Source organism: Megascapheus bottae, chromosome Y, assembly GCF_031878675.1.
Source record: "Megascapheus bottae isolate mThoBot1 chromosome Y, mThoBot2.hap1, whole genome shotgun sequence".
NCBI lineage: Eukaryota > Metazoa > Chordata > Mammalia > Rodentia > Geomyidae > Megascapheus > Megascapheus bottae.
Genome location: NC_143548.1, coordinates 9155813 through 9227453, shown reverse-complemented (window position 1 = coordinate 9227453; position 71641 = coordinate 9155813). Strand labels below are relative to the sequence as shown.

At 41.6% G+C, this 71641-nt stretch overlaps 3 protein-coding genes across 8 annotated transcripts; 2 read left to right on the top strand and 1 right to left on the bottom strand.

Annotated features, from left to right (window-relative positions):
- Positions 1-6461: 6461 nt before the first annotated feature.
- Positions 6462-9886, bottom strand: LOC150040303 (testis-specific Y-encoded protein 1-like). The gene is made up of 6 exons (XM_090327332.1): positions 9256-9886; positions 7819-7896; positions 7611-7722; positions 7375-7520; positions 7202-7287; positions 6462-6582 (listed from the first exon to the last, which is right to left on the bottom strand). Exons 1-6 carry the CDS (start codon positions 9826-9828, stop codon positions 6519-6521), a joined length of 1059 nt encoding a protein of 352 aa, XP_090183458.1. The 5' UTR covers positions 9829-9886; the 3' UTR covers positions 6462-6518.
- A 20071-nt stretch (positions 9887-29957) lies between these two features.
- On the top strand, positions 29958-44031 carry LOC150040302 (RNA-binding motif protein, Y chromosome, family 9-like). 6 transcript variants are annotated; one of them, XR_016534011.1, is made up of 9 exons: positions 29965-30142; positions 32211-32323; positions 32696-32802; positions 35501-35675; positions 38051-38203; positions 41916-42030; positions 42275-42390; positions 42468-42520; positions 42922-42952. XR_016534011.1 is itself a non-coding variant. In XM_090327294.1 (7 exons), exons 2-7 carry the CDS (start codon positions 32218-32220, stop codon positions 43069-43071), a joined length of 774 nt encoding a protein of 257 aa, XP_090183420.1. In that variant the 5' UTR covers positions 29958-30033; positions 32211-32217; the 3' UTR covers positions 43072-44031. The 6 variants fall into 6 exon arrangements, 5 of the variants coding, with proteins under 5 accessions (XP_090183420.1, XP_090183424.1, XP_090183423.1 ...); XM_090327294.1 differs by lacking the exons at positions 41916-42030; positions 42275-42390 and having other exon boundaries at positions 29958-30033; positions 42468-42550; positions 42922-44031; XM_090327298.1 differs by lacking the exons at positions 41916-42030; positions 42275-42390 and having other exon boundaries at positions 42922-44031.
- A 17153-nt stretch (positions 44032-61184) lies between these two features.
- On the top strand, positions 61185-65883 carry LOC150040301 (testis-specific Y-encoded protein 9-like). Its single transcript, XM_090327345.1, has 6 exons — positions 61185-61478; positions 62058-62135; positions 62243-62354; positions 64060-64150; positions 65071-65132; positions 65798-65883. Exons 1-6 carry the CDS (start codon positions 61188-61190, stop codon positions 65881-65883), a joined length of 720 nt encoding a protein of 239 aa, XP_090183471.1. The 5' UTR covers positions 61185-61187.
- The last annotated feature ends 5758 nt before the right edge of the window (positions 65884-71641 follow it).

Below are 71641 nucleotides of genomic sequence, written 5' to 3'. Positions count from 1 at the left end.
ATTTGTTTAAAAAACTTGTCTGATAAATCTCCTGCTGGCCAGCAATATTCTCTTTAATTTTACAAGATGAATATCACCATGCATCACATTTAGTGTGTTTTATTGTGTTCTGGTGATTATGATAAGAAGCAAGATGGTCTAATTTTTGTTTTATTTCATTTTCAGGGTAGTACGCTCACAATTTCCTAACTGTAGTATTTGGAGAATCATCAGTGTGATTCCAAAACAGTCTCCTAAAGATTGAATGGCCCCTGACATACACATGGAATAATGACTTTTCAATGTGGAACAAGAAAGCTTATATGAATTGTAAATTATTGGTAAAAGATAGAAGTTGCAGATCTTAAGTAGATTATCATTTAGCAACACAAGTATTTATACATAGTAGAATTCTATGCTGCCATCAAAAAGCATAACATCACCCCTTTTGTAAGGAAATGGGAAAACTTGGAAAAAATCATATTAAGTGAAGTAAGCCAAACTCAAAGGAACATAGGTCAATGGTTTCCCCTCATTTGGAATAATTAGTACAAACCTTGAACTATTCTAGCAGAGGATTACAACAGGGCAAAACCTAGATACGTAAGACCTTATAGGATGAGGCTAAATGAAAGGACCTCCAGGATATGGAAACAAGAGCCATATAATGTGTGATTATTGTTCTTAATATACTATTTTATTTCTCATTTCTTTTGTTGTCCCTTGGTTTTCTTATATTTTTACAGTATCTTACTTTGTCATCTGGTATATTGTATATATATTTATTTGTTTATTTGAAATAGGAAAGGGAAGAAGAGAAAACAAAATGAGGGGAGAGGGTGGAGGGAGGGAAATGGGGACAATCAAATGGGCTATCAATGTTTGTGAGGTAATGTATCTTCCATCTGGCAGATATAACTGTAACCTATTACAATTAACAATATATAATAATAATAATAATGAAAAGAATAAATAATAAAAATATCATAACTGGAGTTAAGATAAAAAGAAAAATCTAGTATTCTATTCTTGCTATATTTTCAACATTGTGTATTTATATATGAAATAATTGAATAGTGATTATTTCCTTATTTCATTGTAGTAGTGCCTGTGCTTTTATTTATTGTTCAGATCAAAGACAGAATGCTTTTCTTAAATGATTTTATGTAATAATTTATCTGTACACCATGTTGTTGATGATCAATTTAAACAGAGCCTGATTATTTTAAATGTTAAGGTATAATATATTAAATAATCTGTTGTTATTATTATTAGTAGTAGTAGTAGTAGTACTAGTAGTATCATTTGCCAGACGTTGGGCTTGCATTCAGTGCCTTGGCACTGTCTTTGGTCTCTCACAAGGCTAGTGCTCTACCATTTGATTCAGAGTACCACTTCCAGATTTTCTGTATGTGTGGTACCAAGGAATCAAACACAGAGCTTCATGCATACTAGAGAAGTATCCTACCACTAGGCCATATGCCTCAGGAAAAGTTGTTACATTTTTTCATATATTTTTATTGTAATTAATAGAAGGGTTACATGATATTTGCCAGATAGAAGGTGAATTAATTCACATACATTGATACCCTTTCTCATGTCTTGGTCCCCATTTCCCTCCCCCCACCTCTACCCCTCATTTTGTTTTCCCCCCTTCCCTATCTAATTTCAAATAACCAAATACAAATATATCCATATATCAGATAACAAAGTGAGGTACTGTAACAATATGAGATAACCAAGGGACAGCAAAAGAGATGAGAGATAACATAGTACCTTAAGGACAACAATCATTCATTATATGGCTTATGTTTTTATTTCCTAGAGATGGAAAGACTTAGAAAAAATCATATTAAGTGAAGTAAGCCATACTCAAAGGAACTTAGGCTCAATGGTTTCCCTCAGTTGTCATAATCAGTAGAAACCTTAGGCTCTCCTAGCAGAGATTTGCAATAGAGCAAAACCTTGATACATAAGGCCATTAGTATGACGCTAAATAAAAAGCTGTTACATTTTTATTTTAAAAGTTGTTTTCCTGGATAGGAACAATTATTGTTAATTGAATTTTTTCAAACTTTTCTTATATGTAAATTTACATAACCTTTTGTAAAATAATGTTATGTTTTTAAGAAAGAGGATTGGAGAGACTGTAAAAAGTAAAAATAAAGTCAGTGTATTAAAAATGAAAGTGAGTAAAACTTAAGCGGGAGCAGAGAGAAAGAATGAGTATGTGTAGGGATGGATTGTGTAGCACATTTTTCTGGCATTTATACCCTGTCTTCACTCATGGAGACTGCAGATCTGTTGCTAAATGGGGATGCCCAAACGTCCTCTGGGCCTTATCTCCTACTAATGCTAAGTTGAGAAGTGAAAACACTTGGGAGTGAAGCAGCAGAGATATGTTCATGTGGCACACAGCAAATCCTGTATCTGCTCTGGACTTCAGAATCACTGCCTTGTGGCTGGGAAAATCAGCACTGGTCAGAGAATGCACCATCAGGAGATCCTTCCTCAATCCTGAGAGTAATCCAGTCATGATGTATGGACTCTGGGATTATGTGCTGCAAAACTGCACCATTTCCTGAACCTTTCCTCCTTGAGAGTATCACTGCTCCTGAAACACAGTCAGCAGGACCTTCTGGATGTATGAGCATTCTGACTCAGTCTCTCCTTGGTGCATTGTAGCCATAGGGTCAGGGTCTTTTCCCATGCTGGAAGCACATGGTGTGACTAGTATGGACTCTTGTTTGCTTTTCCTCTGGAGTGTTTGATGCTATCTATGCCAATGCAATTGTCTCTAGTATGGATCATGTCTCTGGGGTTGATCAGCCCCTGCCAATCTCTACAATGGCCTCAAGTCATCCAAGTCTCAATTGTACTGCACCCGACTCTCTGTAGTTCAGTATTTATTGCATTATGAGTCAACAGAGGCCGGGATAACTTAGTTTCCTGAGGAAATACCTGACTCAGATGTGGGAGGACCAACAGTTGTAATGTGAGTCTCCACTTTTCTTGTTATCCCAAAAAGAACTTGACGTAGGCACACTGTTGAAGCAACTCTCTTCTGTTTTGGGGTCTTTAAAATTGGTATGGTGGGCTCATGTTTTGGCAGCAAGACCTATTTTGCATCTCCTTTATTACATGCAGGAAGACCCTTCTTAGTATATCAGTTCAATTCTGGTCTTTTCTTAGCTTGATATGGCATTGGCAGGCTCCTTGACTGGAGACTGCTCACAGCCTTCTCTACAAGGTTTCCTGCATCCCTGCTGCTGCTGCAGGAGCCTATGGCCAGTTGATCCCAAGGTGCAAGTTTCTGGCTGGCACCTGTGTGCCCCTATCATAGGTGGGAGACCATGACAGTGTTCTGGAACCATCCTTGCTGACATGGCCCAGAGAATGGTTGCTGGACAGCCTGATCGCCAGCTCCAGGAGGCCCATCAAGGCTAGGCTGAGGTGTCAGAGTGGACAGAATGCTGGGGCCTGTGGCCAATGTCCAAGAGCTCTTCTCAGTGCATTGCACAGGCCCCAGGTGGCTCAGAGTCCCTGTTTCATCCAAAGCCTGACACAGCTGCAGTGCCCAGACAAAGGCTGTGCCTTTTCTGCCTGCAGTGTTGCATGAATCCACGTGGGCTGTAGTGGAGGTCCTGGGCTTGCATAGGCGAGGCAGGTCACCAGGCAATCCAGGAGAGGAGGCTCCCCTCCCCTCTACTTTGGCTTCCACCTCCCTCCCCTTCTCCTTCCCTTCCTCATTGAACTAGCTGCTCCTTTCCCCACCACAACCCTTTGCTTCCTAGTAGCCTTCCTGTTCCTCTTTACTGTCCTGGAACACAGATTTCTGTGGACCTTCACTGAGGGGCCTTGGGGCCCAGATGGGAGCCTAGCTCAGAATGGTGGCAGGTAGGTGATACTGATGCTGGAGCTGCCAGGCACTTGGAGGGTATCATGCTCCTAGCTGCAAAAGCTAGAGTCTCCTTTAAACTCTCATCCTGTAAGCCAAACCTTACAATTAAGTTTTAGCTACAGATTTTGAATAAATTCTTTTATCTTGAGGCTCCATGCAGAAACTTCTTATTTTTAGGTAGTCCCATTTATGGAATCTCTCTCCAATCTGTTGTGATCCTGGGATTCCATTCAGGAATCTTTTGCCTGTGCCTATGAGTTCCAGTGTCTCCCCTACTTAATCATGTGGCAGTTTCAAAGTAACCCATTTACTGGGTCTGTCCAAAGTAACTTGGCAGTTTCAAAGTAACCCATTTACTGGGTCTGTCCAAAGTAACTTCGGCTGGGAGCTCTTTTAAGCTGGAAATTCTGTAAGGCAGACACCAGACCAACTTTTCTTTGAAGCCTTTTCTTTGAACCACTTTGGCTTAAAGAGGTATCTTGCATCTTTAAATGTTAATCTGAGTTAGTGAGCATCACTGACAAATATGACATTTCTGGGAAACTTTTGGTCACATGACAATGTATACAATATACATTATTTATAACTTCCTTCTATGAATGGCAAGAGCAATAAATGCATTATTAACCTATACAAAATTTTATTCTTTTACACATCAGAGAAATACATGTAGATTTTGTGCTACCATTCTAAGGCTAAAAGAGATGGTAAAAGAGATGTTTGGGGCAGACATGTTCATTATTCACTTTATACAATATGAATAATCTATGCCATTGTTTCATGAGCTTTTGAAGCAAGTTTATGGACTATTTTCTTTTCCATCTATTTATTTGGCTCCTCATAAATTGGCTTTTCATACATTCAGGAAATAGGGTAAAGACTGCAGATGAACCATGATAAAAGAAGACATATTGAGCTGTTTGGTTAAACCTGAGATGGATTAATTAACACCAGGACAGGTAAATGCCCATTGAACTATGAGAAAAATGTCTGCCTTCCCATCAACAATTATCAGTATCTTAAAGACTGTCTTTTAACTAAGTACTTGTGCCAACTTTGTTCTTTATAAAAAAAATAAGTAATCATCTGAAGCTTCCTAATCATGTCGTCATGAAGTACTAATAGGCTACCCTTAGCCCAATAGCCATGAAATAAGTTGATGAGTGGACAGGAAATAAATTATTTCTGTTCAGTTGACAGAAATTATAAGAGGAACACTTCCACCCAACTGTTAAATGTTTTTCCATTAAGCAAGCTTGGGCCTCAAATCCTGTTACAAAATAAATTTCTTGGCACTCTTGTATTAACACTGGATTATAGGAAGCCTTGATAACACATAAAGAATCCAAAAGATGAGAATTAGGGTGTAGTGACTTCCACTATTAATGCTGCTAATAATAATGTTAATTATTTGTAGAACATGTGCAGGAATTCCATGGTTGAAGCATGAACTGGTATACTTTTTTTATACTACTCAAGGTAGTTGGTCACATATCATCATCTCAGGATGTTTAACTCAGGACAAATTTCTAGAAATGAAAGGGTCCTGTATGTGTTGGTAATAAGAATATTTCAGAGTTAATGATTACTGCAATATAGAATGGATCTAACATCCATGACAAATTTTTCTTTTGGGGAAAGCTAACACCCTACCCTTGAACCATAGCCCCACTTTCTGTTTTCTAGTGATTAATTGGAAGTAAGAGTCTCAAGAAAATAAAAGTGTCAAGGTCTTTAGTGCCTGGGCTGGCTTTTAACCTCGATTCTTAGATGTCAGCCTCCTCTTTAGCTAGGATTACAGGGGTGAGCCACTGTGCCTGGCTATGACAAAATTTTCTTACAGCTGAATAAAGATAGATACCTCCAAGGTAAATGTATTTTCCCTGCTTAATTGTTCTAATGCTCTAAGCTAGCCACCAACTGAGTGAGAATCATAAATGAGAGTTACACAGTTTATGGATGACCAATATGATACAAAAATTACTGCAGTCTCTTAACCTTACATCTATCATATGGTCTGAAAGTAGAACTGAAATCACAGTTGAGGCTTGCTGTAAATCCTATAGTTAGGCTTGGGAATGATGAGAGAGGAGACGGTTTCTTATGTATAAAATGGAAATGGACTGAGATTAGTGAAAAGGTTCCCATAGTCATTTACTTTTGTGCTTTGGCTAGAATCCTGCATAATACCTACAATAAATACAGAAGTGCAACCCTACAAACATAAGAACATGTAACTCTTCCAAAGAAACTTCTAATTTCTGGTTTAGCCCTTGGAATAATAGTACTAATACTATGGAGACTGAAACTCCATGTGTTTTGATAACCTATGAAAACAGACAATCCAGGTAAGTTTCAATATTCTGCTGTGTTTCAGAGAATTCAGCAATATATAAACACTTGCCTTGTGCATGAGGTCCTCATCCTAAGAATTACTTACAGAGGTGTTTCAATAGCTATTAGGAGCTTTGATTTGCTACATTTATGACAAATTTTTCTTATATAACAAATTACAATGAAAGACAAAATGGTTCATGCACATTTATTGCTTAATAGCAATGAAATATAAGATAGCTTTTTTTTGCACTAGTGAATGTATCTTCATCCTGTGTTGCTGAGAACCACACAGATCACTCCACTAGTACTCTTGAAAGGTAGCAAAAGAAGTTTCTTGATCCTCTTCTTCGGTGAATCCAATGTTACTGAAAATAAAACAAAATATTCACACATAGTATAATATAAACCTGGATCACAAAGTTCCAACTATAATGGAATTTCCCTCAGTGGAATCAGTACCAACATAGTTCTGTACTGAATAACAGTGACAGAACTCATATTTTTCCATGTTTATTCAATAGAAAACTAAATGATACTTAAGAGACTCAAGGCAAAAGTACCCTGAGCCTTCATTCCTATTTCTTCATTTTAGTCGTCTCATAATTGATCCCAGGGGACTAAAAGAATACTGATTCAGAGGCCAGGAGTTTGGAATACTGGTAGAGTGCTTGCCTAGCATGCATGAAGACCCGGGCTCGATTGCTTGGTACACCACATACAAAGCAAAAAGCCGGAAGTGGTGCTGAGGTTCAAGTGGTAGAGTGCTAGCCTTGTGAAAGTCCAAGGACAGTGCTCAAGCCCTGAGTTCAAGCCCAGGACTGACAAAAAAAATACTGATTCAGTGTTCCTTTCATTTGACTCTTATTCCTTTCTCTGCAGAATGTGAATAACTTGAATGCTCAGGTTAGTCACTGAGATCCTAGCTGGTATAGAGATCCTAGGTATTAAAGAATTTGGCCCCCTGGCCCTCCTCTGCTGACTTACCTGGAATGCTCTAGGTATTTGCCTCTAGTATCATCCCCTATAGGGTAATAGTGCAGAGGATTAAGCCACAGGTCTTCAATAATGATCTGGAATAGAAAATGACTTTGAAACCCAGATCCAGGAGCCAGATAAATTACACAGGTCACACACTATGAACTTAGGAGAAGACAAACCTCAGCAATTCTGCTGGAGCCTTGCCACTTAGAGGTGCTCAACCAGTCAAAGAATGTCAAATTGTTGGGATCTTGTGAGCAGCTGGAAATCTCACCTACACATTCACCAAACCACTGCATTTCACTGGAAGTAGACTCCTCATATCCTGCAGGGAAAAACTGGAAGCTGTCTAGACACTTGCAAGTCTGACAAGACAAGTACCACAAACCAAGATCAACAACCGTAGTCTTCATACCTATGATGCTGAGCTTGTACTCCTTTCGGATCATATGGTTGCGGAAGTAAGGATTGTCACAGAAGTAAAATATCACGCTGCACAGGTCTTTGCCGTGACTCACTTCTTCCACCTGTGAATCAGAAAAGGTGTATCAAGGTATAACAACTGTCTATGTGCTTTTTAGGAAGAATATCCCACTCCCAGATTACCAGTGAACATTTCTCACCTCCAAACTCAACATATATTTGAGCAAATCTTCATCTTGTTCAGTGATGATGGTTGACATCTGTGGATGACTTACTATCTGCCTTTTGTCAAGGGACATTGGCTGTCAAAGGAAGAGCTAAAAGCAGCATATCTAGCATACAAAACCATAAACAAATGGAGCTGAAAACTTCTGGCAGATACTCTGTAATTTTAGATTAGGTTTGGGGACTTTCTTCAGGGCTGGAGGATTGAGGGTTTGCAAGGCACAAGCTGTCTGCACTGTCTGAAAGTCCGGTCTTTTTTCATATATTTTTTATTGTAATTAATAGAAGGGTTACATTATATTCACTAAATAGAAGGCGCATTACTTCACAAACATTGATACCATTTCTCATATCTTGATCCCCATTTCCCGTTCCACCAGCCCCACCCCTCATCTTGTTTCCCCCTTCCCTATCCTATTTCAAATAACCAAATAAACTTATATATATCAGATAACAAGGTGAAATACTGTAACAATCTGAGATAACCAAAGGACAGCAAAAGAGATGAGAGATACATTAAGTACATTAAGGACAACAATCATTCATTATATGGCTTTGGTTTCTATATCCTGGAGGTCCTTTCATTTAGCATCATTCGATATGGCCTTATGTATCTAGGTTTTGCTCTACTGTAAATTTCTTCTAGGAGAGCCCAAGGTTTCTACTGATTATGACAAATGAGGAAAACCATTGAGCCTATGCTCTCAATAGCAGGTTTGTTTTTTTTTGCACATTCCTGCTTTAAATCTGATAAAGTGAAGCTTTTTAGTCCATGGATCCGCTGTATACTTTCCTTACAGTGGTCTTAAGAAAATCTGATCTCTCCTATACTACTCCCTATCAAAATCTATACTACTCCCTATCAAAATAGTCTTCAGTATAATAATTACTTCATGACTTTCCTTGGCATTCTCTAAGATCATATTTTCACATTCTGATGTGAATTTGCAGGGCTTACACAGATAAGTATTAGAGTATTTCTGAATTAAGTTGCTGTTTTAGAGCAGCACACATTAGAACTGAGATGTGTGACTTCAATGCACTTCTGGCTACAAAATACAGACCCGGGAAGAAAGAAATATTGTTCATTCCCCTTAATCTCACATTTCATCACTTATTCCTAAGATTTTTCCCTGCTGTGACGTCTATTTGCATTTATTCTGGAAAAGAGGCAAGATATTATGCAAGGACATTATAACATTATCGTCTTAGCTTCCTGCTCCTTTAAGCAGAATATAATGGTCCTGCAAGACCAAAAACTAGAAGCACTCTAAAAACCTTTTCTTCCACTAAAATTGTTCCAAATGACAAAGCTCCAAACAATTCTACCGCAGTTTAGACTCTGTGTCTAACATCTTGTAACAAACCATGAAATGATTATTTCTATTATCTACGGCCTAAATAAAGGATACAGCTTTGGCCCAAAATCCTGGGATGGCCTGGATGATGGCCCTTCTGCGATCAAAATGGGATCTGCATTTTTGCGCCACCTTCTTCTTCAGGCGAGCAAACTCCCGGCTAGCTGTGGCATTCAGTGAGCTCAGCTGAGATTGGATATCCTGAAGCTCCTCCAATGGAGAACGGAGGTTTGGGAAGCATCTAGCTGCCTCTCCTGGCCAGGCCACTTCAGGTAGTTCAGTGGCAAAATTCTCTTCACGCTGCTGCCCTTCCTCCACTTCAATCTGAACTCCCACTTCCTCCATAAAATCCCACACTACCAGTACCTCTTCCTCTCCTGGGGCTGAGAGCCCTAAATCCATCCAGGCCTTAATGTGCTGCACAGACTCTGCATCAGATATTGAGGCCACCTCAGCAGGGCCTTCCGACACTATCTGCAGCACGCAATCCTCTGAGTCAGACTGCCGTAGAATTGGCTCACTGACCTGCGCCATTTCTAATTCTTTCTGCAGGACATTATCTAGGCCCACTGAGTTATCGGGCTCCCCTGGAGCCTCACCAGCGCCAAATTCCCCTCTACTCGCCATTTAGCTCTGAGGTTCCTCAACTAAATACCAGCTCCTCAGGAACGCAACCGACCCGAACCTGAAGAACAAAGACGCGGGCACCAGCTGATCCCGCGAGAACTCAAGGTTGGGGGTGGACCTATACGCGGTTGTCAATACACATTCTTTCTCGTGATGATGCGCATGCGCGGGATTTGGGCTCTCACAAGAGATTTCTGCTCTGAGACACACGCGCCACCAGAGGGAACTCTTATCCCCACCTCTTCTAATTTGAAGAACACAGCCAAAAGGAATACTTGCATAAAGGCCTCTTGCATTAAACAATGGCAACACCTCCTCCCTGAAAGTACCCTGAGAAAGTAAACAGATCCCTATAGCCAAATACGATTTCCTTCTGTCTTTTCCAAGCACAGAATGGAACAACAATGGCCTCGGGGTTCCAGTGACCAGCTAACTTAGGGGGGATAAAGGACCTCAGTTAAGACCAAAGTAAATTAAGGAATTGTGTCTGCCCTTTTAATCACCTAAATTCCTTTGCTAATTATGTGATACATCTATTTCTCTATGGGAATGATGAAACTGCAGCTCTGAAGAATCAGACTGCTATGGTCAAGCTAACTTATTAACCACTCCAGAGGATCACAATGCTACATTTGGAGTTGCCACACAATGTCTGCGTACCTGCCCAGAAAGCATTCCTTGCTAGGTCAGTGGGTTTTTTTGTTTGTTTTGTTTTTGCGAGTTATAGGACATTTGACTCAGGGCCTGAGCAGTGTCCTTGGGCTTTCTCAAGGCTAAAGCTCTACTACTAGAGAGAGCCACAGCACAATTTCCAGCTTATTCTGTGTTTGTGGTACACAGGAGTGGAAACAATGGCTTTCTTCTTGTTGGCAAGCACTCTACTCTAGGTCACAAGTGTCAGTCTTGTCTATAACATAGTGAGGGACATGTGGAATTTCTGTTGATCATGGAAAGCATAGGGAGTTGGGAGATAAGAACTCTGCAACCTGTGAAAAACCCAGGTGTGTAAAGGTGTGTTCGATTTTATAACTTTTTCTGTAGTAAAATATGACCTTAAGTCTGAAGCATGAAAGAAATAGACCAAAGAGCTGCAATGTTGTAGAGGATTTTGCAAGAAGCTCAAAGGCTGTAGAAGAAAAGAAATGGAGATCATGGCTCAGGAGCTAGCCTAGAGCTGAAGAGCACACAATGAAGACCCAGGACCTGGAGAAGGGTGGTAGCCTTGAGCAGAAGAGCTAAGGGACAGCATCCAGGCACAGAGTTCAAGCCTCATGATCCCCCCAAATAGTGTATATTATCTGTGGAATTTTACTCACATGAGATTCAATGATATGGCATCATTTGTAAAGTAATGGAAGAAACCATTGGAAAAGTAATAGTGAATGAACACCTACAGATAAATGCTACAGTTTTTCCCTATATGTAGAAGATAGAATTAGCTTATGAACAAGTGAGTCAATGTGTGGCATGGTATGCAAGGGTATACAAGTCTATTAATAGAAATATTGTGTATTCATAGTAGTACTCAAATGATGTAATTTCTTTTAAAGGTTAAGATGAAGTTCAACAAAATAAACACTGGGCAATGTAGAAGTGAATGGGGAAGATCATGGTTCAAAGGCAAAGGGTTATAGAAGATGGGTACAGACCGAGAAGAAGGGGAAGAAAAATGAAGTACTCTACAACAGTGAAAGAGGTAAGGGAATAGGTTGATTGGAATGGAAGGATGAGAACATTGAAAGGCGTGACAGTGATCAAAATGCATTGTATTCAGCAAATGCTGTGTTACATGACCATTCCTTTGATCAAGTTTTTCAAGACACTAAAAAATGTATGGGGGGAAGTGGAGTATGCTTTCCATAACTTGTAAGTGGCTTCCATCAGATGGTGATCATGTACTTTGGGGATAATTGCAATGCTTTGAAGACATGGCTGGGGTCAGGACTGGGGTTGATGGACGAGGGACAAACATCCTACTATACTTTCCACACCTAGGACAGACCCCAGTAGCTTAGGACAGGTAAGCCCCAAATGACAAAAGTGACAATAGTGGAAACCCTTAAATCAAAGCCTCTTCTCCTTTTCTTCCTTCTTCACTTCCTTTACTTCTTCCTCATCCTCCTCTTTACCCACATACTCCTGTCTTTTTGTTAACATTAGAAGGGACACAGAGGGGGAAAACAAGGGGAGGGGTGGGGGTAAGGAGGAGGGAAATGGGGACCAAGACATGAGAAAGGGTATCAATGTATGTGAATTAATGTACCTTCGATCTGCCAAATATAATGTAACCCTTCTAATAATAAAAAATATATGAAAAAGAAGGGACACAGAGAATATATTGGGTCTATTGAATGTTGTTTTGTCATTGCAGAGTGCTGTGTCATGAGCAGTACCACCAGACATTCATTTGTAGACACAGGATCTCACTTTTATCCTAAGCTACCATACAACTCTCCATCCTTCTTCCTTGGCTTCATTGATGGATTCGAGGTTTTTAGGACCATATGGGGATATAGAGTCTATATGAGAAAGAAAGAGAGGAAGACACATTGTAGCAAAAAACAAAAACAAACAACCACAAAAAACTTGTATTAACTTTATAACCTGGTTAAATAGACAAGTCCATAATATCATGAATTGGAATTCTCTGCTGCAAAGTGTTGATATTAAACAACTGCCAGTATAAAGAAAGGAAAAAAAACTCCACCATTCCTTGTGTTCCAGGAATGCTGCAACAGGAGGTATTAGCAAGAAGATTTGAGTCCCAGTCTAGCCCAAGGAGCAGGAGGTGGCAGGAGGTGAATGCCAATGAAGGCTGAGCCACATACATATCTTAATCCAGGCCACTGAAAGTCTGTCTAAAAATACAAAAGTGTGGTTGGGGTAGTGGCTCCAGAGGTAGTACTCTTCTTACTTAGTAAGTCCAAAGCCTTCAGTACACTTCTACCACAGGGTTGGGAATCCTAAACCAAAGGGACAACTGAATTCATCTGAAAACCATCACCTTGTAAAACATATTCCCCTAAAGCTGTAAATTTAAAATATCACCATATATCCTGCAGTAAACTGAGATGAGACTGTATTGTTTCTTGTCCTAAGAAAAATAGAGATATTTGCAATTATGAGCAGTAGTTTTGCTTAATAAGAAGGAACAGAAGAGTATGGAGGTTTCCAATCACACATCAAAAAGCAGTCAAGAGATAGTATTCTAAAGTGACTTACATGTAGCACACTTTTCTTGAACTTCACTTAAATGAGGAATATAGAATTATTGTATCCAGAGGAGGATAGCACATGCTTGTTACCCCTAGCATTTCAGGAGACTGAAATCTTAAGACTGTGGCTAAAATCCAGCTGAAGCAGAAATGTTCGTGACACTCTTCTCTTCAATGTAGTAGAAAAATCTGGAAGTAGAGGTGTTATTAGGTGTTAGAGTACCAGCCATGAGTTTGAAAGCCAAGTGAGCGTTCAAGAACTACAGGGAAATCCTGAATAATAGAGCAACAGCACATGAGCTCACACCTACAACTTTGGATACTGAGCATGCTGACATCTGACAATTCAGATTTGAAGCCTCCTCTAGCAGAAAAATATATATGAGACACTACTTACAAGTGACTAAAAAGGCCAGAAGTGTAGCTGCAGTCAGTGGTAAAGCATCAGCCTTGTGCACAAAAGCTGAAGGACCACAGCTTGAACACAGAAAACAAATTTATGTTTAATCGATATTTAATAGTCCTGTTAATTTCTGTGAGTTACTACACATTTAAACAAACAACCTTGTCTAATTGCATCATAGTGATCTTCCAACTATTTTGGTACCCTTTGGCCAGGTACTTGAGAGGCAGAGGTCAAGGGAATAGGTACAAAGCCATCCTGGCCAGGGAAGTTCTTGTGACTCTTGTTCCAATAATGGCTGAGGAAAGTGGTGGGTTCCTGTTCTCTCAGTTCCAGGAGAAGGACAACAGCTGGGTGCAGTGGAATGCAGCTGTCGTCCCCAGCAACAGGGAAAGCATAAGCAAGAGCACATCCAGCCCAGGATTGGATGGGCCTACACTGATATTGACAGCTGTGTAGGTGAGCTTGGGGTGTGAATCAAGCAAGGGAGCATTTGAGGCCCTGAGTAGAATTTTTAACACCACTCTCACTTATCCCTCAGGATACAATAATTTCATTCACTCTTTATAAAAGGAGAATGTGCAGGAATGTTTCTGATGAGTGGATGGGTGGGTAGTTGGAGGATGGGATTTCAGGGGTAGGGGAAAAATCCTCAGGCTGTGTTATGTAGAGATCTGTGCTGAGCCTATAATTCATGGAATAATGGATACCCAAAATACACAGAGTCTTTGCAGTAAGTGCCCCTGTTAATCCAATAGGCTCCCTTCCCATCTCTTAGCATGGTCTTCCAGGCAACTAACTCTAGGCCCATTTGGTACAGGCAGTGGCTAATCTACCCCTTTCCCCTTTACCTTGAAATGACTCTCCTCTGGGACATTTACAACCACATAAGGTAATGACCCCCAAAATCTACTACCTGGGCAGCTGCTATTAATCCTGGCCCACCAAGAAGAAGTCCCTGGCACACAAATACACAAAACCTCAGCTCCTAGCCCCTCCATTTGAAAGACAGGGATTCTCCTCCCTTGAGAAGTGGCCTCTTCATTTCTTTGCTGGCAATAGTTGAACCCTTCCCCCAGTTCTTAAAATGTTACATTACACAGCCATGATGTCATCATCCAACTAAGAAATTAGCATGGTTCACAAGGAAATTGTCCTAGAGGCTGGTAGTAGACAACAACGATGTTTGGATGCTTTCTATGTGAAAATATGTGAGTGACAAGCTTGATCCCTACTTCCCAAGTCAGTGTTGGGCTAGAAAACATTTAGACAGAAGCAGATCCTAAAATCTGGCCATCTCCACACAGAGACCAGAGTCCATGACAGCTCAGTGCACGCAGTCCCCACATTGCCCAGTCCTGGCTTACCTTCTCTTTTAGGAAATGCCTAGCTGTAGGAAGAGGAGGGTCGAGTGCAGTTCCTAGGAGATCATTAGACTCACAGGTCCCCTGCTATTTATCATATGCCAAGTATTTTTCCAAGTACTTCCACAGCATCTGAAAGCTCCTTGACCTGGGCAGTCTGAGCATCATCCCCAGCTGTTAGCAGTGATCAATGAACCAACCAGATGAAGACATGCTTAGGTAGAAAACCAGTTTGGTCCCCAGGGGGGACCTGCAGAGGGAGGAAATCACTGGGAAACAGAAGCTTGCAGATTGCACAGAATGGGCTTGTAGCACTTTTGTCTTCTGCATCTGTTAGTTGTAGAAAGCCTGGAATGCCTCAAGATCACCTTGGTCTTTAGGAACAACCCATACTACCAGGAAGGAGAGGATGTTGAAAAATACCTGGTGGATTCAACAAGGGATTCCTACAGTTGCATAAACCTCAACAGTGGCCCAACCTTTATGTTATTTCAAAAAGTTGTAGGCAAGTCAATGGGAGCAGATGGAAAGACTGTATACATGTGGATATGTGCTGTGTGGTACTTATTAGGTACCTGGACCTTGTTATCACACCTGTAGATTTGAGGCCAGTTGCTAAATGGTTTGTCCAACCCATCCAGTGCCTGTGGAGGAAACAGGAATTTGGAAGAACAGCAGTACAATAATAGGTTAAAACTGAGCTAATTCTAATGAATCATAATTCATGAGACTCAGGCAGAGGTCATTCTGATCTTTAAATACCATCCCCGAACACATGGTTTCAGGAGACATAACTCCATGTGCCTGTATTTCTCCAATCTTCTTATGTCTTGGCTTATAATAGGGTCCATAGTCAGGCAGACTGTGAGATCACTGAGTACAAGATTGAGGTGTTAAGTTTATTGAGCAAGGGAAGGACTAGCACACCGTGATTACAACCCAAGTTGGGGTCTCATAGTATGGCTTCAGATAACAACAGATGAAGGGTTTTATACCCCCAAATGTGGGGAGGTCATACATTAAATGTAGTCTTTCCAACTCACCTATATTATATAAGCTAAACCTAATACAGAAGCAAATATTTGTCAGCAAGAATGTAGGTGCCAAGCTTACTTCTCAAAATTGGCTTCCCACAAAATATCCAATACATGGTTTTTCTTAGTGGCCGACATCAGCAGTTTTTTTCCATGTATTCCAGCATCATCATGACTCTTGGCATGGCTCATCAGCTCTATCATGGCTCCTCTAATGCTGAATTCCTTATTTCCTTATCCACTATCTCTAGTACAGAGTCCAATCTCTTCCTCCTATTTTTTTATAATAGTTGGTTATCTCCTGCCTTGTTCTGAATTAACTCCAGTTAACCACCAGAAACCAGAAGTGGTACAGTCGCTCAAGGTGTAGAGAGCCTTCCTTGAACTGAGGAGCTCAAGTACAATGTCCAGGCCTACAGTTCTAGACCCATAATTGACAACAAAATAAGAAAAATAATAAGAAAGAGAATATAGGACCCAACAGTGAAGGTAAAGAGGAAGACAGCTAGTGGGTATCCAATGGCAGAAACTAGGGTTGTAGCCTAGCAGACCATGAGAAAAGTGATTGGCAACAACTTTACTGCTTTGATGTGCCCACTTCTGCTTTTCCAAGTTGATCCAGACTTTTATGATCACCCCAAAATGGCATAAACAATTATATACATTTTTTGTAGGGGCATACAGAGTCTGCTCCTGTTTTGCAATATTACATTTGCCAGAGAGTCTATATGACTCCTTAGTGTCCTATGGAGTGTTCTGTGTCTGAGAAAGCCTGATTTACTGGCTTACTATATTCTCCAAAATGCTTGTCTCATAGGAGAGGTCAGGTGTTTTCATTCCAGGAGCTCTAGCTATTTCTGTGTTTGATATTAAGAAACTGCTGAGGGTTTTATATTAATAATAGTGGTGATAAAGTAATGGCCATCAGGAAGGGTCCCTAAGTGTGTCCTCCCCTCATATCTGTGGAGCATATGTGCCACTATGTAGAGAACACCTGCTCTCCTCTTTATTACTTGTGGGGCTAGGTTATCTTTAGAACTCTCTGAAAGCGATTTACTGTAACTCCACCAGGCAGGTTACAAAAACAGAACAGTTTGTTAGATTTTCTATTCTGCAAGGTTGGGCCTTATCAATAACGGATATAAAAACAAAAACAAAACAAAAAACACTAAATAGAACCACAGGTAAAAACAGACAATACAAAACAAAACTTAACACAGCTGTTTAAGAAAAACAGCAACAAATTTATAGTCAATGTAGGAAGATGTCTTGTAGGAAACACAGGAAAAGGTAGAAGAAGATAGAAAGCTCTGCTGTCCTAAGGTCAGCCACATCCGATGAGAAAAGGGCCAGTCTTGTGGGGCTGCTACTCCTAATCCCACACCCAAAAGAAAGCAGGTTATTGCTACACTAGAGCTGACCAAGGCTGAGGCTGTCCTGAGAGGTTGTTTGTTTAACCCAGTGCCTTGAAATGTCTGAGGCTAACCAGTGATGTCCCTGCCCTCAGTATCCCGTGGCTTGTGGCTTGTGTTCCTCTGTGATGTGAGGCATACCAATTTTTATTTGTAAAGTCAGAGGTTCAGTCAACTCAGAGGGGTAAAAGGGTTGGTTAGGTATGTAGTGTTAATCCACTAGGGGCAGCCTTGATCCTGTATAGCTCTGAAAGTAGGGAGGGTTTTCTGAATATCACACACATAAAAAATGCACTGCAAAGTCTTAGTTTTAGCAGATCCAAAGCAGCTGTTCACCAAGAAGCAGTCATGGATGACGATGGAGTCAGGCAGAAGTCCCATCTACTTTATCTGCTTTTTGCTTTTTTCTCTAGAGGAGATATGCTAGACCTGGGCTGGGCTGTGGTGAGGTCTCCCAGAAGCTTTGATAGGTTGCCACATTTCCTGCTGGGCTGCCTGAAAATTTCTGCATAGACTAGTTAAGGACACATTGCATAGACATGGCTGACAGGATAAGGCCTCACCACTTTTCTCTTCTTTTCTTTCTTTTTATTTTCTGACAGTTTTTAGGCAGTGGATTAAGGCAGTTTACCAGGGTAACAATTAAGCAAATATTTTAAAATTTGACTAGGATGTTTAGCAGACATATAAGGCTTGAACTGTAACCATTTTCTCTCAGCATTTGCAAAGTGATTATTACTTTTTCATATATTTTTATTGCAATTAATAGGTTACATTATATTCACCAGATAGAAGGTACATTACTTCGTAAATATTGATACCCTTTCTCATGGTCCTCATTTTCCTCCCCCCCAACTTGATTTTCCCCCTTCCCTCTCCTATTTCAAATAACCAATTATGCATATATAAAATATATCAGATAACAAGGTGAAATATTGTAACAATATGAGATAATCAAGAGACAGTAAAAGAGATGAGAGATAATATAGTACATTAAGGACAACAATCACTCTTTATATTAATTGCCACTTTTTAATGTCCTTTTTTAAGGAAATCTTATCCTGTCCCATTTGCTTAATTGAGTCTGGTCTCTTTATCCTAAATGGGGTTGATGTGTAAAGACCCGTCTTCTGTAACATTTTCAGACTGACTCAGGGAAACTAACTCTACATAGCCAGTGAAGGTGATGACCAATTTTTAAAACAAAACTTAACAAAGCACTTTAGCTGGGACTCATTTTTCCAGAGATTGATTCTCATAATAGAAACATTGCCCTAATACTTTCTGCAGAGGAAAGATAGGTAGGAGTCCTCTGGCACTGAATTTACCTACCCGGAGCATGACTCTATAGTCATATTTCCAATTTTGACTAGAGAATTTTACATACCATTTTACACTGGGGCCAAATGTAAACCTGGGGGAACCAAGACTGATGTTGGTGTCCTGCCTCCAACTGTCTCCAGATTGTCACTTCAGTTAGGTTGTTAGAAAAAGCAAAGTAGGTCTGCAGCCACCCTGCCTGACCTCTGCCTGCCCACAACTACAGCTCTGAGGGAGGGACCATACCCAGCCTGCTACCCAGCCTGGCTGAAAGCTGAACTTTTATTCCCAAGAGACGTCCAATTAAACAACACACACAGAGAACAAGGATCCACATTTAAAACCGGTACCAAATTCAAAAAACAAATAAGAGAAGACAACCGAAGGCTGAGTTGGGGCATAGTGATGCCCAGAACCTCCCTAAAACTTTTGAGTCTACCCAGTGGGCTTGCCTGCTGGTCAATGGCAACAACTACACAAACAGAGACAAAGACAGGAAATGGACAAACAAGTGGCCACATAGACCAACCAGGTACAGGTAGTCACAAACAACCAGATACAGTTGACCACAAACAGGTAAACCAGAACCAGAACAGATACTGGAACCAGATTCCTGATGAACACTGTCAAGTGAGACCAGAGAGGCCCTAGGGCTTCTCCCAGAGTCCTTTCACTCAGACAGCAATGCTGTGTCTCACTTCTCACTGGTTGCCAGAAGTGGCATAACAGAAAAGACCTTATTTGTAGAGGTTGGCAGACTACCTGCTCACCAGAGGCCAACTGTACTGAAGAGATTCAGTTCTAAAACATGCAGAGGGGATGAATCACAGTTACCAGTTTCCGTCCAACCTGTGTTAGGGTAGTCATGCCCTGAGTCAGGGTAGGTAATGAGACCATGAGGACTAAGAGGACACAACTGAGGTATTTATTGAGCAAGGTAAAGACTGGCACACCAGGACTACACTCTCATAGTGCAGCCTCCAGGTAACAATAGAGGATTTTTATATCCCAGATGGGGTGGGGATCATGCATTGAATGGGATCTTTCCCATTCAACTATATTATGTAAGTGAAATAAGATACAGAAGCAAATGTCTGGTTGTCCACAAGAATGTAGGTGCCAAACTCACTCCTCAAAATTGGCTGCCCACAAACTCGGTCCATTACTTGGTTTTTCTTAGTGGCTGACACCAGTCTGTGTAGCAATATTTTCCATGGAATTCAAGCATCATTATGACACTGGGCCTGGCTATGCAGCAGTACATGGCTCATCTCAAGATGAGTGCTTCATTTCAGGCCCTTCCACTGTATTATCCACCAATGTGTATGAATTATTTGGTTGTGGTAAATGATGTCTTGTGGGTTTTCTTATTTAGTCCTCAGCATGGTAGTACAGATGGGGTGGTAGGAAACAATTCTTACCTCACAGAACAGGAAAATTAAGAGACTGTAAGTCCATTAGGAGTTAGCATGTCTTAGCCACTGTCCTGTAGCAACTTTCAAATATTCCGTGACAATGAACATATAATTTTGGTATGTTTTAGGACACTTCTGGACTTGGACTAAAATAGGATGGAGCATCAATCTTTACCTACATGCATTCATAGATAAACGTATTCATCAAAAACACTACTTTCGATTCAGGAAATGAAAGTGTAGCATAAACTTCTTAAGCACAGAAAATTCCTGAAAGCACAGGAGATGGTGACAAATGATGCAGACTTACACACAAGTGGAGCATTGGGTACTGAGATCCACACTGTCATTTGTATCTGACAGTGCACCAAGTTTTCTATATGAGTGTGTATGTAGAAGTGTGTGGATATTATAATTGTGTGCATGTGTACATACAGATACATACTTATATATGGATATGATTTAATTGATGGAAATGACAGGCCAGGGACATGTATGAGTTTGTAATAATGCCTCCTAAAACCTGTAAGGTCTTCCTGTAGCCTTTGAGTGGAGACAAGGCTTCTGGTGTGGTTGAGGGTTGGAACACACTACCCTCTCTCAGCTGACAGCATTGGGGAGGGTGAAGAGAGAAAAGAGTCCCGTGAAGTTGTAGACATGTTATTTCTGAGGTGGAGTTGAGGGTAGCTCAGGGACTAGACATAGTGACCACAGACTTAAAATGGTCATCACTGAATGACTTATATGAAGATATTCCAACTGACTGCAACCTGGGCATGTCAGAAAACATAAAGAATGAAAGCAATACAATCTATTTTCCTTTGGAATCACATGTCTTCCCTACATAACTGAAAGCACTGTCTCCCCTGATACTAATTTCCTCTGAACCATAACTTCCAAGGAACTCTTTCAATAAATGAATGAGCATGTAAGAGGAGCAGTGGAAATGGGGAAGACATTTCAGAAGCCTGTGGAAGGCAGTATTTCCCTTTCAAAGTGAGGTGAGGTATAAATTGAGTTGTGGTGAAAACATTTAAATGCAGAGGCTAGCTTGGCAATATTGCAGACAGGCAGAGGTGAGAGGATGACAATGAGCTGAAGATAGCAAATTACAAAGCTGCCAGGAAATTCACTCACCTGTCATCTGACTAGATGATACTTGTTCAGATACTTTTTTGTATGCTGTCCATTGGTAGATAGCACATGTTTTTGAGAACCTTGTATTAAGTGAATAGAGTACTAGTGTGAGTCCTTCATCTAAATTCCCATTAGGATGCCTTCCCCCAGGGAAGTATCAAGATCACTTGCATATTCTGGGACCTTTACCAGCACACTATACAAATGGCAAATGCATAGGGAACAACTGAAGCTTTCAGGTCATGTGAAACAAACACCAAGAGGGTATGAGTAGTCACACGGTCATCTAGAAAGACACAGTAGAAAGAGCTGTGACTGGACAGGGCAATTTGAATCTGCCACAGATGTCTGACTCAGAATTTTTATACTGTTCTTGGTCCTGTCACCAAAAGACAGATGCCAAGAGTCTTTGATCTCGTAGCTGTCAGAGAAGAATCCTGTTCTTTCTCCACTAAGGGGTTCACTTCTATCAGTCATCACTTCCTTCATTAGAGACCTCCAATCAGTTTCTCTTCAAGTTCAGTTACATTGTATGTCCGTGCATGTACATGTACACAAAAACACAGACACATATAAACACACACACACATCCTCATCATCCTCATCATCACACCAAGTTTTTTCAGCCACTTCATCCGGCACTCACAAGCCCTTTCTAGCTGTGTTATAATAGTAGAATATTGCCTATAATAGGGAGAGTTAAGGATGTTCCTGTCTGAGGCATCACCTCATTGTGTGGAGTGTGGGCACTAAGGCAGGCGACATGTCGGAAGTATTGTTTTCCCACCACTGCGTCATTTGTGAAGAATGGATTGGGAAAAAACTTACAGAATGTCCTCTGGGCCTTATCTCCTGCTAATGCTAAGGTACTTGGGATAGTTGAGAAGTAAAAACACTTGGGAGTGAAGCAGCAGAGATATGTTCATGTGGCACACAGCAAATCCTGTATCTGCTCTGGACTTCAGAATCACTGCCTTGTGGCTGGGAAATTCAGCACTGGTCAGAGAATGCACCTTCAGGAGGCCCTTCCTCAACCCTGAGAGTAATCCAGTCATGATGTATGGACTCTGGGATTATGTGTTGCAAAACTGCACCATTTCCTGAACCTTTCCTCCTTGAGAGTATCACTGCTCCTGAAACACAGTCAGCAGGACCTTCTGGATGTATGAGCATTCTGACTCAGTCTCTCCTTGGTGCATTGTAGCCATAGGGTCAGGGTCTTTTCCCATGCTGGAAGCACATGGTATGACTGGTATGGACTCTTGTTTGCTTTTCCTCTGTTGTGTTTGATGCTATCTGTGGGGAGCCCGACCCCTCCTGCGCAGTGGCGGGACCTGGAGGCCGGCATCCCCTTTCATTGTGGGGCCGCCTGTGGTTCTGGTGGCTGTGTGACTCAGGGATATCCGCTGCATGACTGGATGATGGCCGGCATCCATTTTGGGGAGTGCTGCCATTGTTAGCGGAAGCCTGGTCTCTGCATGGCCGGATGCATGAAGGGTGCATGACTGGAGCGTGTGAAGCCATGATTGGAGGGCTTGAGTGAGCTGGCATGAGTTGATTGGCCCACTGGCCTGTATATAGCGGCCTGGAGAGAGGAAGGAGGGAGAGGAGGAGAAGAAGAATAAAGGATCCTGCTTAAGCTAGCATTGTGTCGTGTGTCTTCCTTGCAGGACAGGGATAGCGCGTGATATCTGGTGCCGAGACCTGGGAATTATTGAACTGTAAGTATTTATAGGTAAGTGAAAGGGAGCTCCGCTTGGAGACTCTGGTCCAGGATAGGGCAGCCCAATGTTCACGGTGAGCATCTAATCTCAAGCTCGCGATTGAGACTACCACGCTCACGGAAGATGACTAAAGAGGAAGGACACAGGTGTGTGGGATGGGATCAGAAGTGTCACGAAACAGGATGGAATTTACCATTAAGGGTCTGTTGGAAGCTAATGGGACCCCTTTAAAATCTTCCACAGTAAGGAAATTCATCAAAATTATAGAGGAGAGAACCCCATGGTTCTTGGAGGAGGAAACCATTGATGCCGAAGTGCGGGAAAGGTTAGGGAAGGCTCTCCGGAGGTCAGAGGAGGAGACTCCACTACCCCCTGGCTGCCTTGCTGTGTGGGGATTAGTGCCTAGTCTCCCCTAAGGAGGATTTTAGACAGTCAGCGGAAAGGGGAAGTGAAATTTTGAGAGAGGAACAAGAACGTCGATCTCGCTCTCGCAGCAGCCATAGATCCTCTTCCTCTTCCGAGGGGGAGCTCTCCGAAGAAGAGGAAGTGATACCTAAAATGGCGGAGCTATTTTTGGGACCTCCCCCTGCTTTTGCTCCTGGTCCTACAGCGCCGCCTCCTGACTATCCAGGCAAAAGGCGGGCTAATTACAATAAATGGAACCTAGAGCCTCGCATAGGTCATTTCTTTCCAGTGGTTGAGGATTAGCAAAACCAGAGATATCAGTGTATGAAAGGGAATGAATGTGTGTAAAGAAATTTTAGAATAGAACCAAATGGGTTCAGACTGGAACGACTGCGAATGTGTGTGTGAATGGTAAATCTAAATCTAAGTCTATATGGGAGTAAACAGTTTAAGAACAGGTGTAAATCTAAATCTAAGTCTATACGGTTGTAAACAGTTTAAGAACAGGTGTAAATCTAAATCTAAGTCTATACGGTTGTAAACAGTTTAAGAACAGGTGTAAATCTAAATCTCTATATGGGAGTAAACAGTTTAAGAACAGGTGAAAAGCACAGACTTGAGAAAGAGAATTAAGTGGAGGTGTGCGTATTAATTGTAGTAAATCGGTGGAGTTTAAATCTACTCCTATTTGTGTTTGGTCTCCCTTTCTGTTTTTGTTGTCTAATTTTTCAGGAGAGCATCTAAATTGTTCACAGCAAATCTGCCTGCTTAGCACCTGCTGGAATGGCAGTGTCCACGATAGTGCGGTGCTGATGCGGCTTCCCACGTCCATTCCGATTCCAGCATTGGTGACTGATAAACACTTATCAGTGGTTCTTAGAGAAAGAAGAGATTTTGGTGTTCTTGCTGCAACTGCTGCTACTGCTGCCATGGTTTCATTGGCTGTGTTGATTCCCACAGCTACTACACTTAACCAACTTTCTGAAAATACTGCTTAGACTTTGTCTACAGATGTCTATGAATGCTCAGTTTTTAGGGGACTGATGATTGTGAATCATCGGGTTGATTTACTTCAAGAACAATTGGACATTTTGCAGGAAACTGCTGGAGTTGGATGCATTTCCACCATGCGAGCATTATGTATCACCCCCTTTCAATATCAGAATTGGACACGTGCCGCTAATTTATCAAAATTATTGGGACAAATGCTACGTGGCACTTGGACTATTCAATTTGAAAATTTGACTGAACAGTTACGTTTGGAAATAATGGCTGTTAATTCCAGTAGAGTAGAAGTTTTGTCCATGCCAGATATGTTATCCTGGGTTTCTAATGCTTTTAGCTTTGTAAAAGAGTGGGCAGGTTTTGTGGCTTTGGTATACTTGGTAATCCTTGGATTGGCAGTGATGCTGCGAGTGATCTGTGTGATGTGTAACAACATGGCCTGACAAAATACTATCATCAGACAGGCTTTTGCGGCACTATCCACTGGAGACTCTCCTCGAATCTGGCTCAGCATGCTGGACCAGTAGTCAAAGACGGGTAAGGACAGGATAGGCATATACCAACCTAAGACAGAAACTGCAACTTGAGCCTTGCAGCATTTCAATGACGGGTAAAGATATGTCCTGACTCCTCCACCTAAGACAGGCACGGTCCCTTGCTTCAATAAAATAAAAGAGGGGGAGCTGTGGGGAGCCCGGCCCCTCCCGTGCGGTGGTGGGGCCTGGAGGCGTGCATCCCCTTTCACTGTGGGGCCCCCTGCGTTGCTGGTGGCTGCGTGAGTCAGGGATATCCGCCGCATGACCAGATGATGGCCGGCATCCATTTTGGGGAGTGCTGCCATTGTTAGCGGAAGCCTGGTCTCTGCATGGCCGAATGCATGAAGTGTGCATGACTGGAGTGTGTGAAGCCGTGATTGGAGGGCCTGAGTGAGCTGGCATGAGTTGATTGGCCCACTGCCTATATATAGCGGCCTGGAGAGAGGAAGGAGGGAGAAGAGGAGAAGAAGAATAAAGGATCCTGCTTAAGCTAGCATTGTGTCACGTGTCTTCTTTGCGGGACAGGGATAGCGCATGATACATACACACATACAATGCACGCACACACACACACACACACACACTTAGTTACATATGAACACACATACATGCACACATATTTGCTTACATTCATAACAGAGGCATGAATACTAGTATATAAATTGAAAATTCACTAAATGAAATGGAGAAGGCAATACTGTGATGCATATTATAGCTACATATGGATTCCTAATAACCAGCAAACTGGAACATTGGAAATATTTATATCCTGATGTAAAAAAACAAAACAGAATCAAAAAATAAACAAAACCTACAACCCCCCTGGAAAAAGTCAATAATGAGATATGTACTTAACAAGAGAGAAGAGACTTACATACCACCAAGAAAAAAGACTTTACCAAGGGGGCTGGCGCCCTTTTCAGTATGGAAGAAGAGATCATTCTTGAGGAAAATCTTCAAATAGACCAGGGACAAGGGACTCTGAATGAAAGAAGGATTCAGGTTAAAGTATATGTAGTTCTTAGATACAAATAACAGGCTAGAAAGGGTAAAGAGAAAAAAGTAATTAAAAAGCTGCAGATAGATGTACATGGTATCATGTTTCAAGGACTGTAGTGAAAATGGGTAGGCTTTGGACACAGTTTCCTTTATTATGCACCCAAATAAATGCAATGTGTATACTTAGTGAAGGATTAAGCAGTAGTTGAGAAACTAAACAGTAGTTTATTCAGAATAAACAAATATTCATAGCAATACTAGCAGGCCTGTGCTGGACATGGAGCTTGAACTCAGAGTCCAGGCAGTGCCCCTGAGTTTTTACACTCTTTATCATTTGAGCACAGAGCCATTTCTAGCTATTGGGTGTTAAATTGGAGAGAAGAATCTAATGTACTTTCCTGTGCAGGTTAGCATGTATTGTATCCCTAGTTCTCAGATCTCAAACATTTGAATAAGTAAGGGTGAGGCAGGATGCCTAGATATTCACATCTTTTTTTGTTTGTCTTAGCAAATCTGTGCTCTTAGTTCAGGGCCTGTACAATATCGTTAGGCTTTCTATATTTTTAGAGGTCTATTACTTGAGCCACAGTTGTATCAGAGACTAGGTGGTGAGAGTAGAAATCCATTCCATTCAGCTCAGCAAGTCATGGGGACCTGCTTAGTCAACACAAATAGAGGGTGACACCGTTGGTGGCTCACGCCTATAATCCTGGCTACAGAGGACCCCGAGATCTGAGAATTCAGTTCAAAGTCAGTACAGACAAAAACACTATTGAAAAGCTACCAAGAAACCAGAGAAGAATAGGTATATCTGTTAGTGCTTGTGCATCAGACTAAGCACAGAGCACGGGCAGAGCACTCTGGCCAAGTCAGTCTCAGCATTGGGCTATATGAAGAGGGCAAGTTACCACTGTATCTGGTACATGTTTGCTTGAATTAGGGAAGGGAACGGGAACAGCAAAATGGAGAGACACAGGACAAATGCAACAGCAATCCCAACAAAATAATACATTGGAAATGTACTTTACACCACAGTGGGTGGAAGGCAGAGTGAAGGGAAAGGGGGGAGAAAAATAGGAAAGGGATAACAACATTAAATAAGAAAGGTACTCACCACCTCACATATGTAACTTACCCTCTTGGAACATCCCCATGACTATAAAACTTAATAAAAGAAAGAAAAAATGAAAACGACACACTTGGAAAAAAACAACAGGAGAAACAAAAGAATGAAAAGACAAAGAAGAATCTCTGAAAGAGAAAGAGAGAAAAGGGTAGCGTGGGGAAGAAATTGAAAGAGAAATACCAGAAAAGAAGGAAAGGGGGAAATAGAAAGGAAGGAAGAAAAGAAAGAATGGCAGAAAAGAAAGAAATGGGTGCAAATGAAAGAGGGAGGAAAAAGTAAAAGAGAACAGGATAAAGAGAAGGTGATAAAGACAGAGAAAGAGAGTGGAAGAGAGGAAGAAAGAGAGGAAGGGAAAGGCAGGTCAGACAACAGTACTTTGGGCACTTGTAGTCCGCATGTATAACTTGATTTATTCTGAGGTAGAGATCAGGGGACTGTGATTTGAAGGAGACTGGGCAAAATGACCATGAGACCTTCATATAAATTGAAAAACCTGGCTCTGGTGGGAGATGCCTATTGTCTCAGCTGTGGTTCACAGGCCAGACCGGCTCTGGCTAAGCAGAACACTGATTCCACAGTGGTCAGAGCAATAGTCTGCTAATGTATCAGGAGTCTTCCTGGCAGCTGCAAAGACTTCTGGAAGGTCCAACTCCAGCAGCACTGAAAATCAAAGAGGGTGAAAGATGTGAATGGACTGGTTTCTACCAAACAAGCCCAAGGCTCTGAGCTTCCCATTACTCTGCTGCTTCCGGTCTTTTTACTACATCCCTGATGTCACCACTCTCATTACAATACCTATTGAGGGACCAACAAACCTCACACTCAATTTTTGGTTTCATAAGGCTTCTTAGGAATAAGCTTGCTAAAACAGCTTTGTTTGCTAAACAGTTTCAAAAGGAGGCAGAAAATGACAAAATAGGAAAGAACAGAAACCATAGGCATACCATGTAGTTCCAAATCAGAACCCCTGTTCCGGTTTGCTTGGGCAGCTCCTTGTGGTTTTGCCTTTAAAAAGATTGTGTAAACCCTGAATAGAAACCACTCCCAACCTCGCTGTGCTGAGTGTGTGTGGATGAGTTCCTTGCCTGACTTGTATCCTGCAATGAACTTTTACTATTGCCTTTCTGGCATCCTGAAATCGGTGGTCTTCATTGAGGGATCCCTCTCCTGTGCACAACACCTATGCTCATTAGTGCTTGAGATATGCAATACAGTAAATTGTTCCTATGTGTCTTCATAACATGGTGAATCTGAGAAAATATCATGTTTCCTATCCAAAGACCACTGGAAATTATCGGTCAGTTTTCAGTCTTTTTTCTCAAGTAATTTTTGTAATGTTTCCCTGTGTGATAAAGCTGATCAAATAATAACACTGTAGGTATCCCAAAATTTATGTTGGTCTGAAACTAATTTTATGGTGATAAGATTAATTTCATATCAGACACAGCATTCAATAATGCTGGTAAATATTTTACCATCCTTTATTTACGTTTGCTATGGCAAATCGGGTATGGAAAAAACTGCAGTATTGTCAGGGTGGTGGCATTCATGTGGGTACTAAATACATTTTGGTACTTCATTCCACTGATTAACAGTGAACTGATTAACATAGAAGATTGCATAATATTCTACTTCAGCTTGGAGAATGTATTTTAACATCTGTTATGTTAACAACCATACAAAGTATTATCTGTAGGAAAGATTTTCCGGTGATGTGCACACACTGCTTACTGTCAACATGTAGAAATACAATGTGAAGTACGCAGATCGTATAGGTTGAAAGAGGAAGAATGTATTACTAGTAAAGGACCTCTGATAAGAAAATACTGTAATTGGACCTTGAGTGAGGCCCTGTGGTAGAGTGCTTGTCTAGCATGCAGGAAGCTCGGGGTTGGACTCCTAGGTACCACGGCTACACAGAAAGGAACAGAAGGGGTGCAGAGATCAAGGACCGGGCCCAGGCCCTGAGGTCCAGCCCCAGGACTCACGCGAAAAAAGAAAGAAAGGCATAAATCCATACAAACACACACATAGAGACACACACGTACACAGTGAGATCTATACATGTATCTACGTATGGCTTGTTTATGGATACGGAAATTTGTGCACGTATGTACACACATAGGCATACCTATGCATATATGCATATAGATGTATGTGTATATATGCATGCCGTATATATGGGTATGGATATGGATACATGGCACAGATATGGTACTCAAGTCGGAAGAGTACCTTCATTTTAAATGCAGTGTTCTAAAAGCGGGGCAACTGCATACAATTCTATGTACCGTCAGTTGCAGTGGTGTCATTTCTCTGAAGGGAACAAGTGTTGAAGCTAATAAGTCAATACACGATGCTTGTCAGATCAGTATGTAGGGCAAAGTACCGAACAGTGTGATGCGGAGTGTCCGTGTTCAGAAGTGGTGTGGATACAAAGGGTGAGGAGGACGCCGTGGGTCTGTACCTGTGAGCGTCGGTCCTCAGGAGGCTGAGACTGGGCAGTAGGGTTCCACGTTGAACCAACGTGCCAGGAGATGAGTACTGGAGGAGCACTAGTACTTGTACAGACACAAACAGCAGGCCCCCCGCAAGTTAAGAGGAGAGAAGATCTTGGGTCCAACTACTACATTAGCATGGACTGAGAAAAGAACACCGGGAATTAATCGGCAGGCTGTGGAAGGAAAGAAATGGAGGCTTTGGATTCCTGGCTTTCGTTTTGGGGTGTGTCGTACTCCGGCAGAGGCCCGTGGGAGGACATCATGTCAATATTTGGCGGGGGGATTCACCGGCTCTTTAGTACCAGGCCATCTGGCTCTTCCTCAAGCTTTGCTGATAGTGAAGGAATGGCAGGGAAGAAGGACCATCATTCACACTGAGCATTTCATTTTACTTTTGCCTCCCCTCGCGGTGGAGCCCAAAACTCGAGAATCCCTCGGCGGCCCACCCCTTCGTGTTACAGCGCCCACGATGCCGACTTCCTCAACCGCTTGGCCCCTTACATCCGGGACCTTCAGGACGCCAAATGGGTGGGGCCGAGGCGGGGGCGGTCGCTGAAGCGGGAAGCGGGAAGCGGGTCATCGCGTCACCATAGAGACTCCGGAAAGAAGGTAAGAAATACAGGAACACGGGTACAGCACCGATTTCTGAGCGGCGGCAGGGACTGTCCGAAGCTGAATCCTCTCCCGTGAAGAGAGAAATCGTTGTGGCGCCGACGTTGTAAGAGTTGTACCTCAGGTTTTACCGGACGTCCTAGACACATCCTTTCAGCACGGTAGACACTGATTCACCTGTGCACGAAAAGGTATTGTTGGCTGGGGGTCGGGAGGAGCGGGGCCTCACAGGCTGCTAAAAGCCGGCTTGGGGCCCGGTTCCGTGGAAGGAAACCCCGCGGAGCTGGAAGTTGTCCCGAGTGGGGGATGGGCTTACACTCTGTGGTGTCCCCGAGGAAAAGCAGCGGAAAACCACGTCCGCGGCGGAGAATCTCCGTTGTCTAGAAAGCCTTCGGCCTGCTGCGAGGGGCTCTGGCTTCCTGCGACGGGGATTTTCCCACAGCGAATGCTCTCCCCACTTGCCCAAACCACGGTCCGCCATTTTGGGGGGCGGGGCGGGACGTGCGGTGGGCTGGGTGGTGAGGGGGCCGAGGGGTGGGGTGCGGGGTGCAGTGCGCTGCGGTGGGAGGGGCAGCTGGGGAGGTGCGGTGTGCGGTTCCGTGCGGTCGGAGGTGAGGTGGACTGGGGCGGGGTGGAGGGCCCGGGGTGGTGAGGTGGGGTGCGGGGTGAGGTGGGGTGTGAGTGGTGAAGCGGGAATGGCGGTGGAAGGAGGCCCGGGTGGTGAGGTGGGCTGTGAGTGGTGAAGCGGGAATGGCGGTGGAAGGAGGCCCGGGTGGTGAGGTGGGCTGTGAGTGGTGAAGTGGGAATGGCGGTGGAAGGAGGCCCGGGTGGTGAGGTGGGCTGTGAGTGGTGAAGTGGGAATGGCGGTGGAAGGAGGCCCGGGTGGTGAGGTGGGGTGTGAGTGGTGAAGTGGGAATGGCGGTGGAAGGAGGCCCGGGTGGTGAGGTGGGCTGTGAGTGGTGAAGTGGGAATGGCGGTGGAAGGAGGCCCGGGTGGTGAGGTGGGGTGTGAGTGGTGAAGCGGGAATGGCGGTGGAAGGAGGCCCGGGTGGTCAGGTGGGGTGGGTGGTGAAGCGGGAATGGCGGGTGCTGCGGTGGAGGCCGGGGTGGTGAGGTGGGGTGGAGGGCCCGAGGTGGTGCTGTGCTGCGGGCGTGGGGTGTGGTGCTGAGCTTGGGTGATGAGTTGGGGTGGGGGTGTGTCATGGTGTTTGGGGTGCAGGGTGGGGGTGGCTGGTGGGTCGGGCCTGGACCCTGGGCCTACTTGCTGACCCTGACCTCTTGTCCCTTTTGGCGCTCAACCACCTGAGCCACGCAGCCACTCCCAGTTCGCTGGGGCTGAGCTGGAGAACAGAGTCTCACCAGGGCTATGTTAAATGGAGACAGAGGAAACATACATGACGCGTGCCTACATCTTGCAGAACTTCCCAGAGGAACTGTTTCCTGCCTGCCTTGCTGGAGTTAACGGCTACATGCTGTCTTTAGTAATTGTGAACTGCTGAGGATGCAAACGTCACTCTAAAAGGCTGATACAAGGTGCCAGGAGCTTGGCCTCGTGGTGCAGAGCCTGCCTTACATGCACCAAGACCTGGGTTTGATTCCTCGGTACCACATACATTAAAAAAAAAGGCCAGAAGTGCTACTGTGGATCAAAGTGGCAGAGCTCCACCCTTGAGAAAGTACAAGGATAGTGCTCAGGCCCTGAGTTCAAACCCCAGGACTGGCAAAACGTTGAAAACTATAAATAAATAAAATGGTGATGGAGAGTTCATGAGTCCTTATGTTTTTGAAACTGCAAACATTACATGCAGTGTGCTCTTACTGAGAAATGGAGTGTGAACACTGTACATGTTGACTACTCTGATTTGCTCAGTCTGATCTTCTGTCTTGTATCCCACAAATATATAACATGTTCCAGTGAAATAGTGATACCCTGAACATTTCAATTCTTAAAATTGTACATGCAATAAATTTATCACAATCTTCTATATCTTCTTACTTTGACCTAATAGGCCAGCCATAGCGGTGCTTTATATGTGACAAATTTTGTTGTTTCAAGTAAGACTCATTAAGGTCTAGTTTTTCGGGTTCCTTGACTAGAGTATTAAGCACACTGAAAACCTTGGATTTTGATTTTGTGTGTGTGTGTCTGTGTGTGTGTGTGTGTGCACCCTACAGGAAAAGGATGGCATCTGATCAGCCTAGGAAACTGTTTGTAGGAGGCCTTAGTGCAGACACCAGTGAAAAGGACCTTAAAGGGATCTTTTGTGTGTTTGGACACATAGCAGAAGGTAGGTCTTTGCTTAAGCCTCTGTGTGGGTAAATAGATGTTGAATACATGAATAATCTGAAAATGGTTCAAACAAAATGTCTGTTCTTGAAACTTGAAAGACAAATACTAGATTTTAAATGAAGCACTGACTCCCTGCAATGCCCTAAGCATCTGATAGCACTGAAGATGAAAATAACAAATGTGTTGTGGAAACATGTGAAATGTGATGGGCTTGTTGTTACTGAAATATTAGTGAATGTGTAACAGGGATAGATGTCAAGAAAGCTTTGACTGCTGTGCCCATCAGCATAGTATTAAAAAGGAATCACTGTTCATGCCGTTTTATTCTCCATGTCCTTACATACACTAAAACGGTTTCTGTATATTGCAGTTATTTTGCTGAAGAATGGGGAAACGAAGAGGTCTAGAGGCTTTGCTTTTATTACCTTTGATAGCCCTGCGGATGCTCAGTGCGCAGCCAAAGAGATGAATGGAAAAGTAAGCATCTTTTAGTATTATCCTACTTGCCAAAATTCAGCACTTGCCAAAATTAGTTTCTTTTCTGCAGTTGACATAATATATGATGATGTGGTGAAAAGGTGATATGATGCCATATGGCCCCATTGACACTTTGTGTTGTAATATACTCAGAAATGGCTGTCAATCATGTACCTGTGGTTCAAAGTTCATGAACCTAGGATTCATTTTAAAAGAGGATGCAGTCAGGCCATGGAGGCCACAGATGATTGTGTTAGACACCTAAAAACAAAGAAACCGAGCCGGGAGTTGGCCTAGTGTTAGAATGCTTGCCTAGCATTCACCAAGACCTGGGTTCCATTCAACAGTACCACATACATAGAAAATAAGCCAGAAGAGGTGCTGAGTCTCAAGTGGTAGAGCTCTAGGCTTGAGAAAGCCCAAGGACAGTGGTTAGGCCCTGAGGTCAAGAGCAGGACTGGCAAAAAATAAATTGAAAATGATGTTTTTTATCATACGTTACAAGAAGTAAAATTAAAAGCTAGTAAGGCTGAAAGCACTAGACTAGGAAAAACCTGAGCAACATTTTACAAATCTTGAGTTCAAGTCTCTGTACAAACACAGGCCATAATCTTGGGAAAGGAGTAGATAACACAGCTTATTGAGTAGATACTATAATCTTGTTTCATGTTCCTATTCCAAGATCATCTTCAATAATATGTTAGCTTTCCATCAGTTAGCCCTTGCAGGGCAATAGTGGTCATTGTGTAATCCTAGCTATTGGAAATGGCTGAAATCTGCTGGAGTTTAGTTTCAACTACATGAGACTCCATCACATGTAACATTCCAGGTGTTAGAAGTCTGTCTAAAGTTGTAAAGATCAAGAGAAGCAGTCCAATGGGCTTGAGATCTTGAGTTGTAAGTGTGACACCATAAAAATAGGAAAAGTGCAGAAAGGAATGACAGAACAGATTAGGAAAGAAAACAATGAAAAGAATTAAAATGTATTACAAAATGTGGGAAGATTTCTGAGGGTTTGTTTCTGTGAGGTTATTGTTTCCCAGTCCTGGGAATTAAGTTCTGAATCTGTGCAATATCCTTGGACACTTTTTGCTCAAGGGTAGGTCTGTGCCAGTTGAGTCAATAGTGCCACTTCAGGCTTTTCTGTGTATATGGTTCTGAGGAATAGAGCCCATGGCCTCACACATGCTTGGCGAGTGCTCTACCACTCAGACAGGCTCCTGGTCCTTCTGAGTGTTTTGTTTGTTTGTCTACTCAACTACTGCTTCTTAACAGATATTCTACATGCTTAAAAATTGTTATTATTGTAAGTGTAAAGATGATGTACAGAGAGATTTCAGTTACCTAAGTAAACTGTGTGGTTTTTTTTGTGGACAGTTTCACTTCTTGCATCATGCCTCCGGCTCTCTTGCTTTTGCTATATTTTCTTAAGCTGAAAGTACTGCTTTTTTGCCTGGCCAACCTTACCTATAGTTTTCTAACTAACAATGACATCTAACTTGTTCTGAAAATTTTGCACTGATCCTTTATCTTCCTAATCTCCTCCTGCACATTACCTGGATTTTTCCTAACATAGAAGTATTTCTGAAAATCAAAGCTTTAAAAGACACATAGGCAGGGTCACACAGAATTTTTGAGAAATGTGGATATGATGGAAACTAACATGAACAAATTGATGGATCCTTTCTGTCCTATAATTCTTTGTATTTCTCACACACAATGATTTCAGTAAGTCACTCTCTTGTTTATTTTATGGTAGTGATTATAGATGGCTTATTTTTTCTCCATCTTGAAGACAGTCTATCTATCTTCCAGGATTATAAATTCTAGAGGTAGTGAATCTCTAGCCTCTTTAGATTTTCTGGTGTCTATATTGAGACTGGTATTCAGGTCTTCAAGTCTTGCTCCATTTTCCTCTCACACAGGTGGCTCTATTTCAGTCAGTCTTAAAGTTTTGCCTGATAAGTGGAAATAAGAGTCTCTTGGGTGTTGATACCGAAGTAGAATTTAACTCACTGTTCTAAGTCATGAAGCCACTATTTATTCTGGAGTAGTTTGTTTTCCTTTTTTCCTTACATAATTCTGTCATCTTTTTTGATTCTTTTATCCCCATACTTTAGCCCTTCCTCTTTATCCTTAATGATATTACCTCATGTATCTGCCTTATAGAAATTGACTCTCTTTGGCCTCTCATTTGATAACTATACACAAAATTTAACAGCTCAAGAGGAATTATTATCAGTGATTTATTTTGTTTTAATGCAAATAGAAGGATAGATTAGCATCTCTGTAAACTAATGTTTTATTCTTTCATCCAACTCATGTTTTATTCAGCTCTTCCTCTGTGTTACACCTTAATGCAGTACCAGCAGAGTGTTCTGAATAAGTGGTCTGTATACTTTTATTTTTGGAAGGGTTTTACTTTAATACTCTGCTTTTTTTCTTTATATATATATATTTTATTGTAATTAATAGAAGAGTTACATGATATTTGCCAGACTGGAGGTGCATTCGCTCTGGATACCTTTATCTCAGGTTAAGGAAAATGAATTCACTTCCACTTGATGGAAAATGGTTGTTAATTTGAAGCATATAGTTTGAACTTTCTTATATTTGCAAGAAAATATGAAGTGTCAACATAAAACTCAAAGCAAATTAGATTGCATTACAGTAGAATGATTGATTTTTATTTTTTCAGTTGTTGGATGGAAAAGTAATTAAAGTAGAGCCAGCTGGCAAACCATCTTCTGCCAATTATGGTAGAGGGACAGAACCACCTATTTCAAGAAATAGAGTGACCCAAAGAAGTCTGAGCTATGGACGAGGAGGATACGATGGAACTAGAGGCCATTCTTCGTCTGAAGGGAACTTTGGTAATGTTTTAAAAGATCAACACGAAGGATTGAAAGCCAGGATGTTTGTAGAGACAGAGTTAAGTCTCACTTACATCCCTATGAGCAGAACTTAAATTTACTGCTAATAAGAAAAGTAGTTCTAAGCATTTTAATAAGTAAGATTGACTTCTGTCACAAAATACTTTTAAATTCACTATGGTGTTGCCAGACAATAATAGGAATAGAACAAAAAGTAAAATTCTGTCTATATTCATTCAACAAGTTTTCTCTTTTAAAAGTCATTATGTGCTGGGAGCTTAGTCTAGTGGTAGAAGTGCTTGCCTAACATGCACGAAGGCCCTGCTTCCATTCCTGGGTACCACATACATAGAAAACAGTGGGAAGTGGAGCTGGGTGTGGCTTAAGTGATATTGCTCTAGCCTTGAGAAAAATTCAAGGACAGTGATTAGACCCTCAGTTCAGGTCCCACAACTGGAAAAGAAAAAGTTATGCATAATTCCCCCACTCTGAAGCAGTGCTGTGGCTTAAATCATAGAGCAGTTTCCTTGAGCTGCAGAGATAGATGTAGCAATTAGGTCTAGATTTCAAGTACCAGAATCCCTCCAGAAAGGAACAAAGGCCTGGGTTGGGGAGACACACACACACACACACACACACACACACACACACACACACACACACACACACGGAGGGAGGGAGGGAGGGAGAAAGACAGAGGTGGAGGGAGAGAGGGAGGGAAGGAGAGAGAGAGATAGAGACACCCCTATCCTCTGATGAATATTTAAATTTGAAGGGTTAGTCTTGCAATTGATTTGTTTTTGTTAAGTGTCTTTTGTGATTCTGTCTACAGCTTGAGCAACAGCTTGAAGTTTAAATTTACTTTATGAACTTACTAGAGCCTGGCATTCTCAAATGTGCCTTTGGTTTGGGAAAGACCTAGAAAACTCATGTTGTATGTCTTTGTGTCATATGACTAGAAGAGAATGAGCCATAAGATTTCTAGACATTTCTTTTTCATTTATTCGTAAAAGGGTGTCCTTACTATTTCACTTTTTTTTCTCCCAAGTGCTGGGCTTGATTTCAGGCCCTGAGCACTGTCCTTGGACTTTCTCAAGGCTAGAGCTTTACCATTTGGTCCTCAGCACCACTTCCAGCTCTTTCCCTTATGTGTGATAATGAGCAACAGAACCCAGGTGTTCATACTTGCTAGACAAGCCCTCTACCACTACACCAAATTCCTGGCCAGACTATTTCATTTTTAAAAGAATAGTTTGGCTTTAAAAAGGAAATTATGAAATATGTAGTGAACATTTTATTTATTCATTTATTTTATGAAAGTGCCCAGTGTTAGTTCTAGTCATTAACTGCAGACTCCTCTGGAAAGTATGCAGTGTTTGTTGTGAGTTAGATACATATATATATATATACATCTTTCCTTGTCCAGTAAATTGATTTAGAAGCAAAAATCAAAAGATCATTGTGTTTTTTTTTTTTTTTGCCAGTTCAGGACTTGAGCTCAGGGCCTGAGCACTGTCCTTGGACTTTCTCAAGGCTAGAGCTCTACCACTTGAGCCTCAGCACCACTTCGGGCTTTTTTCTATTTATGCGGTACCAAGGAATCGAACCCGGGTCTTCATATGCATGCTAGGCAAGCACTTTACCCACTAGGCCAAACTCCCGGCCAAGATCATTGTGCTTATATGAGCATACATTTTTTGTCTTTTCAAGGAATTTCACCCAGCCCTGATATAAGGACACATTATTTCCAGTTACACAGAGACAATAGAAGTGATGGAAGGATTACTTTTATCAGTTCATTGTATATACATTCTGTGCAGGGCACTTCCTCTTTATGCCTAATTTCTGTGTCTTATATACTCTAGTTTAACTTACATTTGGTGAAATTTGAGTTCATGTCAGTAATGGGTTCAAAAACATGTTTTTGACACCAGACTTAGATGAGTAGATATCAGTAGAATTAATATTTCATGTACAACATTGTTGTAATTCTTTCTTCTCCTTACTTCTTTACTCTCCAGTTCTCTCACATATCTTTAAATGTGTCTTCAGGTTTTAAAACTGGCATTTGGAGGTAGTTTTATAACTTGCTCTTGAATAAAAAAATGTAATTCTAGGGTTTGGAAGTGGTGAGGTTCATTTGGTAGAACACACCCAATGAGCAAAATGCATCAGGAACCAAGTTGAAATTCGAGTCTCAAACTTTAAAAAAAGAAAGTAAGAAAATAAAAAGGTAATTCTCAGTTTTATGGGTTTGATGGGGCTTTAATCCTACATTATGTCTACATAGCACTTTTAATACTTATAAATAGAAGTTAAACAATGGTAGGTAAAATAGTAGCTCCTTAACTAAGAAGATTTTGTTTTCAATTCAGGTGGCAGCAGATATAGTCCCATTTTCAACATGAGCTCTCCCAGAAGACCCTTACTAGTTAAAAGAATCCCATTTCCTAGAATTGCCAGTCCTCCTCCTAAAAGATCTAATCGTTCTGCTGCAGTGGGAAGCAGTTTTAAAGTGAGAGAACAAGGTATCTACTGCCTAGTAAAAGAGAGCTTCTTGTGAGTGAGTATAGTATCATATGAATGAGATGAAGCTGTGGTCAGGTAAGTCCTTTGAGTGTAAGAAACAAAACAGGTGGTGAGAATGGTGTGGGCAACTTGATTGAGAGCTCAGTTGTGCTTTCCTTATCAGGTGATCTTTGAGATTTCTAAGACATATCTATTCAATGGTTATAGGTTTTAATCAGTTCTTTAGGATATTGGTGTAATAGTCAGTTTACTACCATTATAAGATGAGCTTGCTTTCAAATCTCTTGGAGAATTTCTGTGTAAATTTCTATCAGGATTCTCTGCTATTCATGTTTCTTTTCAATAATTTATGTGAGCTCTCCATAGGAGAGTTTTCTTCTTTTGTATGTCTGCTCTAGTTTTTAATTCTGTGTCATAGGTAAAAGGCAAACCCAAATATGATAATCAGTCTTAACCTCTATAGGAAGCCCATTAACTATCTGTATTTCTATGTAAAAATTACAAGTTACATCTGCCATATTACATTGATGCTTAATGTGACTCATTGGCTTGGATTAAGTAAAACAAAATCAAGGCATAATATAGTGATCCACTTTATGTTGCCAAGAATTGTGTTGTTGAAAGGAACGGATAATAAGATCAAATGATACAGGATGAACTTACTGTGAAACATCATTTGTCATGAGCAGAAAAGAAGTCACTAGAAGCCTAGATGGTATTTGAAATAAATTCAAAATCACAAGAGGCAAACTTGAAGTGATAAGAGATTTATTTAGTTGCATGTAAATCTCAAAATGCAATTCATTTTTCAATAAGAAGCACATAAATCACTATGGCCATACATTTATAGTCTCAAATACATGCCTAATGGAAATATTGAAATTACTTGAGCACAGAATTCAAAGTAAGCCTGAGATGACTAAAATAGCAAAACTGGAAATGAGGATTGAGTAGAAGAGATAAAAGTATAGATAGATAGATACTGGCATAAAGTTGAAAAGATAGCCAATAATTTGGAAGTCATGAACTTAGGACTTTTGCTTAACTTTTGAATTGGGAGGAAGGAACTTTATGGTATATTTACATTTTACGTGTAGAAGGTATAAACAACAAGCATATTTCCGCTAGGAGATTGAACAGTAATCAAAATAGATTAGCTCTTGTAATAAGGAAGGTAAGTTATCCTGTGAAGATTTTTATTTACACATGATTTTAGAAGACATAGTATGTATGTTCCATATTAAATATATATTATAAAGATATTTATATCTTCATTTCTGTATCTGTGTACATATATATATGTATCAGTGAACTTTTGCATAATATTGACATCATACAGTAGGAAACTAAATTAGCATAAAGTAAGGGAATCTTGCTCCACTAGCTTATTATGGAGTCCCCAAATGAGGGCAAATTAGAATGAATGTAGATGTACAGTATTCTGCATGTGAAAAGTCAATACAAGATTTCAAAATTTTTTTTGTCTATGATGGGACTTGAACTCCGCACCTGGGAGTTGTCACTGAGCTTCTCAGCTCAAGGCTGCTGGTCCACCCCTGGGCCACAGTACCACTTGCGATTTTGTGGTGGTTAACTGGACAGTTAATTTTGTGGTGGTTAACTGGATGTCTCACAGCCTTCAGTTCTCAGGCTGACTTTGAACAGTGATCTTCAGATCTCTGACTCCTGGGTAGCTAGGATTATAGATGTGAGCCACCACAGCTAGGATTATAGATGTGAGCCACCACAGCTAGGATTATAGATGTGAGCCAGTTCTGAGCTTGAGCTTAGGGCCTGAGCACTGTCTTTGGACTTTCTCAAGGCTAGTGCTCTACCACCTGAGCCTCAGCACCACTTCTGGCTTTTTCCTATGTATGTGGTACCAAGGAATTGAATCCAGGTCTTCGTGCATGCTAGGCAATCACTCTACCACTAGACCAAACTCCCGGCCCCAGGATCTCATTTTTATCTCAGAAATAGGTGAATTGTTTCTGTAAGCTGAGGAATGGAGAGTTAAATTTAATAGGAATTAAATAATAAACAGTGTGTATGTTCTGCATTATTGTTTTCTGCTCTTATATTTTCAAGTCATTTCATAGACACACTAAATGAACAGAAAAAGTAAACATGGTAAAACGTTGTTTAAATGTAAGGACAGAGCATTAATTTTTTACAATGTAAGTGAATACTGGTCTTATCTCTGAAGCATAGGTCTAGAAAGAAGTATAAAGACATCTGAAATCTTAAGAACTATTCAAATTGGAACATCTAAGATTTAGAAAAAAACTGTTATTCATGAGCAGTAGCATGGAGAATGTTTGCCTAAATGATGTGCGATGTAAACTTTTTCGCATATATTTTATTGTAATTGTAATTGATTACATTATATTCACCAGATAGAAGGTGCATTACTTCACAAATATTGATACCCTTTTTCATGACATGGTCACCATTTCCCTCCCTCCTCCTGCACTCATCTTGATTTCCCCCCTTTCCTATCCAATTTCAAATAACCAATTAAACACATATAAAATATATCAGATAACAAGGTGAAATATTGTAACAATATGAGATAACCAAGGGATAGCAAAAGAGATAACATAGTACCTTAAGGACAATAATCACTCATTATATGGCTTTTGTTTTCTTATCCTGGTGGTCCTTACATTTACTGTCATACTATTTGGCCTATGTCTCTCGATTTTGTTCTATTGTAAATCTCTGCTAAGAGATTATGACAAATGGGCCTATGTTGTGTTGCGTCTGGCTTATTTCACTTAATACGATTTTTTTTTCTAAGTACACTAAGCTATTTTCAATCCAAAAGACACAGCATGTTTGTAAGCTATGTCAGATGAGATGTGTCATAGTGTATTTTCCTTATTAGATATTTTAAGCCTATAATGCTTCATGTAATGTAACTTTAAATCAAGAAGATTCTCTTATGTATGTTAATGTATTCTACAAAATATTTGCTCATTTAAGCAACAAATAGCTCTCTAAGTATACTGTGAGGCTTTAAATGGTATTTTGAAAAGATAAGTGACAATTTAAGTAAGAACATGTATAAACTTAGTTTTTTTCTGAGGAGCTATCAAATGAATTTAACCAGGATGGTAATAACATGTAAGTATTAGAAGAGAATTTCCGTTATGTTGGCCCTACATTCCTCACTGCACTTGAAGGATTGTGTTGATATTGAAAGAGCAAAGTCCAGTTATAACACTACTAAAGAAGGTAATGGGTATATATGATGAGTGAAGTGGGCGATACACATCTACACAAGGCACTTGTTTGATAAAGTGCGGTAGGTGAGGTATATTCAGTATATTTTTCATGTATGGAAACATACCACTGTGTGTGTTTCTTTACATATGAATGATTATGTCACATATTTACATATGGTTTATAATATTCCTGACAACAAGTAGATCAGAAGAAACAACAGATGTTAAAAACATTAGGAGCACATTGATAGGGGAGTTAAGGTTCTTTGGGTGCTTTATACTAACAGTGATTACATTATATGTTTACACAGGAAAGGTGAAAGAAATTACATTTAGGAAGTAACTTTTTAGAGAGAGGAATAAGTTGGTATATTTTGAAATACTTTAAAAATATTTCTCATAGGCTAGGACAGTGTTTAAATTTTCATTTTATTTCATTCATTCTCAACATGAAATACCTGACATCAGCATTTTAAAATTAAAGGTTCATTGTCGTGTGGGAGAGAAACTTATGAAATGATGCCCCGCAGAAATCCAGTCTCTTTTGAGAGTGATGACTATGCATCACCAAGCGCCAATACATATTCTACTAAAGATAGGTAAATAAGATAACAAAATGACAGGTTTTGAAACAACAGGCATAAATTCTTCTGATGAATACATATTTTTCTTGCTGTCTGTTGTGTTCTGAATTGTTGCACATGTGTTTTGGGCATTGGTTTATGTGATTTGGAGAAACGTCTACTCAGTTCATCTGTCTATTTTTACTTTGGAGGAACTTTCCTTGTTTTTCAAGAGTTGTTTGAGTTCTGTCAGTTAATTTTCTACTTTGAATTACCCTAGAGAGACCACCTGAGTTTTCGAGGCATCAAGGGTTATGCTGGAGCACCTAGAGAATATGCATACAATAGTTATAGAGGTTACTACTCTAAAGAAAAACGTACTTCTAAAAGCTACAGGTATTACCCGTTCTGTTAAGTATGCTAACTGAAGTTGGTAATGCTTGTATTGATTGTTGCCTTTGTTTTAAATTTAGTGATCGTGGTGGCTATGATGGGAGTCATGGTAGAAATGATCATTCCAGTGGAGGTTCGTATCAAGACACAGGTGACTGTTGTGGTGAGGAAAAGTCCAGTGTTGACATGTAAATGACAGAATTACATTGCTACCCAAGCAGAGAAAACTACTATCTACTGTCAGCTTTTGGTTACTTTGAGTATGTTTGTGATGTCTTAATCGCTTTTCCTTAGAACGATTTTAAAGCCGAATAAGGTACCTCATAACTTTTTACCTTAAGGAAAATTGTCACAGCATAGGGTAAAAGAGTACTTAACTCTATGAAGCAGATATAACATTAACAATTTGAATTTCTGTCAAGTTTCAGCATGTCATATTTAAGTATTTCAAGACATATGCTACTTATAACTCATGTATGATACAAAAACAGTGTTGTCATACAGTAGTATGTCATCTCATCTTTGATCTTGCAGCAGAGAATCACCATACTGCACCAACTACACGAGAATTCACCAGGACCTTTGGTGGAAACAGTCGTTATGATGATAACCGCAGCTCACAACAAAATGCAGAAGAAGAGAAGGAAATGCTGCAAGCAGCCAAAAAGATACCCATTTTCGTGATCGCGAATATGGTGTGAGACAAACAGGGCCTCTTCCTTCTCAGAAGAGGGTTTACCAGGCTCCTCATGAGTCACAAAAGTAGCTCAGCGAGTGTAGGTTCCTGGGAGATTGGGAGATTGTGATGGAAGGCTTGTAAGAGAGTGAGAAGTATTAGTACTTTCACTTGCATACCAAACTTCATGTTCCAACAGAAAACTAGAATAGTACTTTTCAATGTTAAGTGAGTATTTCTAAAAATGTTTTGGTTTAGAGGAACAGCGTATATTTATGTTCACGTTAAAAATGGTATATTTCATCTGAACAAACAGTACATTTGAAGTAATCCAATGGTGTTTATGTTTCTTGAGAAAAGGAAGTTAGGATGGGGGATTAAATGTCAGAATCATTACTTAAAATTTTATTAGTAGGAGCTACAAAAGAGGTTGTGCTTATGTAAGTCTGGTTATAAGTATGGTAAATGTGAGCGTGTGGATGTGGGTGCTCATACAAGCGTCTCTGTGTGTGCTTTGTTCTGGGCCTGAACTCAGTGTCTGGGCCTGAGTTCAAGGCCTGAGCGGTATTGGAAATAAGAGTCTTCTGGACTCTCCTGCCCAGGCTGCCAGGCTGGCTTCCCACTGGGATCCTGAGACCTCAAGCTCCTGAATAACTTAGTGTTATGGATGTGAGATACCAAGCCTGACAAGTACAATGCATTTTGATCAATGTTGCCCCCTCCCTTCTTCTCAATTATTTTCCCCACCACATATCTACTGTCAAGTTAAATAGTTAACATTTTGATAATGTACATTGAACATGATTGCCTTTTCCCAACTGTCTCTCCTACATTCATATTCCCACCCACCTTAACAGGTTTCTGCCCCCTTTATTCATTTTGTTAATCAGTGCACTAGGTTTTCAGAGGAGTAACATGTTTGGACTCCTTCTCCAACAGTACTTTCTGTTACTTAGTTTGTTGTGTTATTTGTGTTGTATAAGGTACCTTGTCTGTTGGTAATTTTATAGAATAAAAGTACATAGATACAGTGCTGTCTACTGTCTCAGTTTATGGTCACACATACTTGAGAAAAGTACCAAAATTTAAGTTTGAACCTAGGGAAAAGTGAACATGAAAGAGAGACAATTGAGGATGGAGAGGGAAAGAAATGGAAAAGCACTGAGCGAGTATGATCAACAAATCTTATAAAACAATACTGATGCTTACTAGAATACTTTGGGGAGAAGCAGAACAGATAGATTTTACACTGAATACACATGTCAAAGGACAAAGTGGAAGAAGGAAAGCCAGGAGGGTTGGTATTGCAAACAGGAAGATAAAAATTCATGATTGCAACCTGGAGACTGGAAAGAGGAAGGCAAGACTCAAAGAGCAATTAATGATGGAGACCAGTAATGCTGGAATGTGTGTATTCTATTAGAAGGATAATTCTGTAATACTGTATGGAGAGAAAGCACAAATCATTTTTGTGTGTTCCAAATTAGGTCGTGTAACACCTCTTTGGACTTCCTCCTTTTTTTCCCACTGGCTCTTCTAATACAGGTCAGCCTAAGAGGAACTAGAGGAGGAGGAGTAGTATTTTGTGATCAGAGATTAGAACTCCAGGGTGCTGTCCCTTTTCCAGCAGTAGTGTCCTGAAACTTGCCATTGACATATGCATGCTAGAACTGCTAACTCCAAAGTCAGGAGTAAAACAAATATGAGATAGGCCTCTGTGTATGTTCTTTCTTTGCATACTGCTAGATTTAGTCTTTCTTCCTATGAGGATCGATTCCCTATACATACACACACATAGATCTACACACCTATATTTATAAATAGGTGTACCTATATATATGAATGTATAGATATATCTGAACATGCATATACCATATGTGTATGGTATACACATATAACTATGATTATAGGTACACACCTGTGTGCATATACATACTGTATAAATGTATTTATATATGCATAGTTCTTCATTACACAGAAATAGGGAAGGAGAAATGGACAAACTAAACACAGAAAGACAAGGACATATGCATAAACCAAGTGAGAACTTTATTTCAACTAGCATAGTGTTTTGGTTAATTAAATTTTTTACATTTATTGTATTCCTGTTAGATAAATCTTATCCTGTGACATGAAACTTTGGATGACACTTCTATTTCAGTAAAGAATATCTTTGGGATTTTGATGGAGATTGCATTGAATTTGTAGATCAATCTTGCCTTTCTACTTGCTGATGGCCGCTTTAATTTATTTCTTTAGGCTTTTATAGTTTTCATTAAATAATTGTTTTACCTCTTTGGTTAGGTTAATTCTTATTTTATTCCATGTGGGGCTATTGAAAATGGGATCCTTTTCTTGATTTCTCCTTCTGTTTGTGTATTGTTGGCATACACAAAAGCAACTGATTTTTGAAGGTTGACTTTGTATCCTGCCACTTTGCTAAAGTGGTTTATTAGTTGTAGGAGTTTATTGGGTCATTTAGACATAAGATCATGTCACCTGCGAATAGGGATAGTTTAATTTCTTCTTTTCCTATGTGGATCCCTTTGATGTCTTTCTCTTGCCTTATTGCTCTGGCTAAGGGTTTTAGCAGTATACTAAAGAAGTGGTCATCCCTGTTTTGTTTCTGATTTTAAGGTAAATGGTTCTAGTGTTTCTCCATTTACTATGATACTGGCTGTAGGTCTGTCATAAATGGCTTTCATTATTTTAAACAATATACCTCCTATTCCTATTTTTTGTAGTGCTTTCAACATGAATGGATGCTATATTTTGTCAAATTCCTCCTCAGCATCCAGAGAAATTATCATATGATTCTTAATCTTAACTCTATTGATGTGATGCATTTACATTAATTGATTTGCTACTGTTAAACCAGCCTCGCAACTGTGGGATGAAGCCTACTGGATCATAGTGTATAGTATATTTGTTTCTGGATTTTGTTGGCTGGTATTTTATTGAGGAGCTTTGTGTTTGTGTTCAGTAGAGAGATAGGTGTATAGTTTCCTTTTTACTGTTGGATCTTTCCCTGGTTTGTGGATGAGTGTAATATTAGCTTCATAAAATTAGTTTGGTAACACTCGTGCTTCTGTTTCTTTGTAAGAGTTTCAAGAGTATACGTATTAATTCATCTTTAAAAGTCTTGCAGAATTCTGCAGTGAAACCATCTGGACCTGGGTTCTTTTGGGTTAGGATGTCTCTGATTGCTTACACTATCTCGTTGTGTGATACTAGTTTTTTAGATGACTTATCTCTTTTTGATTCAATATGGGTAGCCTATATTTATTTTCTAAAATCATCCATTTCTACTAAATTTTCCTGTTTCTTTGAAAATAGAAAGTGCTTATTGATAAGGGTCTCAATTGTGATTGTCCCTGTAGCATCTCTAATTTTGTTTATTTGAGTCTCCCCTCTCCATTTTTGATTAATCTTGCTGGGGATCTATCGATTTTATTGATTCTTTCAAAAAACCAAATTTTTATATATTAATTTTATGTATAGTAGATCTTATTTCATTGTAGTATTTCTGATTTTGTTTTATTTCTGTTCTCCTAGTTTAGAGTTAACCTGTTCTTGAACCTGTGCTTCAATTGCTTCTTTAGGTTGTTTACATGAGCTTCTTCTGTCTTTTTAATATGGGCACTTAGTGTGATAAATTCATCCACTAAAACTGCTTTTTCTGTGTCCCATAAGTTCCTTGATTTTTGTTACATCTTGATTTTCATTACATTTGAGAATGTTTTGTATTGCTTCTTTGATTTGTTCTGTAACCCAGGAGTTATTCAGAAGTGTGTTGTTCAGCTCCCAAGTATTTGAATAAATTTTACCCTTTATTATGTTGTTTAGAAATATTCTGATTCCACTGTGATCAGCTAGCATGCAGGGGATTTCAACAGCCCTCTTGTATCTACTTAAAATTTTGGTGTGAACTACTATCTGATCTATTTTGGAATGTGTTCCAGTTCTGCTGAGCTAAATGTATAGCATTTTGTTGTTGGGTAGAAGACTCTGTTTCTGTTTATTAAGCCCAGCTAGGTTATGGTGTCATTTAGCTCAGAGAAGTCTTATCTTTTGCTGAGTTGATCTGTCTTTTGGTGAGAGTGGCATATTGAAGTTTCCCACTATGACTGTGTTTAAGTCTGTCTTATCAAGTAACTCGAAGACAGTTTGCTTGATATACTAAGGTGTTCCTATGTTGGGGGAGTAAACGTTTATAACCGTAATATTCTGGTTATGAATTGACCTCTTTTGTATTATGTAGTTTCAGTGAGGTGGGTGTTTTGGAGACAGCTTATTGGTGGATCTTGCTTCTTAAGCCAATCTGCTGTTATGTGTCTTTTGATTGGATTATTCAGCATGTTCACACTTAGGAAAATTAGAGAGAAGTGGTTAGAGTCCTCTGTCATTATTTATCTTTCCTTCACCCCTCTCTCTCTCCCTCTCTCCACCCCCTCTCTCTTCCCTTGTTGCCTATTCATTTATAGGTGATAGCTTTTTCAATATATTTTATTATAATTAATAGAACGGTTATATTATATTCACCAGATAGAAGGTACATTACTTCACAAACATTGCTACCCTTTCTCATGTCTTGGTCCCCATTTCTTTCCCCTCACCGCATCTTCTCATTTTTTTTTCCACTTCCCTGTCCTATTTCAAATAAACAAACATATATACAATATATCAGATAACAAGGTGAGATAGTTTAACAATATGAGATAACCATAGGACAACAAAAGAGATGAGAAATAATATGTAACTAGGTTTTGTCCTATTCTAGACCTCAGCTAGGAGAGCCCAAGGTTTATACTAATTATTACAAATGAGGGAAACTACTGAGCCTATGTTCCTTTGAGTCTGGCTTATTTCATTTCATGAGATTTTTTTCTAAGTCTTTGGTCCATAGCTTCTTGATAGGAATTCTTGCTGTTCAGAAATGTGTTCTTGATTATTTAATATGTTTTTAATGCTAGTTTAGTGTGCATATATTCATATAGCTTCTCTTTCAAATGAAATATTCTCCCTCAAGTGTAAATGCTATCTTGGCTGGATATATCACTCTGGGTTGGCAATTGTTGGTCTTCAGATTTTCTTGTTTTTAGGGTTTGCATGGAGAGGACTGCAGTGATTCTTAAGATCTTTGATTTTTCAGCATTAAGGATCATGTCTTTGTTATTCTAGTCTAATGTTTTTACTACTATGTACCTAGGAGAGTTCCTTCTGGGGTCTTGCTTATTAGGCATTCTGAAGGTGTGAGAAAGATTTTCCCATTTGAGTTTAGGGAAGTTCTCTGCTATAATCTTGGTGAATAAGTGTTTCATTCCCTTTGTTTGAAGCTCCTCCCCTTCATCAATTCCTATTACACAAAGAGTGGAATTCTTGGCTGAGTCTGCCAATTCTTGGACTTCTCTTTGGTGAATTATGACTGATTTTTCCAGACTGATGGCTCCCTCTTCCAGCTCTAGTGTCTTATCTTCTGTTCCTGATGTCCTATCCTCCATCTCCATCAATCTGTTGCTCAGTGCTTCCATTTTAGTTTGCAATGTGGACTTTGATCCCATCATGTCTCCTCTGATAGCATTCATCTTTCCAGCTAAGGAAGTATAAACTTTGTCTATTTGTCTACTTCTCTTTTAAAATCAAGGAACTCCTTGGTAAATTTCCTGCTTATATTCCCAGAATCATTTTTGGATTTCTGCCTTAATCTTTTTAGGCATATCTGCAACCATCTCCTTGAACAGTCATGTCTCAATTCTCTCCAGGCAACATTTATTTAGAGCTGACTGCTCTCTCATCCCTTCACTCTTGTTACCTTTTGAGATTTGTGTGGGACTTCGAATGTTTATATATTTTGTGATTGTCTCTGTGTATGTTACCATGTGTGTTTGTATTTGGACAGAATACAACAGTTGCATGAAGTGTCATGTCTTGTATGAATTCATTGCTGAGTTACTCATACATAAGAAATTAACTTAAAGAATAGTACCAATATTTGAGTTTGAAAAAAATTGAGTATGACACAGAGCTTTCTGAGGATGGAAAGGGAAAGTAAGTGAAAAAAGAAATGGCTGAGGACAATGTAAACACTTCATATTTTTGCATGGAAATATTAATGAAGCATAGTAGAATTGTTTGGGGAGAGGAGAGCATCAAGTGGAACAGGTGGATTTATTAAAAAATATACTGTATAGTATATGGGAATAAAGTACACTAATAAAATCCAGAAGGGATGGTAATTATAAATCCTTCCCCAAGATAGAAGTCCTGTTTAGAATTGCTTTCTCTTAAAGATAAGACCCAACTTAAGGTGAGTGCACCCATTGTGTTAGAAATGTCCAGGACATCTAGAGCTGAAATAGATGACAACAAGCAAAGTACTATTCCCAAAACTTATATAATTCCTTGCAAGAGAAAAACACCCATGTCCCATCATCAATAGGATTTTTTAAGTTTGAAAGTGGACTCGGGAGCATGATTTTCTGAGAAAGGATGAATGGGAAGGCACTCACCTCTGTGGAAAAGTTCCCATAGCATTTTCTTTTGTGTACCATGCATAGTCCCATGCAGTAAAAACAGGCACACAAGAGAAATGCCATGCAAACAATATCCTAACAAGGATCTTTTTTTTGCCAGTCCTGGGCTTGGGCTCAGGGGTTGAGCACTGTCTTGGACTTTCTCAAGGCTAGCACTCTACCACTTGAGCCTCAGCACCACTTCCGGTTTTTGCTATGTATGTGGTACTGAGGAATTGAACCAGTCTTCATGCATGCTAAGCAAGTACTCTATCACTAGGCCAAACTCCCGACTCCCTAACAAGGATCTTTTCTTTTTCCACAGAGATTCTCCTGGCCATTCACAGAATCAGGAGAATATGAGTACTTTGATGGTTTCTCAAGGATTAGTGAACCTGTTCCACACATAAGCATTGTGCTTCCACCTCTCCTCACAGATGCCTTTGTCAAGAAGATACCTGAGGTTCATATGACTACACAAATTATTTGATTTATGATGGCCTTCATACCCATTTTCCATCAAGAAATACCAAATCATTTTATATGATTTCACGAAACATGTCACAGAAATTCCAGAAATCTATTCCATTACTCAGTCACCGAGAAATCATTCCAGATTCCCTCCTTGTACTTTATATAATGCATTGTTAAATATAGTGTATAACTTCACACGATTGCAAATATTTATGGGATTTGCATTTCCACTCATCAGAACACATACATGTATGTTTGCATGTGCATGCATGCGCGTGCGCACGCATGCTCACACACACACACACACACACACACACACACACACACACAGAATTGAGAACATCCCAAATAGCAGGTACTGAGTTAGGTTATAGTCCTGTGGCAGTAGTCAGTACTGTGTAGTCAGTACTGTGAGGCTAAGCTGAGTAGCATCATGTGAGGGTTCCCTGTGTCCTTAGGTTTTAAACACAACCAAGACTCCAGCCTTAGAGCTCTATGAAAATATTTGCAATGTTCATGTTATCTCTCTTTATAAGCTTCTATCTGTCTCTGACTCTCCCTGCCCCCCTCCAGCCAAAAATAAGCACTAGTTCTCTAGAAGTTGCAGTCCTGGACAGAACCTTTCTCACTTCAGTGAGTGGCTTGTGCAGTGGTGACCATGGCTGGGATAAGAAAGTCCTTTCCAGTTCTAAGCTGCAGCTTGATTCTGGATGCTGCAGGTTGGAAGTAGCTTCCAGGCAGTGGAGGAGCTGATGCACGAGGTCTGGCAGGGTTCCCCAGGGAGGTGTTGGAAGGCTCTGTAGCCCTTTTGAATGCAGGCCACTCATAGTCTTCTCTGTGAGGTTTCCTGAGCACCCACTGATCTCAAGGTTCAAGTTATTTGCTAGAACCCAGGTGGACCTTTTGCTCACCTGTGACTTTGAAGTTCCTTGAGCCTTTGATTTAGGTGTATGTGGGGAGCCGGAGCGGCCGCCACTAAACAACCTCTTAGTCCTCCTTATCTGGTATGTGAATGCAGAGCGTTTGCTCTTTCCTCTGAGTCTGCGCGTATGACGTGAGAGGCCTGACCAATCCCGAGCTTTAAAATGGCCCTGGCAGCGGAGCGACCAATGGCAAAAAACCCCGGGTTCCTTGATTGTATGTAAGCAGCTGCATTTTCCTGCCCAGGCCCTTTTCGCTTCCTGCTCTCCCTTCAATCAAAAGGCTCTCCGATAAAGTATGATTTGAGAAGAATCCTCAAGTGGTGGTCGTTCTTCCTCGCTGGTCGAGGAACTCACCGCAGGTGTAAACCAGCTTCTCATTAGATTGCATAACTAGTGAACTGCCTTCACTCTCATCACCCTAATCAAGGACAGAATACTGAGCACAGGGCTTTCTTCTGTGTTGCCAAAGAAAATTAGGAAATACAGAGACAGATGTAGTAGTAGGTTGTGAGGGATCACAGGATTATAGGCACTTGGGCCCTGAGTCTCCAGCATGCAGATTTACTTGCAGGTTCACACAGGGAAGATTACTATGGAAACATACAAAAACCATAGTATTTAAATGCATATGACAATTAAAGAAAAAATAGCATTTGCAAGAGACATTGGTTCCTTTATTTTTTTTAAATAGCAGACTGCGGCTCAGCAACAGTCCACACACAGGTCTTTTTATCTTGTCCCAGGGCTAAGCTATAAAGATCTCCAGCACTCAAAGCTAAAGTGCTAGCCTTTCCAGTACTAAGGTAGGGGGTACAGCATTCCAGTTTCATAACCCTCTCCAGAGCGGTCTGAATTAACCCTGGATGGACAGCTTTTCATCAATCCAAGTGCTATATAGAGGGCAGCCAGCCTCTCCCAACTTCCAGGCTTCACAGCTCAGCTCAGCATCAGTGTTCCCTTTACCCTGACCCTTACTGGCTTTACAGCCAAAAATAACATTGAGAATGTCTGAGTAGCTTCTAATCCTGTCTGGGTATGCACCCCATAATAGAGCACCAGAGCCAGAGGAAATCATGTGCATGTAAACTTATCATGTTTCCCAAGGAGCACATGTGATTCAAATCTATTACCATTCCCCTTTCAATGTCAGCCAGAATTAGCTGCCTGATCACATCAAAACCAGGCCACAAACATACATCAGTGGGAAGCAGGGGGCAATGCTTCTTCTCCAGCCTCATGTCTAATCTGGCAGATCATGGATTCAGTTTATGCCACAGCCTAGAGCATTGCTGGCTACAATACCAGCAATGATGTAATCCAGGATTGTCAATGTGTAGAGATTCTGACCACTGGTAGATGTGATGCTGAAGGCCAGTGTTGGGGTATGGGACTGCTGACATGACGCTGGGACACAGAGTATACTTTTGAGATACTCCATTTCTTCTTCCTGAGAAATGGTTTGTGATTTTTGGTGAGAACCTTTGGAAGTTGGACCTTCTAGTGTTGAAACAGAGAAAGCATTCCAAGTACTCACTCACACATAAATCTAGACCCAGGTGGCACCCAGAAATAATGAATGTGATCTGGAAGTAGGCATAGAAGACCACTCCAAACTGCATAATTATATAATAATAACTGAATGGCAGGTAAGGTCATATGGTACAACACTCTATGATTTTTAGAAAAGCCAAGCATGGTGGTGGTTACTATTTGTGATACCAGTATTAGAAAGGCTGAGGAAGGATGATCTACAGTTCAAGGCAAGAATGAAGCTACATACTAGACCCTGACCCCTCACACACACACACACACACACACACACACACACATGCACACCAATAAAACAGTATAGTTTTCAGACAAACTTACTTGTAATAGTCAAAATAAAATGTTCCAATACGAAAGATCATGTGTGCAACACATGTAGCTATCACGGAGGAGTCAGTCATTCTGAAGATATGAGAGGAAGAAGAAATATGTGAGACCTCATGGTAAGTTAAAAATAGTGGAATATCCTGTGACCTAAGTTATGTGGAGGATTAGAAAGAATGATATCTGCAGGAGCAAGCCCTAGGCCAAAACTAAATCGCTAAACAAATTAAAAAATTAAAATCAAGAAACAGCTGGAGGTTTGTTGAAACCCCTGCCTATCAGTCATGTGCAACCTGAGTACTACTGAGTACAAAGCTCATTTATACAGAAAAAAATACAATGAAAACAGATTCTTGGAAATACTTTGAGAGTGACCAGTAGAAAAGAACAGATGCAATATTATTTTGTTTTATCTTGAAAGCAGGAGAAATAGTCAAACATGATTCAAGGAAAAGAACATGAAAAAATGATTAAAGCATAATATGCTAATGTGGAAACAGCAATTATGTTATGAATTTTCGAGCTTTAAAATGTGCAGGCACAACAACTGACTCACAGGCCCTGGTGGGCACACATGCTTCATCAGATACACATGCCTAAGCTGGCACATGCTCACTAGGGGACCCAGGTGCTCTAAAAGGCATGTACACAATGTTATGGGTCTGAGAATGAGCCCACCAATGTGAATTTAGGGTTCAAAGAAGTTTATTAAGGTCTTGCAGAATCTGGCTGGCCAGAGACACAGTGCAGAGCTACCACTGTGACCCCAAAGGGGTCTCAAGTTAGGCTTCTAAGGGTAAGCATCCCAAACAGTTTTAGTTGTAGGGTTCCATTAATATAACATCAGCTCTTTTGAAACAAAGGACCTTACCAAATGTAGTTACACATTACTGGGCAGGGGGGAGGGAAAGGTGCTTTCACATTACTCCATAGGGGGTCCAGGGACATTCTTCCCAAAACCAGGCCTGAGGTTGAGTTAAACTAAAACTGCTGTTTTGTAGCATTCCTTAGTTCCCCAGTAAGCGTCCAACTCCTGGCTCAGCTTCTCAACTTAGTCAAGAGGCTTTCTATTCTAAGGGACCCTTACATACACAAGTATGCATATGGGCTTCAAGAGACCCACCTGAGTCAGCTGGCCTAGTCACATCAGCAGGCCCATGCAAATCAGCATGCAACAGGCACACATGCAGGACAGTTGGAATAGGGAAGTGCAATAAAACCGGGAGGCCTACATGCATTTGCTGGCACAGGGACAGGAGCAGATGAACTAGCATCAATAGTTGCAACTCTGTGCCTGCATGCCACCACCAGATGTAACCTTTGCCATCCATTTCCCCATAAGCAGGAATATGTGTCCATGCAGCCACAGGCCCATGCACACAATGGCATGCTTACTCTTGTATAGGAAGCACAGCATATTGTAGGCAAAGCCCATGTGGTGGCCGGGTGAGCAGAAACCTCTGCCCAGTGGTTCTGCTAGGGCCATGCCCATGCCACACGAACACCCTAGGACAGACATAGGACATAGGAGCTTGAGTACACTCTAATAAAGCACAAAAGAATAAAAAAAAACTTCAGAAACAAGAAACAGAAGCACACACCAGCATACACACAGCCCTGCATGTGAGCACGCACGCGCGTGCACACACACACACACACACACACAGGACAGGAAATATCAAACGTGCATATCATCACAAACAAGCTCATTTGCAGGCCTCTGTGCCATACCAGGTGGCCCACTCACAACAGAAACTCCACCTGTACTTAGGCATGCCTAAGCTCACAAACAGACTGCACATACTAGCACAGGCTCTCTTGGATAGGAAGTGCACCTTACTGTTGGCATCCAGTCAGACAACAACAGAGAGAAAATGTGAACTCAGCTTAACCTATGGGCTCCCTCTCCCATGGGGACTCTGAGAGGTTGGTCTCTACAATCTTCAACTACACATAGGCTCCAATAGAGTGCTCACAGGTAAAATGACCATCCTGATAAGGACTCTACCTGTGCTCTATGGCAACATAGAACTGGACAGGGAAAGTCCAGTGGGACCTAGGACTCTGTACCCTGCTGTGACACAGAGCAATCACTTCCCCTCTGCTGGAAGCAAACTCCTTCTCAAGGAGCCCAGCACTTCCTACAAGATTGCAGCAGTACATGTAATGCAAGGGGAGGTCAGGAGCTGAGCCTGGGAAACACCTGGACAAGCCAGTGCCTGTAGCAGCTGCAAGAAGGCAGGCCCATGCAGACTGTGCAGCTGTCCATGCACCAAGAGTGAGATGGAGTCTGCATCCCTTTCTGTGTGGGGCTGCAGAAGTTTCATGGATACTAGGATGCTTGGCACTGTCCTGGCAAAGCCTGGCCTGCTGGAGTCATGGATGGTCTGGCTGGGATTGGAGGAGTGGCTCTTGGCACTGTAAAACTACAGTTAGCTAGAAGGGTGGATAGCTCCTGCTTCAAATGCCACTAGGCATCAGTACATGATGCTTGACCAAAAGGAGAAGGAGGAGATGCAGAGAGGGAGGAGAGAGAAGCAGAAGAGGTAAGGATGTTACCTTTTTCCACACCCAGACACCTAGTCACCCACCCACTTGGAATTGGGAGTCCTCCTCATGTTTCCACACTCATGGAGATCAGGCTAAGATTGATATCTCCACTCCACTAACACACACACACCTCCCAGCTGAAGCTGGGGTCTGTCCATAAGTGCATGTCTCCTTCTGAAGTGGGCAGGCCAGACCTGCTCTCAGTCACTCTGTGATATGAACTATAGATGGAACTGCATTCTTTTCACCTTATGGAGAGACTGCTTGAATCTGATTCTTGGTCATGGGTCCTATTCCTCCACCTCCATGCTCAACCCACCAAAAGATTGCTTTTGAAATAAAGGATGTCTCCTGAATATAAACCTCCTGACAAGGGGACTCTGCCATAATACTAGCAAACTGCTGGCTAGGCAGAGGTGAGAAATGCCTCCAGCTCTGATTTCCTTTATAGTTTAGAAATATGGGTGCTCTTCCCTACTGTATATTATGCCAAGTGAATTCCTCCATTTCATTTACTCTGGCATCCACTCCCCGTAGAAACTGTGTGTAAGAAATGAGAGACAGAGGGCTGGGAGTTTTGGCCTAGGGCTAGAGTGTTTGCCTAGAATTCACAAAGACCTGGGTTCCATTCCTCAGTACCACATTCATAGAAAAAGTTGGAAGTGGTGCTATGGCTCAAGTGGCAGAGTGCTAGCCTTGAGAAAAAGCCAAAGGACAGTGCTCAGGCCTTGAGTTCAAGACCCACGACTTGCAAAAAAAAAAAAAAGAAAGAAAAAAATGAGAGACAGAGAACCAACACAGGCTCAGGGCTTTATTAGATGTCAGATACAATGAGATATTCCAAGCAGGAAAGGAGGCAGCAGAGATTGACACATATTGGCAAAATTTAAGCAAAACTGTGGGAGCAGTCATGGGGTACATTACATGGGTTGTGGGAATTAGAGGAGAGTGATGTTCTGGGAAATGGAACATGACTGATGTAACTGGGCTGGGGTGGGCGGTATGGGAGGGGCCTGGATGTAGGGGAGGGAGAGGGGAGATATTTCATTGAAGAAATGGAAACTTAATAGATTTTTTTCAATAGGAAAGTATGTGAGGTAGAGGATTAAGTAACCAGAAAGCTGATTCTGAGAACTTTGACTATGTTTCATTAAATTAAAAAAAGGACTTTCTTTAGCATACAACTGCATTCTCTCATTCTCTAATGGACCATGATATGAAATTCATATTTAAACAAGATGGAAAGAGGCTTGAGGTGGTAACAATTTTGTAGGCAAAGGAAAAATAAATTACCATCTACTTCAATTGCCTAGGAACAGTTCTTTTTAATTTTTATATTATAGACTCTCTAGAAAGGAATAACATTAGTTGTATGACCCTTAAAGTTTTACAGTAAGTACTCATATAATACATTCGTTAAAGTATTTGAGGCTATTTAGTTTGTAATGAATTCAGTCTGTATTTTATGCCTACAGCATATAATATAAATATGAATACCAATTAAATTACATTATTTCCACATGAACTACTGATTCATTATATGATGTCTATAACTTACTCAAATGGCATCAAATGGGATACACAGACAATTCATCTCATAATTTTCCTTCCTTTAAGGGTGTGATTTTTCAATTAGAATGATACAGTATCATTTGTAAAGGAATGGAACACAGGAGCTAGAAAAAATTTGTTAAGTGAAGTAAAAGCCATGTCAGAGAGAATAGATGGCTGATTTCCCTCATCTGTGAAAGCTACAATTAGCTCATACATTTGGAAGTAAATACTCTGGTTGGCATGCCAGTGAATACAAGTCTAGTAACAGAAATATGGTAGCTTCAAAGAAATGCTCAAAAAGATAATTCCATAGAAAGGCAAAGATAAAGTTCAACAGAATACACAATGGGGAATGGGATCTGAAAGAGGTGCATTGGGATACGGGAGATAGGAGATGAATAAAGAGCAGAAGGTAAAGGAGAATGCAGTCAAGAATTCAGTACGTTTCTTACAAACGTAAAAGAAGTAAAGGAAGGGGTGGGTTAGAAATGAAGGGTGAGAATGTTCAAAGGGGTGACAGTGATCAAGATGCATTTTATTTATCAAGTCTTTGTCAAAAGGCAACTACCGTTTCTATGACATACAAACCCTTAGCCTGATTTGGATTAAGTTCTAAAAACTAAGTCCCAGTGATTGTATATAGAGATTCCCTTCTTGAACACTTGTTTAATAAACTTGTCATTTGAAATATCATGTAAAAATCAATGTTAATAAATTCTTTAACAAAAAAAGGCAACTACCCTGATCAACTTCAAGACAGGAAGGAATGTATGTGTGTGGGCGGGTGGGGGATGTATTTTTAGAACACATAAATCTAGCTCAGTGGCTTTCATCAGATGGTGATTATATGCAGTTTGGGGATATTTGCAATGCTTTGAAGACATTGCTGATGTTTGCCACTGGGCTTGATGGACAGGGACAGGAATGCTAAGATACCTTACACACCAAGGACACTCCCAGAAAGCTTAGGGCAGGTAGGCCCCAAATATCCAATGACAAATAGTGGAAACAATTAAATAGAAGACTCTCCCTCCTTCTCCTGTTGTTCCTCTTCCTTCTCCTCCTGTTGTTTCTCCACATGCCTCATTCCAGGCTAGGCTGGGTTACACAGGCAAGTCTTTCTTAAAATACAAAATCAGAGTTAGTGGTATGGTTCCAGTGGTAGAATTCCTGCTCCGCAGTTAAAGCCCTGAGTCAAGGTTTGGGATGGGGGTAGAGATTGTAAACTGTCTGAATTCAAATATTATTTGAGATCTGAAAACCATCACAATAGCAAACAAACAATTTCCTCTGAAGCTGAAAATTCAAAATACACAATAAGGTAAATAGAGATCATATGGTAATGCTCATTGTCCTAAAAATAATGGGGAAATATTTCTCAAGTATGACCCCTAGATTTTTCTTAGTAGAAAGGAATAAAGAGTTATACAGATTTCTATACACAGTCATAAAAGAAAAAATTGGACTTACATATAATATAGCTTACTTGAAAGTCACTTAAAAAAAAGAAGAAGAAGAAACTATTGGAGCAGTAACCCTGATTATCTAGAATGCTGAGGGCTGAGGATTATGGATAGAAGACAGCCCATGGAGACTCACCTGTGCAATATTCTAGGAAGCAGCTGTACATAGATTTGTGATCCTTCTGGTAACATATCAGTCATGAGTGAACTAGTGAAGCGTGAACTCAAGAAACAGAGTCAAAGCCTCAGAACCAGAGCAACTCACGACAATAAACCTAGATACTTTGAATCCTGACATGTGAAGATCAAGGTTTGAAGTTAGCTCAAGCAGAAAAATCTGAGACTCAAAAATAACATCTGAGACTCAAGGAAAAAAACAAGTTGAACTGTATGTCAAAGGTGACACTTTAAGCATAAAAAAACTCACAAGAAAGCTCAGCGCGCTCAGCGTGGTGGCTCATGCCTGTAATTCTAGCTAGTCAGGAGGCTGAGATCTGAGGATCAAGGTTCAAAGCCAGCTGGAGACCAGAAGGACCTGAGACTGTCCAATTAATCTCTAGAAAAAGTGAAGTGGGGTTTGGCTCAAGGATAGGGTGGTGTCCTTCAGCTGAAGAGCTCAGGGAGCACGCCCAGGCCCAGGGGTAGGGTGGTAGCCTTGACCTGCCGACTCAGAGACCTGTGCCCAGCCCAGGGGGAGGATGATAGCCTTGAGGTGAAGAGCTCAGGGGCAACGCCCAGGCCCGTGTTCAAGCCCTATGACCCACAAAGCAAAAGAAAACAAAGCACTCAAGAGAAAGTACTTAGATCCTGGGTTCAAACTGAGGCACAACCCACAAAAACTAATTAAGGTATGTTTAATAGTGCTGCTTGCCAATTCGTGTGTGACTGTGTGCCTTTGTCATTAAAGGTTTACAGAAGGATCATTGTATATATCCATCACAGTGATCTCTAAAATACTTTGTACTTGAGATGTGGGAAGGAGTTTCATGGTCGACCTGGCCAGGAAAGTTCTTGTGACTCTTGTTCCAATAATGGCTGAGGAAAGTGGTGGGTTCCTGTTCTCTCAGTTCCAGGAGAGGGACAACGGCTGGGTGCAGTGGATTGCAGCTGTCCCAGCCACAGGGAAAGCAGGGAGCACGACCAGCCCGGGGCTGGACGGGCCTACACTGAGAATGACCGCTGTGTTGTTGTTTTCCTCCTTTCTGACTTTGATGTTCTTTACAAAACGAGAAGAAGCAGGATTGTTCTGGGTTGCCAAGGGAGAGAAAGAGGAAGATGTTCCTGGGCCTCTGCTAAGAAGAGACGTGGACACGGCCTGTAGTTCATAGGGTAATGGGATCCCAAAATACGGGAAGACTTGCGTTTAGTATCGTTCAGTCTGAGTTGAGCCCCTCATCCAGCTCCTTGTAATGTCACGTTACACTGCCATGATTGCCGTGTCATCCGACCAAGAAGGTAACGTGGAGTCCGCACTGCTAAGTGACACCCAATCTTTAGACTCTTCCAGTTTCCACGGCAGAGTCTCTGCTTCCGTCTCTCCCGCTGTCTCTGTCTTCGTCCTGCCCTCCTCTCCCTTTTCCTTTGCTTGCCATGTACTTTTTCTTCTTCCTCTGTCTGTGCGGGGCTTGGACTGAGGGCCGGGTGGACTCCCTGCGTGTCTCTGGGGTCAAAGCTGGTCCTGACGGGCATCAGGGGTCGTTTACCGGGGATCGTCTCAGGAACGGACTTTCCTTCCAGGACCAGGCTTCAGTCGCCCATCCTCAGGCCCAGGCTTCCTGAGTAGCTAGGATTGCAGGCTGTGGCCCCTGCGCCCGGCCTCCTTGCAGCTTCTGCTTCTAAAGGGAGGAAAGCGGAACTAGGTTCCATCAGCCTCAGGGGAGGGAGGCAGAGGGAGGCGGAAGTATCCGATTGCCTTCCTGTGAGGCTGCTCGGGCCCCGCCCCCGGCAGAGAGCCTCTGGGCAGGCGAGTTGCCTGCAGGCCCTGCTTCATTTCACCAGCTGCTGGTGAGGACCCGCAGGCCTGCATGGCGACTGGAGGGGAATTGGGGACTTCCCAGGAACAGGTAATACAGCAGGGTCACCCCTGTGTGGAGGGGTGGCGGTGCGCCAGTGGGGGGGGATGGGCGTCGGAGAGGGAGAGGGCACGCGGTAGCGGGGAAGGTGGGGCGTGAGGCAGAGCAGGGAGGCGGGCAGGGCAGCAAGGGTCAGCTGAGGTGGCCACAGCCACTAGGGGTTGGGGAGGGAAGCGAGCACTCTGGCAGGGAAATGGGCGTGGGAGGGTCGGCAGGGAGGAGGAAAGAGGCATGTTGCACCTGATGACGGAGGTGGTGCACGGGAAGGGGCAGGGAAGGCGGCAGGCATGGAGAAGGAGGACCTGTGTCTTAGGGTGAAGAGAGAAAGCGTGTCAGGAGGAAGATGCTCAACAGCACACACGGAGGGAAAGATGAGGGTGGCGGCACATGGAGGGAAAGAAAGAGAGGGGGCCAATGCCTGAGGGTAAGGGGGCAGTTGGCAATGGGAAGGGGTGGACAGAGGGAGGCACAGCAGGGCCAGCCGACGTGACTCAGGTGCCAGCCTCCAAGAACTCCTCACCATACACTGCTGGTACGGCAGGCCCAGGATCCCCTGTACAAATTCCTGGCCATGATGAGGCCTGGGTGCAGACAGCACCACCCAAGGGGGTGGAGGTTGTGCTGCTTCTGCTGCTGGATAGCATGCAATGGTGGAAATATTTACTGAGGAGTCTGTGCGGTAGTTGCAGCAGCAAGAGGACAACATGGCTGAAGAGGAGACAGAAGAGCAGAGGGGACTGATGCAGGGCCACCTCTTGGAGAACTTGGACCAGAAGCAGGAAGAGAGGAAGCCAGAGTCATCCAAGCCCACACCTACAACTTTCCAGAACCCACTGGAGCAATTGCAGGCTCTTCAGTTAGATCTGGGACCAGTGAATAGCCAAGCCACCAGGGCCTATGACCGCCTGAAGCAGAATCTCAGCAAGAGGCGAAAGCCTCTCCTGGATTGCAGAAGTATCAGCATCCAGGACATCCCTCACTTCTGGGCCCAAACTGTATCCTTGGGCATATTTACTCCTTACTTACTGTCTGGCAGTCTGTGATCTAAAAGGAAAAGGCCTGGTGTTTGAGATTGAGGATGTGGAACATCACACTGCTGTGGGCCCTAGACAAAAGGATTATGGGTATCACAAGCCGGTATGTGGCACAGGGATGGATTGTGGGGACAATGAGTACTGGAAGCTATAAGGATCCTGAGTAGCTCAAGGAAGTTGTCACAGAGACTGCTACTTAGAGTACATGTTTCTTTGCAGTCATGCTATGTGAAGGGGTGTGAGTGACCACTGTCATCAGTCAGTGCTGGGCTAGAAGACATTTAGACATAAGCAGATCCTAACATCTGGCCCTCTCCACACAGAGACCAGAGTCCATGACAGCTCAGTGCAGGCAGTCCCCAAATTGCCCAGTCCTGGCTTACCTTCTCCTTTAGGAGATGCCTAGCTATAGGAAGAGGAGCTACGGTAGAGTGCAGTTCCTAGGAGATCATTAGCCTCACAGGTCCCTTGCTGTTTACCATATGCCAAGTATTATGCCAAGTAATTCCACAGCATATGAAGGCTCCTTGACCTGGGCAGTTTGTGAACCATCCCCATCTGTCCATGATGATCAGTGATCAAGATGAAGACATGCTTAGGTACATGACCAGTTTGGAGGTGAGTCCTCAAGGATGTACACTGTCAGGGAAGAGAATTCTCTGCAAAATAGGGACTTGGAGGTTACACAGAAAAGTGCCTTTAATTTATGCCTTTTGTTCTGTTAGGTTCTTGAAGTCAGACATCCCAGGAGCTCCTGCAAGATCACCTTCATCTTCAGGAATAACCCATACTTCCAGAATGGAGTGATTGTTAAGGAATACCTAGTGGAGATCACCGGTAAGAAGTGGCTCCCAGGCTGTGTGGTAGAGAAGATGAATTGATAGTGTCCAACATGACATGCATAGTCTTATCATGTATTGCAGGATATAGGACAAGCCATTCCACTCCCATTCAATGACATCAGGATTACAGAATTGAAGGTGATAATCGGAGACACTACAACACCAGCCCAAATTTCTTCAACTAGTTTACTGATCATAATTTTGCCGGCTCAGACAGGATCACCGAGGTGCATCCGAGAAAGACTAAATCAAGCCATCGGTGACTTTGGTTGGTTCACTGGCTTGCTGGGGTGTTGGGTCTCTTTCCTGATGTGACATACCTTTTTCATTGCCAGATCATCAGAAGAGACCTGTAGTTCAATCCTTTATACTACTACAAGAGATTGAAGGCACCTGAAGAGGAAGCAGAAAGGAAAGATGAATAGTTGGGTAGCTAAAATATGCAGTCCATCTTGTCAGGTAACTACAAGCTAACTTCACACCTGTATATCTGAGTGCTGTGGCCAAATGGGGATGCCTACAGCCAGTCTATTCAGGGCCTCTAGAGGAAACAGGAACTTGGAAGAGCAGGTTAAGGCTGAGCTGATTCTACTTGAAGCATGCTGAATATCCAGAGACACTCAGGCAGAAGCCAGGCTGAATCTTTAATACCCTCTCCCTGCACATGATTCCACAAGAGAAAACTCCATTTCCAATCTTCCTTCCATCATCCTAAGTTTTTGCTCTCACAGATTTCTTTCTACCGGTATCTAGGAATAATATTGGTTGAGGTAAACCGTGTCTTGTAAGTTTTCTTATCTAGTCCTCTGCATGGTAGTTGGGAAGGAATGATCAAGAATTGTTCTTATCTCAAGGAACTGGAAACTTAAGAGATCATAAATCTGGAAAGGAGTTAGCATGTTTTAGCCAACGTCCTAAAAAACCAAAGCAACTTTAATGTTTGCAGTTATAATGTATATGTATTTTTCATGTGTTTTAGGGTACATTAGACAGTGACCAGAAGATGATGGAGCATTAAATTATATCTGCATCCACAGGTAAATACATTCTTCAAAAGCCCTTTGTCAGATTCAGATTCTGTAGCAGCACAGAAAATTCAAGGATACACATGAGGTGGTGAGACAAGCCAAAGAAAGCCAGAGGGCTGGAGAAATGGGAACTGATATTTCAGGACAAACCAATAGTGTCATTTTGTCTGTGACTCTGTGCAAATATATTTAGGATTTGATTGAGTAAAAAAGCAAGCCAGTGCCTTCTGTGAGTATATGATTTTTTCTAAAAGTCAGTCCTAGACTCTGCCTGTAACATTCAAGTGGAAGAAGGAGACATAATTCTAGCTGAGGTCCTGTTTGGGGACACAAATTGGCCCCTTTCAGGCCAGAACAAGGGAGGGTGGAGACAGAAAAGAATGCAGTTAGATTGGAGGCTTGTTGTAATTGAAGGCGTAGTTGAGCAGGACCCAGATTCCACCTGTAGAACGTAGTCCTAAAATACATGCAGCTTTTCCAACTGATGACCCTGAGTGTATGAAGCCTGACCCATGTCTATGCTAGGAGTAAGGAAGCCAAGTTGAAACCCTGACATCTACGTGTAATGATACACACATAGCTAGATACTGTGGTCTGGAGCATTAGCTTCCATTCCAACTCTACTTTCTCCATACTCTCTGAATTTCACATATAAGTCCTGAAACATTTCAGGGGTACCTAGAGGACCATGTCCCTGCTGTCTGGATGACCAACAGCAGCCAGAGGAGCGACAGAAACCTTCCACAAAGCAGGAGGGTGTGGGGTGAGAAAAGCCTAGATGACACCAGCAGGAGGGATAAGGGAACTGGCAGAATGGGTAAAAGCCATGGAATGGCAATAAAGTTGAAGTCCATGAAGGCTTGGCTTTTTCCCTCTCCCAATATCAGAGTCCTTCCTCAGCATGGCCAAAGATTCCTCATGCCTGCCATGTCGCTTCATGTTACCATGCTTGGTGTTCAAGGCTCTTCTTTCTCTCAGCTGTCCTGATACCCCCTGCTTCTCATAGCAGCCAGCTGGTCATCCCCCACCTCTGGCCTTTTCCACAGCTCTGTCCCCTTTAGATGCTTTCTTCCCTAGTTTATTATGGCAGGGGATTGAACACATGCCCTTAGTGATGATCTCAGGTGGGGATCCAGGACAGGTCAGGGAAGCTTTAGACCCATCCCCCACTGGTAAGGAATGAACAGCAAGTTCTTTAGTGGTGATTCTCAGAAAGAACCAGCCTCAGAAATTCTGTCCCCACGAGTTATGCCAAGAACAACCTTGGAAGATCAGATTGATGGTGCAAATGTGCTCATCTGGTGCCTTCACTGTCAAGCTCCCAGGAGAAACAGTAGCATGACAGCATCAACACATCATCTTGAAGGATGTACATACACTTGGTTGGATCACAAGTCACCCAAAGCACACTTCAGGACCAAGGAATCACATCACATTTTGGCTGTGAGGTTGAGCTTGTTCTCCTTAGGGATCACTTTTTTCTGTAAGTTTGGGACTCTGGTAAAGGGAAAATATATAAACCTTGTCCTGGAGAGGTGGGTGATTGAGCTAATACTCGACATTCCAGTCTGGTGAAGAGGAACAGGAGAAATCTTTCCTAGGAAGTCAGAGGAAACTCCCATGCTTGTATGCAGCATGAACTTCTAGACGGGGACTCTGTAAAAAATTTACTCTTTCTCTTAGGTCTAGTCAGACACTTACAAGAACTTTACAAGAAGTTCACTTGGCAAAGCAGCATCACACAGGTGACAAAACATGCTAACTGCCTCACACCACTCAAAAAACTCCAATTTATCCCTCACTTAATAAAAATACTGAAAATGGTTCCCAGAGAACTATAGTACTGTGTGAGAATTTTTAATGGATTCTATTCTTGTTCTATGCATTGTCCCCAATCCTCCCACCTTCAGCAGTCACCTTCAGGGGCTCCAATATACAAGATGGTCTCTTAACCATCTCCTTCCTAAATTGCCTCCCAGTACTTCTGCACCTGCCATACTGCAGAGATTCCACTCTCCCAGAACAGGTGCTTCTTGGCAGAAGCCCAAAGCATCCTGGACCAGTAATCACAAAAGGACCACAAGGCCAGGGCTACTCCAAGTGCTCTTGAAAGAGTACAGTCCAGTACAATATACCTTCAGGGCTTTTGCTGTTCTGGGAAACTCCTGGCAAGGCCGATTCTTACGATGCAGTACCACTTTTACTTCACAGCACATCTTCATTACCTCCATGTCTATGATCATCACAACATATAAGAAATTCATGAAAGACATTGCTTGAAGGAACTGAAATATGAAGGTGATAGCTTCCGAAGGTAGTTCCTCACTGAAAACTGCAGAGGTTACAAGAACGCAGAAAGGAGGCCTTTCTTCAGCAAGTCATTTCTCTGCTCTATATTGTCCCTTTTTAGGTAGCAGACCTGCTGAACTGGAAACATTCCAAAATAATGTAGATGTGCAGACTTATCCAGGAAGACTGCGATATTCATCTGGATGATCACATAATCACTCACCTGTGGAAACATAGTAACTTCCTGATTATGTGCTTCCTGCAACACCCAAAACACAAAGCTCTGGTCAAACTCTCCAGAGGCTAAGTGCTCAGAGAAGCCTTATTCAAATTGAAGAGCTTATACCCAGTTGAGGCAAGTAGTATGTGTAGCACCTGGAGATAGAAATGCAGAAGACATGTTCTGTTTGATTCCATCTTTCAGAGGATTTAGTTTTATCATTCTTGATTCTCACACTGTGGTGCTCAGCAGGGACATTCCTCACAGAGTTCTGGGATGGGGCTTATCCTCTCTCCCTGTTGGTCTCAGTTCCTAGCATGGAAAAACATTTTCAATGCCCAGAGCCTCAGTACTGCCCTGAAGTTGATGGCCCTGCCTTGCCCTGCCGTGCCTGGCAGTTCTTAGTTAAGAATAAGGCCTGAGACCTATGGCTTGAAAGAGTCATGCAGGCTGAGGGAATAAAACAATGCTCAGCAGGTCTTTATGAGTCAGAGGACTATTAAGTTGTAATATATATTCTGGCTTCTCCAAAACACATGATGTGAAAAGTATGTGCACAGGAGCTTGATAGGGCTAAGCACAGGTCATGGGTATGTAATAGTGGCAGCTGTGATTCCTCAGCAGCTGAGATGGTAGAAGTTATGAGTGCCAGTTGGTCAATATAGAATACAGCTTTAGTATGTTTCACTTCCTAGAGCATTTGATCTCTGTGCCCTATTGCAGTTTTCTATGTGGATGGACCAGTCAGTGTCCAGCAGGGAAAGACTCTTTACAAATATGCAGAATAATGTGATGTGTGGGTAACATGTAGGTATTCCAAATGTCTCTGACCAGTCATAGAGCCAGAAGATCCAAGGTGCTTCCTTGGGTGTAGTGCACTGTAGGGAAAATAAACTGCATTCTGAACACTGACTCTTGTTTTACCTGTGAGATCTTGAGAAAAGGATTATGCTCCTGTGTCCCAGTTTGCTCTTCAATTAGATCGTGAGTAGAGGACCTATCCTTCTTTGCCCCAGCATGCTCACCAGTGAGAGGAAGAGAATAATGGCCCCAGCTAGACAAGGTTGTGGTGAAAATCAGAATGGGTTAATACTTCAGAATCTCTTAGTGTGTGGCATACAAATAAAATGATCCAATTGTTTGCCTAATACTGCAGGCATTTATGAAAAGAAAACAAAATAACTGTACAGCCGTGGAGTTGCTTATGCCTGAGTTTACTCTGTCTGAGGTGCCAAATAGTCTAGTCTAGGATGAGTTGGAGAGAAGAGCAGAAGATGAGCAAGGAATTCTGGGGCTTCTGACATATAGGCATGCAGAATCAGAGAAATCCTTCAGGAGAGACAGAGGGGAATTTTCATGAGAGGACAGAGGAAACGGCTTCTGCTATTAGAGCTCATGTCAGTACCCCAGGCAGGGAGTTAGGGGGCAGTGGGGGGCGGAGGAGGTGGGAAGATGCAGTTGATGTACTAGCCATCTCTGCCATTCTCTGTGAAACATCTGGTCTTGCATCTATGACTGGTTGGAGGTACTGACAGGAGCCTAATGTTCCCTATACTTCCTGGTCTACCAGTACTAGAATATGTGCAGAGTAACAGGTAACTTGAGTGCCACAGATAATCCCTGGCAGCAGGCACCAAACCAATCATAGGAGAAGCAATGTACATACCCCATGTCTAGATGACTCCAGCCATTTACTACCTTTGCATGACTCACAAGATCCAATATGGAAGGTGCCATGCCCAAAAATGTTTATTAGGAGGAACATTATTAGAAAACATTATAGTCAGACTATGACACTCAGCTCATGAAAGAATCATGATTGCCTAAGAAACTTATAATGCAAGACTACCTACAGTGAGAAAACTATTAATTAGGAAGGAAAGCATATCCATTCCACCAGATGCCTTGCAATGTTAATACAGATAAAAAATTAGTATAGCCACTATAGAAAATGGTTACTTTGGTTCCTTCAGAAACTAAACATGCATTCCATCTCACTAAATATCTTCCATCCAGGTACTCTGTACTTGGTTGTGTAGATAACAGCACTATAATTTTACCCATAATACCTACACTATGGAATGAATCTCAATGACAGTGAACAATAGAGAATAATAAGCAAAGCATGTACATGAGTCTTTGAAATATGTAAAAGTTATTTTGTGTGTTGATTTGTATGTAACATGAATATCTTATATATATTAATTATGTATCTGTACATATGTAATGTTAGTATACATCTGTACAGATAGTCATAAACATACACATGTAAATATATGTACACACATACATCTTTTATATTAACATTATGTAGTCATTGAGGTATACCTTACTTGCTGATCCCTTTCACAATACTGCTTCACTCCTCCATGTAGGCTGTCTTCATCATAAGTCCCCTTGAGGTCCCTTTAGAACCCACATTTTCTGTTTCTTGTCTACAACTTGCGAGTTACCTTAAGAATTGGCTATGAAAAACTCTAAAATGGGCATGGTGGCTCATACCTGTAATCTTAGCTACTCTGGAGTTTGAGATCTAGGATCAAGATTCAAAGCCAGTCCTGGCACAAAAGGATCTGACTCTTATCTCCAATTAACCTCTAGAAAATAGGAAGTGTGGCTTGGCTCAAGGATAGGGCAGTCGCCTGGAACCAAAGAGCTCAGGGACAGTGTCCAGGCCCAGGGCTGGGGTGGTAGCCTTGAGCTGAAAAGCTCTTCTATACACCCAATTGCCTCTTCCCCCCAAAATGCATGCATTCCTCACGTCGTTTGAGTCTGAAAGTTCTTTCCAATGGGTGGATGGATCACCTCTGTTCCCCATGTTGTTGTTTCTGGATGCTTCATTATGGACACCTTGACTGGAATGAGATGGAGTCTCAGTATGTTTGGATTTGTGACTCCTTTATAGTCAGATATGTAGATCATTTTGATGTCTTTTTGACTAGTATAGGGGTTACATTTCTTTGCTTTGCAGAGAGATTTCAGATTGATGTAATCCCATTTATCAATCCTTGCTCTATGTAGTGAGCCAGTAGAGTTCTAGTTAGGAAGTTATTGCCTATATCATTCTCCTGCTCTCTCCTGTACTGCATTCAAAGTTTCAAATATCTTTCATCAAGGTCTGTGATCGACTTGGAAATGATATTAGTATAGGGTGAGAGATAGGAACCCAATTTTTATCTTCTGCATGTGCACATCCAGCTTTCCCAGTAGCATTTATGGAAGACACCATTTCTTCAAACATATGTTCGGGGCTCCTTTGTAAAAAATAAATCAGGCTTGGAACCTTGATAGGCCCAGGCACTGAAGTCCGTGCAACTCTTATCTCTAATTAACCACTTGGAAACAGGAACAGGCACTGCAGCTCAAGCATGATAACCTTGAGCTGAAGAGCTCAGGAACAGTGCCAGAGCCCAACATAAAATAAATAAATATAGAAAGAAAAATATGGATGTGTGTGTATACATATATACATATTCCTTGCCTCTTCCCATTTAATTGGGGCTGTTTTTGTCTCACTGCTATGCTGTCTATATTACTGTGGGTCTGTAGGATATTTGACGTTTGGGACTGGGTTAGTTCTAGCACTGGTCTTTTGTGCTTTTATATAAATTTTTGGACCACTTTTTCTTTCTCTGTGAAAACTGACATTAGGACTTTGTTGGGTATTAGGTTGAATTTGTATTGGCATTATGGCCATTTTCACAATGTTAATTCTGCCTCTCACAAACATGGAAGTCTTTCTATCTTCTGGTGTCTTTATCAGTTTTTTTTTCTCCAAGATTTTATAGTTTCCAATGCAGATGTTCTTTGGGACCTTGGTTATACTTATTCCTGGGTATATTTTTCTATTTGTTAATTCCTCTCATACCTTCCTAGTTGTTGGGAACTTCTGGGCTGCAGATAGTTTACCAGCTCTAGGATTAACATAATGCAGGGGACATCCTTTTCCCTTGGTGTGGGAGGAACATGGTTTTGTTTAAAAGATGCACAATTCAATCTGTCATGGTTTGAATAAATTAAGAAAATCCAAACACACATTTCCTGCTCAGGGAGTGGAACATGCCTGTAACCCCTTTATTTAGTGGCTGAGGTAGGAGGATCCACCACAACAGGCCAGACAGGGACTCATGATAGATTTAGGGAGGTATACTGACATTTTCCTGCTGTGAAGGAAGAGCTCATAGAAGAGGAATGAAGTTGTGCTTCTTGTGCACTCTAGATGGGAGGATGCCAGCAATGTGATCTCCCTCTCATGGCCTTACTGCTCTACTGCTCCTTCCTTCCCTTACCTCTACTCACTTGCGACTCTTTCTGTGATGGCCATACTCTTTTAATGTTTTGATGGAGCAAATGGATTATGTTAGTTCTACAGGGAATCTATTAGCAACCCACGTGCCGCTCAAGATCTCCTTGGCAGACTGTGTGAGTTCCATGTGGCAGGTGACCAATTCACTGCAAGACTGATCAGCTGAACCTCTCCTGAAACTACCTGTGCCGATTATTTTAACTATGTTATTTAAATATCCTATTGAAGGATAGTTTGATTCACAGAAAGAGTTTTCACTGTGCCTCTTCTGCTTCCCACATGCTGGCTGATTTTCTCTGCCAGGGCTGCCATTCCTGTTGCTGCCTCTTATTCCTACGCTCTGTATTTTTCCCTCTCTTTCTGCCTTCTAATGCATCTCTCCTGTTTTCTACTTTTCTATCCCCTTCAGTCGAGACAACTCCTGGAAATAATAACAAGCTTAACTTCTTCCTCTGTTCCTTTTTTTTCGTTTTCAAGTTCAGAGTTTGGATTCAGTGGTTGTAAAGCAGGTTAACTAGAGGCCACAATCTAGAAACCAGCTCCCTTTCCCAGACATTCTCTGAAAGGCTCATGAGTTCTATCTCATCCTAGTAACTCTCATGACCACTCATCCCTGTGGGGAACTAGTGGCCAGTTTGTCCTTCTAAGGGGTAGACAATTCTGAGCTAATTCTAACCGAAGTGAGACACCTGCAAAAATGCAATCCCATGTGTTCTTAGCCTGATCTTTTCACAACTCCTACTTAAGGCTCCATGCTATGGGAAACTTTTCTTTCAAGAGGCATTATCCCTCATTTCTCTAGTCTATCCCACTACCCCCGTACTCTCCCAACCCTGGTACTCTCCCAACCCTGGGAAACTAAAAAAAAAATAAGTGAACTACCTGCCATTTCGCATAATGGCATACTTTATTTAAAAACCTTGCACTTTTGCTTTCTGTGTGTTCTCATGTCTTCATTGAATGTTTTTTTGTATGTGATTACAAGAACCCAGGGTCTTCTCTTATTCAACAACTCAACCTTGAAACCATTGATCCTGAGCACCAGGGGCTTCCTAGACAGGCCATCTGTGAATGGAAACATTTTCACAGGCAGACTAGAGATTCCTGATATTCTTTATTAACTACCTAGACAGTTGTACTCTGATGCCCATTGGGTGTATTGTTCTGGTCCTTCTGAATGGGTCCAGGACATCAAGACTTGAGGGCCAAATGCCTTCCACTGCCAGGCACAGCCATCAGAGCTCCTACTCTGTGGTAGGAATAGAGGAGGCAGCAGCTTGGTGTCTCACACAGGATCCCAATAGCACAGCAATAATATAGAGAGGCCATAGGTAAGTCATGGGTCTGAAGAGTGTTGAGCAAAGACAAATGGTTCTAGAAAATCTTACCAGATGAGGCCCAGGAGACTTTCATCCCAACAGTGAGAGATAGCAATAGAA

Bases quoted from the DNA above. Each gene is read 5' to 3' on its own strand.
- LOC150040302 (XM_090327294.1), top strand. From the start codon at position 32,218: ATGGCATCTGATCAGCCTAGGAAACTGTTTGTAGGAGGCCTTAGTGCA. The intron at 32,324-32,695 runs GTAGGTCTTTGC...TGTATATTGCAG, and splicing joins GTTTGGACACATAGCAGAAG to TTATTTTGCTGAAGAATGGG. The intron at 35,676-38,050 runs GTAATGTTTTAA...TTTTCAATTCAG, and splicing joins TTCGTCTGAAGGGAACTTTG to GTGGCAGCAGATATAGTCCC.
- LOC150040303 (XM_090327332.1), bottom strand. From the start codon at position 9,828: ATGGCGAGTAGAGGGGAATTTGGCGCTGGTGAGGCTCCAGGGGAGCCC. The intron at 7,723-7,818 runs GTGAGAAATGTT...TCTGATTCACAG, and splicing joins AATATATGTTGAGTTTGGAG to GTGGAAGAAGTGAGTCACGG. The intron at 7,288-7,374 runs GTTTGTCTTCTC...TTTCTATTCCAG, and splicing joins GCTCCAGCAGAATTGCTGAG to ATCATTATTGAAGACCTGTG.
- LOC150040301 (XM_090327345.1), top strand. From the start codon at position 61,188: ATGGCTGAAGAGGAGACAGAAGAGCAGAGGGGACTGATGCAGGGCCAC. The intron at 62,355-64,059 runs GTAAGAAGTGGC...GAAACATTTCAG, and splicing joins ATACCTAGTGGAGATCACCG to GGGTACCTAGAGGACCATGT. The intron at 65,133-65,797 runs GTGACAAAACAT...GTCCCTTTTTAG, and splicing joins GGCAAAGCAGCATCACACAG to GTAGCAGACCTGCTGAACTG.